Source organism: Equus quagga, chromosome 14 (assembly GCF_021613505.1).
Source record: "Equus quagga isolate Etosha38 chromosome 14, UCLA_HA_Equagga_1.0, whole genome shotgun sequence".
NCBI lineage: Eukaryota > Metazoa > Chordata > Mammalia > Perissodactyla > Equidae > Equus > Equus quagga.
Genome location: NC_060280.1, coordinates 79102117 through 79174205, shown reverse-complemented (window position 1 = coordinate 79174205; position 72089 = coordinate 79102117). Strand labels below are relative to the sequence as shown.

At 43.2% G+C, this 72089-nt stretch overlaps 1 protein-coding gene across 1 annotated transcript; it reads left to right on the top strand.

Annotated features, from left to right (window-relative positions):
• Positions 1-12405: 12405 nt before the first annotated feature.
• On the top strand, positions 12406-60500 carry SNX19 (sorting nexin 19). The gene is made up of 11 exons (XM_046684991.1): positions 12406-14423; positions 16142-16280; positions 17407-17507; positions 17624-17743; positions 20295-20425; positions 21672-21768; positions 22522-22702; positions 25158-25287; positions 48516-48700; positions 49573-49660; positions 50963-60500. Exons 1-11 carry the CDS (start codon positions 12732-12734, stop codon positions 51093-51095), a joined length of 2997 nt encoding a protein of 998 aa, XP_046540947.1. The 5' UTR covers positions 12406-12731; the 3' UTR covers positions 51096-60500.
• The last annotated feature ends 11589 nt before the right edge of the window (positions 60501-72089 follow it).

Sequence of the window (72089 nt, the reverse complement as noted above, 5' to 3'; positions counted from 1 at the left end):
AGTACTTCTCTTGATACATAGATAGATAGATAATTTATACATAGAAATATATATTTACTGTTTGGTTAACATATTCATAAATATATATTATTTATAATGTACTTATTATTTAAATTCTATATATATGTAGAATATATATATAGAGAGAGGAATAGAATCTTAAGGATAAGTTTTCTGAAATCGTTTGGGAGTTTCTGAAGTTGATTCCTTAATCTGACCATATTTCAAGGCATTAATGACTCTATTTCCAGTGGTAGAGAAGGCACTGATAGTCTGTGGCATGATGTGGCAATAGAGATATACAAAATATCCTTATTGGATACTCCTAAATCAAATACTTATAAAAGGCAAGGTTTTGGGTGACCATGTTTTTGATAGCTAGTTTAGCTAAACTAATAAGTGTAATGAGATTGGCTGGTTGTTCCTAAGTGCACTGGAGAAAGTAGGAAAAGAAAAGAATATACTCGGCTTCAAGTTCCCAGCTCAAGCTCAGCATAAATTAACAGAAAGTGTCTGTGTCATCTCTGAAAGAAAACCATAACTCCTATAGCTGCAGAGCTGAGATTTCTGAAAATCAAACTCAGAGTCTCATTCTACAAGTGGCTGAATTACAAAGCAGATTGAATTCTCAGCCTCCTTGGGTATATTCTGTTAAACTAAGGGCTTTGTCTGGAAAGGAACAGGATCCTAAAAATTGGAATAGTGACATATGGGCAGATCCTAATGAAGCTGCAGATACTGAACCCTTAAATTCTTCCGAGTCTTCTTTGCCAGTAGAAGCAGCCCTTCCACCCCTGTCTGAAGAAGTTAACCTTGCATTGCCTGAGGAAATTGTAACGGCCTTTCCTGAGGTAGTTGCTTTGCAGGGCACTGCTGATTCTCCTCAAGGTTTACCCTACGTGACCCCTCTTTGCTTCCAGATCTATAGCAATATTCAAGTCCCAGTAGGCCCTCAAGGGTGAGATACAAAGTGTGGCCCATTAGAAGGAGTGATTACACTCTAAAAGAACTATATGGCTTTCCTAATTTATACAGATGGAAATCTGGGGAATACATGTGGAAATAGATATTAAGAGTGTGGGACAATGGTAGAAGGAACATAAAATTGGATCAGGTCAAATTTATTGATATGGGCCCACTGAGCAGAGATTCTAGATTCAGTGTTATGGCTCCAGGGTTTAGAAAGGGTTCTAACAGTTTGTTTGGTTGGTTGGCTGGAACATGGACCAAACTTTGGCCAACACTAAATGGAATTGAAATGCCAGACGGCTTTGGTATACCATAGAGAAAAGTATCCAAAGGAAATTAGAATGTTACAATGAATTTATCACATAAGGCATGCTTAACCTCGGTGGGAGGGTCCAGGTGACATGTTTCTTACTACAACTATGGGCAATAAATTGTGAGGGGAGACGCAGCATCCTTGTCTGTGGCCACTCTTCTCTGTAGGCCAGAAATTACAGTTGGATCTGCTGCCTCTAAACCAGGACGCTTAAATACAATGGAGATAATTGGATTCCAATATAGCAGGGGGTGAAGTGGTAACACTTAATCATCAAAGACAGGGTAGGTGTGATTATCATAATGGACAGCAGAGTCAAAGCAGTAATCAGAATAATCTGACTCACAGAGACCTATGGCATTGGCTAGTTGATCATTGTCCCTGGAAGAGAAATAGATGGGCAATCTACTAAAGTAAGTGAAAGAGTTTTAGGTCAAGTAAACAGAAGTCTAACTTGAATCGCCAAAACAGAAAGTCATGCCCCTTCAATCAATTCTCAGACTTGAGCAAGTTTTACCAAGATGACTGTACATTAGGGAAAAGGAAAATAATTAGATCTTAGCGGATTATGAAACATTGGCTCTGAACTGTCACTAATTCCACGAGACCCAAAATGTCACTGTGGCCCATCAGTCAGAATAGGGGCTTATGAAGGTCATATGATCAATCGAGTTTTAGTTCAAATTCATCTCACAGTGGACACAGGGGTCATCAAACCCATCCTGTGACTGTTTCCACAGTTCCAGAACACATAATTGGAATAGACATACTGCGCACCTGGAAGAATTCCACACTACTTCCCTAACCTGTAGAGTGAGGGCTTTTATGGTAGGAAAGGCCAAATGGAAGCCACTAAAACTGCCTCTACCTAGGAAAATAGTAAACCAAAAGCAATACCAAATTCCTTGATGGATCTCAGAGATTGGTGCCACCATTAAGGACATGAAGGATGCAGGGGTGGTGATTCCCACCACATCCCCATTCAGTTCCCCTATGTGGCCTGTGCAGAAGACTGATGGATCTTGGAGACTGACAGCGGACTACTGTAGACTTAATCAGGTGGTCACTCCAATTACATCTGCTGTTTCAGATGCGATTTCTTTGTTTGAAAAAATTAACATATGCCTGACACCTAGTATGCAGCTATTGATCTGGAAAATGCTTTTTTCTTGATACCAGTTAATAAAGACCACCAGAAGCATTTTACTTTCAGCTGGCAATACACCTTCACTGTCCTAATTTAGGAGTATACGAATGCTCCGGCCTTATGTCATAATTTAGTGTTCAGGAACTTTATTGCCTTTTCCTTCCATAAGACATTACTGTTCCAATACCTTGATGACATGGGTCATCTACTGAGCTAGAGTTGGCAATTCTTCTAGACTTGTTGGTAAGATAATTGCATGTCAGAGGGTGGCAAATAAATACAACAAAAATTCAGATGCCTTCTACCTCAGTGAAATTTCTGGAAGTCCAGTGGTGTGGCACATGTCTAGATATTCCTATATATCGTAGGCACAATGCCTAGTGGCTTTCTTTGGATTTTTGAGGCAACGTATTCCTTATTTTGGTGTGTTACTCTGGCCCATTTACCAGGTGACCTGAAAAGCTGCTAGTTTTGAGTGGGGCTCAGAACACGAGAAGGTTCTACAACAGGTCCAGGCTGACATGCAAGCTGCTCTGCCACTTAGGCTATTTGATCCATCGGAACAGTGATACTTGGTGCCTGAAGTATCAGTGGCAGATAGAAATGCTGTTTGGAGCCTTTGGCTGGACCCTGTAGGTATTTTCCAAGAGAAATGAAAGGATATCTCCATACAAAGACTTGCGCACCAAAGTTCACACCAGCTTTATTTGTAATAGTCATAGACATAAGACAATCCAATGCCCATCAACAGGTGAATGAATAGATGCATTATCATATATCCACACAATGGAATGCTACTCTGCTATAAAAAGGAATAAACTATTGATCCATGCAACAATATGGAGGAAACTCATGATAATTATGCTGAGTAAGAGAAGCTGGCCACAAAAAAAGGACACTGTGTATGGTTTCATTTATATAAAATTCTGGAAAATGCAAACGAATCTAAAGCGAAAGAAAGCAAATCAGTGGTTGCCGGGAGGAGGGGGGGCACAACACCACCGAGAGGGCAGGAGGAAACTTTTGAAGATGATGGGTATGTTAGTTATCATTATTGTGGTGGTAGTTTCATGGGTTACAGATGTCAAAACTTATCAGCTTGTGCACTTTAAGTATGTGCAATTTATTTTATGTCAGTTATACCTCAACAGAGCTGTTAAAAATATTTAAATATAGGGGCTGGCCCCGTGGCCAAGTGGTTAAGTTTGCGTGCTCCGCTGTGGCGGCCCAGGGTTTCGCCAGTTTGAATCCTGGATGCAGACGTGGCACTGCTCATCAGGCCAGGTTGAGGCGGCGTCCCACATGCCACAACTAGAAGGACCTGCAACTAAGATATACAACCATGTACTGGGGGGATTTGGGGAGATAAAGCAGAAAAAAAAATTTAAATATAAGAAAATAATTGCATGGGGAAAATGCTTCTATGTTTCCATTCAGAATGATACTGTAACTTAAGAAAATGCTCTCCTTTAATAGTTCATTATGAGGTTTGTTTGTCTTGTTTTTATTTTGAGATCATGAATGGTTATTGAATATTATCAAATGCTTTTTCTGCATTTGCTGAGATAATGTGGATTTTCTCCATTAACTGTTAATGTAGTAGCTGAAAACTATGTAATTTTTAATATTAACCACCCTCACATTATCTTTTTTGTATCTATGTACTGCTGGAGTTAGTTAGCTAATACTTTAAGATATTTTTGCATCTAAGTCAATGGGAGACGCTAGCCTATAAATTTTCTTTCTTTCTTCTGTCTTGTCCAATTTTGATTTCAAATCTATACGATACTCATGAGTTGCAAAGTATGCACTTTCTCATCCTCTTAAGGAGTTTACATAAGATTAGATAAATTTGTAATGACCATATTCTATTTGGAATATGTTTGGGAGAATTGGTTGGTAAAACTATCCAGTGTTTTCTTTATGGTAAACTTTAAAAATATTCTTCACTTTCTTAATAGATGTAGCTCTATTCAGACATTCTATTTCTTCTTGAGATTATTTTGTAATGTATTTTTTCTAAAATTTTTCCCATTTTGTCTTAGAGTTTAGAATCTCTGTCATAAAATTTTTCTTTAATCTCTCCTATATCTGTAATCACGTCTCCTTTCTCTGACTTAATTTTATGTTTCTCTCTTTTTTATTCTCAATCAATTTCACTTTATTTTTTTCTTATTAGTCTTTTTAAGCAATCAACTTTTGGCATTTTTGATCTACTTTTATATTATTAATTCTTCCTGAATCTGTGGATTTACATTTTCATTCCAGTTTTAGAAAATTCTATGCCAATAACTCTAAATGTTTCGTCTTCTTCATTCTATTATCTTCCCTGAGACTCTGATTATATAAATACTAAAATTTTTATTCTATCCTCCATCTCTTAAATTGCCTGTCTTATATTTCCCTATTCATAATTTCAACATATGAAATTTCCATTTCATATATTCTATCCCCTTGCTCTCTGTGCTGCAGTCTAAGTAATTTCTTTAAACATATTTTCCAGGTCATTAATTTTCTCCCCAGCTATATATAATCAACTACTAAAGGCATCTATTAAGATTTTTATTTCAGTAGTGTAAGGGAGGAATAACTTTTCTTCTACCTTCATAGGTCCTGTGGCTAGTTTAAGAATTAAATTGACATAAAAGGGATTAACAGGAGAAAAAAACATTTTAATTACATATGTACACACAAGAGTTCCACAAAACCGTGAGACTCAAGGAGGCAGCCAGATGATTGAGACTTATATACAATCCTGAGCTAAGGAAAGGATGGGGCTTTGGGCTTCTGGGTGAGGAGGCAAATTACGGCAAGATGAGAGGCGGAAATATATGGTATATATCTGACATATACTGATGGCTTTGGGTTTAGAGTTCACATTTGCTCTCCATTAAATTTGTGGCAATTTGTGGGGCTTAAAATAACAATAGTTTCTTCTAGAAAGGAGTTGCATCTATGTCTTTCAGGAGCTAGGGAAATTCGCCAACCTGGACCCTCTTCAAACCCCCTGAAGGATTTTGGGCTAAGGGGGGAGTTAGAAGCTCAGTTCCACCTCCTTCTGCTCGAACAAGGCTCAGGACCTGGACTGCAGCCTGCTGAGGACTTAGGGCCACCCTGCCCCTTTCATGCGCCCACTGCCCACTATTCTCACTTTCACCTCAGCTCAATTTGTTTTCTGTTCTGTTTTGTTTTCGGAATGGGACAGGATAGTGTACCTTAAATTCATCACCTACTTCTTGTTTTCTTATGAGCCCATTAATTCATCAAAAAGAGTTTTCTATTCAGCATCTAGTTGTTCTGCGGTGGGAGGGTCTATCAGAGCGCGCAGGATTCTGTCTAGCCAGACGTGGAATTTAAGTCTAGAGCTGTTTATCTTGTAGTTCAGGGTTATTTCCATTTTTATAGCCATGAAAACAAATCTTGGGAAATAAAAAAAACTGACAAGAGATTTTCACATATTGGAGTAAATGGGGTAACTATTCTGATTCAAAGCTGATTCAGCTTGAACCAAAAACAGCCTGTTTTATGGCCTACCAAACATACATTGTACATCTGCTTTAACATTAAAATAAGAAGGCATACTTCCCCTGCCAGAAAGCCAGGAACGCCTCTATAATGTCCTATCAGGAAAGCCCATATTAGTACTCCTAAAATAAGTTCCCTTTACTAAATCAGGGTCATGCTGACCTGCTAAATTGCAACTGAATACCTCTTTGAAACTTTGATGAATATGTATCCTGGGCGTGTTTAATGTATATTCTTCATTCTAAAAAGTTATAAGACTGTACTGAAACCCATGCTTCTCAGGAAATGCTTTCTTCCCTCCTGGAAAAGGCCTTCCCAGGTCAGAATCCTCACTTTGGCTCAAGTAAAACTCACCTATCTCTCTTATCTATGGAAAAAGTATTAATTATTTTGTGTCAACAAAATCATCATCCTCTTTTTAGTATCCTCCTCATCAAAATGTGACCGTTCAGATAACTCATAGAAAGGACCTATTACAAACTGAATTGTGCCCCCTCAAAATTCATATGTTGAAGTCTGAACCTCCAATACACCCCAGAATGTGACTGTCTTTAGAAATAGGGCCTTATGACAGTTAATTTAATGTTGTTACTTTATCGACTTGACTGACCACAAGGTGTCCAGATTAAACATATATATTCTGGGTGTGTCTGTGAGGCTGTTTTTGAAAGAGATTAACATGCGAATCAGTGGACTCAGTAAAGTGGACTGCCCTCTCAAATGTGGGGGGGCATCATGTGATCCATTGAGAGCCTGAATAGAACAAGAGGCAGAGGCGGGAAAGAAGAATTCACCCCTTCTTTTCTGCCTCACTGATTGAGCGGGGACATCTCAGCTCATCTCTTCTGGCTTTTGGACTGCGATTTACACATTGACTCCCTTGGTTCTCACGCCTTCAGACTCAGACTAAATTATACCACCAGCTTTCCTGGGTGTCCAGCTTACCCATGGCAGATCATGGACTGCTCAGCCTTACTGGCACGAGCCAATTCTGCATAATAAAGCCACATCTACGTGTGTGTGTGTGTGTGTCCTACTGGTTCTGTTTCTCTGGAAAACCCTGATTAATATAGGCCTTTAAAAGGGTGGTTGAAGTTAAATGAGGTTATATGGGTGGGCCCTACTCCTACAGGACTAGTGCCCTTAAAAGAAGAGGGAGATGCCCCAGGGATGCACATGCACAAAGGGAAAGCCCTGTAAGGACACAGCAAGAAGATGGCCATCTGCAAGACAATGAGAGAGGCCTTAGGAGAAACTAACCCTGCCAACACCTTAATCTTCCAACCTCCAGAACTGTGAGGAAATTAATTTCTGCTGTTTAAGCCCCCCTGTCTGTGGTATTTTATTATAACCGTCCTAGCACACTAATACAGGAGCTTACTCAGTATTCCTCAAGTTTTCCATTCCTAGAATCACCTGTTCCTATTGTCTTCATGGGAAATTTAACCCATCCTTCAAAGCCAGCTCAAATGTCACCTCTTCTGTGGAACTTTCCCTAATTCTCTGCATTCCCATATTTTGACATATTTCTTTTATAGAACTTTTACATTGTATCAGTGCCTGTTTCTTGTACTAATTTGTGAATCCTTTAAGAAGAGCAACCATAAAAAAATCCATCTTTGAATTCCTAATACCTAGCTTAATGCTTGTTGGATGAATGGATGGATAGATATATGAATGGATAAATGAATAAATAAATGAGATGCAATTTCTCCTTAAGATACCATACTCTCTGCTGCCCTCTGGTGGCTACTTCTTGTCCAACGCCACATATAAGGAAAAGTGTGGCGATGCTCCTGGTAACATACCAGCTCTTCAGGACCTCTTTCAGATAACTAGCTTTCCCATTTAAGCAAAATTTCCTCCTCCTATTTTGGCATTACCATACTCTACTCTTCTCATTACATTATCTATCAACCTCCCTGTCATCATTCTCATTTACTGAGAACTTTTGTACCAAGACCACAGTGCTCTCTACCTTGACATTGGTGACTTCCAATCCCGCGTAGATCCTCCTCCTCAAAAACAGATTTGAAACTCCTTCCTCAGCCCTAACATGTTTTCCATACCCTACTTCAGGAACTCGTTACTTGGCCACACCTAGACTTCATAATCACAAAAATATTTTCATCTCTAAATCCTTTGGCTCTGTAGTAAGCCAAATAAAGGCCCCCAAATATGTTCACATCCTGATCCCCAGAGCCTGTGGCTGTGTTACCTTATATGGCAAAAGAGACTTTGTAGATGCAATTAAGTTAAGAACCTTGAGATGGGAGTATTATTGTGGGTTATCTGGGAGGACTCATTGTAATCACAAGGGTCCTTATAAGAAAAAGACAGGAGAGTCTGAGTAAAAGAAGTGACAACAGAAGCAGAAGTAATACGGAGCCATGAGTAAAGGAAATGCAGGCAGCTGGAAAGGGCAAGAAAACAGACTCCACAAGGAACACAGCCCTGCCGACCCATTTTAGACTTCTGACCTCCAGAACTGTAAGAGAAGAAATTTATGTTGCTGTAAGCCACTCAGTTGGTGGTGATATGGTAGAGCAGCAATGGGAAACCAACACAGGCTCCAACAGACCAATCTATAACCGTAAACTTTTGTTCTTGTGGCTCACTCACTCTCTTCCAGTATACCTAACCGTATTCTCACAATTAATTCTCTTTCTCCTGGCCTCATTTCCTTTCCTAGATACCTACATACCATGATTTTAAAGTTTAACACCTCTGTTCTCAGGATGTCAAGGTACTAAATAAACACTTATCCTTACACTTCACCTACTCTGATAGCTCAAATGTTGCAACAAACCGACTTCCTGCTTTCTTCTCTCCTGTACTGAGGGTACTAAATACCTCAGGAGGAAATAACTCAATCACATGTATTGGTGCCACTACAAACTCGTGATATTTAGCCTCAACAAGGTCCTCAGTCCCTCTTTATTCTTTTACACGACTGTCAAGAGTTCCTTCTATTTCTCATAACAACAATTCCAAACAATCAACTCTTCTCAAGTCACCTGCCTCATCATTACCCCTCTCTTTAGTAAGTTACCTTGACTTCTATTTTTTCGTGTGTGAGGAAGATTGGCCCTGAGCTAACATCTGTTGCCAATCTTCCTCTTTTTGCTTGAGGAAGATTGCCTCTGAGCTAACATCTGTGCCTGTCTTCCTCTGTTTTATGTGGGATGCCACCTCAGCGTGGCTTTATTAGCAGTGCTAGGTCCATGCCTGGGATCCAAACGTGTGAACCCCGGGGTGCTGAAGCAGAGCACACGAACTTAACCACTACACAACCAGGCCAGCCCCTTGACTTCTATTTTTGACAGCAAATTGAGGTGTGGTATGGTCTGCCTCCAGCATGTCTTCTTGCTGCAGACCCCCTGCTCTCATTGTCCCTGCTTGTTTCTCACTGCTGCTTCTGCCTAAAACGCCTTCCCTCCGTCCTCCCCTTGCTTTCTCTCCAATTAGCAGACATTTGATCCTGTTCAAAATGTCTATAAGACATTTGGTCCATGCCAAAAGGTCCTTGATATTTGGTCCTGTTCAAAACCATTTGGCATGAACCAAATATGCTCATGGACATTTTGAACAGGACCAAATGTCAAGGACCTTTTGGCATGGATTAAATGTCTTATGGGCCAAATGTCTAAAGGTCTATGGACCACTCCTCCTTTATGTTCCCATTTTATGAACATACTTCTATTGCAACTATCATACCACAAATAAAAATGTTTAACTACATTTATTTATTTATGTATCTCTCTCCTTTAAGTGTGCTGAAAGTGAAAGTGAGGTGAATTACAGTATCTTACTTGTCTTGTTATCCCCAGCACTCCAGCACTATGCCTATAATATTTTGAGAAATGGTTAAGAAAGACAGACCTAGCAAGATAGTGAGTGATGTGGCAAACAGCCAGCCTTCCCCCACCACATACAGACACCATCACCACCACCACCAAACATCAGTCCTGCCTCTCATCTTCTCCCGGTGATTAATCTGTTTGGAGACTGAGGCTTGCCCCAGACCCCTAGGCAGAAGCTCACACCAGTCAAAAATAACAAGTGCACTGGCATATTCATCTGAAAGTGCTGCTTCATCAAATCCACTTCAGAATCAGGAAGGCACTCTTGGATACCTCGGTGCTCCAGACCATCTGGTCAGGTGGCACAGGTCCCACTTACAAGGTCAGTTTCTTACTGCCCTGAACATTCCAGATTATGCTGCAGAGTAAACTTCCTCTCTGAGCTGTCACAGGAAAGTTTCAGAATCATCATTAGTCTCTCCCTCACCCACTTATCCATTTTAGTTCTCAGTTAGGCAGCAGGAACATTTCTCCTGAGCATCATCGTGATCTTCTAACTGCCCCTGAGGACAATGGGATGGTCTGGGAGGACAAAGACGGGCAGCACCCACTTCTTATGTTCTTTTTCTACAGAGAGAAGTAGTAAAGGAAAGCAGCAGTGAAGTGGCCAGAATTCTGAGAGCTCAGAAATGCTGGAAATACTGACGAGCATTTGGGATCTCAGGGATGACCACACTCTGCTTCGTGGATGCTTTGAGCCTAAACCAAACTTTTAGCTTTAGAAGCAATAGTCATGAACTAGGCCCCGCATCTAAATGATGGTCCCTTTTGCATTCAAAAGAAATCTTTCCCCCAACAGTAGTCATGCAGATGAGAGACGAAAATGTAATATTGCTTCTTTTTGGCACATTTTTGGTGAGAGTTTGCCTGAAAATTCCTCTAAACATCTGGGGACTAACGCTATAGTGATGAAAGGCTGCTAATAGCATAGAGAATGCTGAAGATGAGCACTCATGAGCAGCTCTATACAAAGGATGTACATCTTGTGCCAAAATAAAAAGGAGAGCAACATTGCAGCAGAGTTCCTAGGGACTAAGACGGGGAAAGAAGCTGGCTTTACATGAAACTGGCAAAAAACACTCTCACACATGTGTCAGCGTTACTGTCAGATATTTAATCTTTCTATAGGTTCTGTCTTTGTAGACAACTGAAGGCAAATTTACTAAAACCAAAAACAAACATAGGGCACATTCCAAAGCAAATATATTTGAAGATTGTCTGAAAGTACATCTCAGCTTCTGCCTTCTTTTCCTATATATTTGGGGAGGAAAGGGGAAGAAGAGATGGAAAGGGATAGAAAGAAACTCACACTCTTGAAGATTCAGCACAAAGCCTACCTTGTCCATGAGGTCCCCCTTAACCACTGCAACCCACAGTGATCTTTCCTTCCCCTGAACACCTATAACATTTTTCATCTTGCTCTCTCCCATACTGACTTGCATTATTAGATATCCATTCATGATCCAAGAACTCTCTCCCCAATTCGCTGCAAGGTCCTTGAGGACAAGGACTGCTTCTACTGCTCCACACTACCAACACAGTGACTGAACACAGCAGAGGCTCAAAATATTTGATTGCCTGGATAATGCCATCAGCAAATAATCCTAAATCACAGATATGATTTTGTTATACAGTATATGAAATTTAAGGAATCAATCTATCTCTGTATTAATGTTTTACACCTTGTATTCTGCAATTCCTGAAAATAAGTTCGGCGGGCTGTGTTTGGGGAATTAGAGGAGGGCGCTGGGGGAAGCAGAGTGAATGTTAAACTGTATCAGGCCAATGAAATAATGCCCACATGGGATTAAAATAAACCGGATCATTGACAGTCTGCCTAAGAGGTAAAAGGTGTTTGCAGACTTCACTTAGTAATTAGAGCTGAAACTCTGAGTCTTTCAGGGTCACTTCTGATGTGGGGTCGGTGAGCCGAAGAGTCGAAAGAAAGATTTCTTAGACTCTTAAGATCTGGCAGTAGTGCTCTTTTATTTAGAGAATAGTGTGGAATAGCATGGGGACAGGACCCATGGGCAGTCAGAGCTCCTGCTGCTCTGAGTTGAGGGTTACGGCTAATTTTATAAGGCATGGGTAAGTGACTTATTCTTACTGGAAAAAAGAAAAGATGATGTAAAAAGTCATTAAATGATTTCAGTGCAGATGGGGTCTGGTTATTGTGTGGTCATATAACTTTAGATACGAATCTGGCCATATAGATCGGCATGCAGGTGAGGACGCCCCGGGCTTCTCTCCCTGGGGCAGTCCTAATTCATACCATAAAAAAAGTCCACTGGGTCATATAGTTTGGCACGTAGGCCAGGTCACCTTGGGCTTCTCTAGCTGGGGCAGCCTTAATCCACATCAACTTCCTGCGAGGCCACCCTCGGTCGGAACAAATTTCTGGGGGAATTTCCGCCCACCTTAGGCGCGCACTCTCCCTGCCTGCACTCGGTTCAGGGACCAGGCGGCGCTGGTGCTGTCACGGCAGCTCCTCACCACCAGGGGCCGCCCGGCAGCGCCGCGCCTCGGGGCGCGCGGACGCTCTCCCAGCATGCCTCGCTCCGCGACGTCGACCCGGAAGCTGTCGCCGGCGACCGCCGGCCGGCAGCCCTGAGCGGCGCTGGGCTGCGGGGCGCGGGGCTTGCCCGTCCGGCCGGCGGAGGCCTCACGAAGACCGGCGGGGAGGTCACCGTTGCGACCGGTGCACGTCCGGGCTGGGTTTGGGCGCGCCCCGCGGTGTGCGGCCGCGGCCCGCGGCGTCCGTACGTGTTTGCTGAGGGCCTAGCGGCTCTGCGGCGGGCGGGGCATCCTGAAGTCTGCCGGGTCTTCCCGGGGAGCGGCCCGGTGGACGCCCCGCTCCCGGCTCCGGTCTGAAACCCGGAGGGCGGTCGTCGAGCAGCGCCTGGTCCCCTCAGCCATGCAGGCGGAGGCTGGGGCCCCGCTCCAGGCGACCGCAGCCACGTCCCGCAGTGGCCTCAGTCACCTGCTGAGCAGCCGGAAGCTGCTGGCCGCGGGGGTCGTGCTCTGCTGGCTCCTGGCCGTCCACCTTCTGGTCCGCTTGTGGCTCCTGTGCCTCCTGTCGGCACTGCTGGCGGTGCTGGGGGCCTGGCTGGGCTCGGACGCCGTGGCGGGGGCCTCAGGGCGACTGCGCCTGGAACGCCTCATTCCGGTGGCCAGCTGCGCTCCCAGCCCCGAGGCGGAGAAGCAGTTGGAGCAGGAGATCAACCGCACCATCCGGATGATTCTACGGGACTTTGTGTCCTCCTGGTATCGCTCAGTGAGCCAGGAGCCAGCCTTCGAGGAGGAAATGGAGGCGGCCATGAGAGGGCTGGTCCGGGAGCTGCGGAGGAGGATGGGCACAGTGGACGGCCGAGCGCTCGCCCGGAGCGTGCTCACGCTCTGCGGCTGTCATCTGCAGAGCTACATTCAGGCGAAGGAGGCCACCGCAGGGAAGCAGAGCGGCACAGTGGAGCCCTCCCAGCTCTGGGAGGCCTACTGCCGGGCCACTGCCCCGCACCCTGCTGTGCAGAGCCCTGGTGCCGAGGTCGCCCACGCTCGCGGCCTTGTGAATTCGTTGCTGCAAGGACTAGTGCCAAAGCCCCACTTAGAGACCCGGACTGGGCGCCACGTGGTGGTGGAGCTCATTACCTGCAATGTGTTCTTACCACTGGTCAGCAAGCTGTCAGACCCTGACTGGATCCACCTTCTGCTCGTGGGCATCTTTTCCAAGACCAGAAATAATGCAGCAGGAGTGGTGAAACCACCCTGCACAGCCAGTGCCCTGGAACAGCCCTCAGTGCCCACATCTCTGCCGCTGACTGTAGAGGTACAGAATCTACCAGAAGTGACAGCCCCTTCTCCAGCAGGAGCCCCGGTGCTCCTGAACTGTAGGGAGCCAGAGGCGCCTTCACGCCCCTCCCCCGAGGTTGAAGAAGGCCATGAAGCTGTAGAGGCAGATTTGGGTGGAGTGCCAGAAGAGAGAAAAGTAGGAAACAACTCATCTCATTTCCTACAGCCAGATATTCGAGGCCCCCTCTTCTTATGTGAAGACGCTGAGCTGGAGTCTCCGTTGTCTGAACTGGGCAAAGAAACCATCATGCTCATGACCCCAGGCAACTTCCTCTCTGAGAGGATCCAGGATGCCCTCTGTGCCTTAGGCGGTTCCCAGTCTTTAGAGCCTAAGGACGGTGAAGGAGCTGAAGGAATAGAAGGAGCAGAGACCGAGGAGGGTCCAGACACAGGCCTCCTGGTCTCCATGCTGAATTCCTGCCCAGAGATCCAGATTGACACAGCAGACAAGGAGGTAGATCAAGGAGATGTCACCTCCCTTACAGCTTTGCTGGCAAGTCCACAAAGGACCTGCCCCCCGCGACCCTCTTGCTTAGAGAAGGATCTCACCAATGATGTGAGCTCCTCAGATCCTAGTCTGCCACAAGTTCTGCTTTCCTCCTCTCCAACTGGTCCTCTCAGCTCAGCCACCTTCAGCTTTGAGCCCCTGAGCAGTCCAGATGGCCCAGTTGTCATCCAGAACCTTCGTATCACTGGCACCATTACTGCTCGAGAGCACAGTGGCACCGGATCCCATCCATACACACTCTACACAGTGAAGGTAACAGGATTAGAAGTGTGGTCGTCCACTCTGGGCTGGGATTGGGGTTGGAAAGCAGAGTCAGTGAAGCTAGTTTTCTCAGGGAGAGAGGCCACCCCTAACCTAGTTTGCTGGGTCTGATTCAACAACTGTCTATATGTGAACAGTCTGAAGCTCATTTGCAAAGCAGAGTAGGCTTCTATGCAATACCTACACAAACAATCCTAGAATCTCAGCATTGTTAGGATACTGAGGGTCATGTTTTTCAGGGGTTCCCAATGTATAGAGTCTTGTCCAGAAATTCTCTTCCCAAACTTCTTCCCTGCTAAATTCTTTCCTTTTTTTTTTTTTGTTTTTTTAAGACTAGTGCCTTTTGTACTTTGTTTTGGGAAGGAAGGTTGTTTCCCTCTAGACACCTTAAAAGGCCGCAAGTTCCTTATTCCTAGTGATGTTTAAGCACAGAAGTAGGAACTGCTTGGCAGAGATGATATGAAGGGGGTTCATGTATCAGATGGCTAGTTTGATTAGAACAGCAGTTCCCTAAAACTGTCTTTAAGGTAGGCTGCTTCCAAGTCACCTGGAGAGTTGTATTTTTAAAAAGTATGGAATCCTGGAACCTATTCTTGGGAATTCTCATTCAGAATCCATGAGAGCCCATCAAAATCTGTATATTTAAAAAGCAGCCCAGGTGATTTTGAGGGGCAGGCAGGTTTTGGAATGTATCAGTGTTGAATAGTGCCCCTCAAGGAGCAGAATATTCCACAGAAAACATCACAGCTCCAAGTGCCCCCATTGTAAAAGCCCCACCCTGAACTCCGCCTGTGTCTCTTACCTAGGCCTTTTCTTCTCAGTACTGGTCCAAGGGACTACTTTGCTCATGTCAGCTCTCTCTCTCTGACTCTAAAAAGTTCTAAACACCAGCCTCGAGTCCCACCAAAAAGGAGATCGTTTCTTCCATCACTTGCCCACAGTATAGTATACTTCAACCAAACAATTACGATAACCTACTCCTAATGAGAACAAACTCATATATATGGGGGAACATACATCTCAAGTTGTCTTTTCCCACGTTCCGGCCTTCCAAGCCTATGGAGACCACCTTTGACTCCTTACAACATCTCCAGTCTTCACATGACTTCTATTCATGCAGATGATGTACTTAGGGAAAAAAAATTCAGTTTAGCTGCAAGAATAATAATCTGCCCAAAGCAAAACAAAATGCATGTCCCTTTAATGCATTTCATGCAAACAAATGATTTTTGTTCATCACCTGTTTTGGATTATTTGTTCTTCCCCCAACTAACATAGATAAACACTGGTTGAGTATAATGGCAAAATGATTATCCCCTTATAATCTCCAACGCCACAATTTAGGGGTGAAGGAGGGGGTGTCATTTTTATTGGTGTTGTACCTTCTGTTTTATATGCTGTCTTTGGGATTTGAAAAACAGTTATGTAGCCATTTTTATAAGTAAGGAAAGTGTTGTGGGAAGGAGGTTTGAGATGGAAGGAGTGAAGAGCAGTAAAATTCATTTCTCACTTGGGGCCATGTATATTGGGAAATGCGTCTCATTCATTATTTCATCCTTGGAACTCGAGTTATTCATTACCACCTAGAGCAGCAACAGATCTCGTTGGTTCAGGAGCAGAATAGGAACGTCTGCCTCCCTTGACCCCTACTCTACTCTTACTTTGTGGCCATGGGGCTGATGCAGTAAACAGGTTTGTTCATTCCACAGTATGAGACAGCTCTTGACAATGAGAACAGCAGTGGCCTGCAGCAGTTGGCCTACCACACTGTGAATCGCCGCTACCGTGAATTCCTGAATTTGCAGACCCGTCTGGAGGAGAAATCGGATCTACGAAAGTTCATCAAAAGTCAGGAGTTTCCCCAGCCCTGGCCTGCCTGCTTGCTTTTCGCATCCAGCCACCCTAATCTGAGAGGCTGGAGGCCTGTTGGTTTGTGGGGTGGGGTGGAGGAGAATGCAGCATCAAAGGTCCTGCCGTGCTCCCCAGGTTGCTTTCAGATGTTTCAGGGTTTAGTGCTGGACAGCACTGATCACATTGTTTCTGAGTTACTCCTTTGCCACTGAATGCTTTGTTCTAGGGCCCCATCTAGTTTAAACTTGAGAAAGAAACTTTCACATTGCCACCTGTGGCTATGAGGTAGCATGAGGAGTCAAATTAACTTTTCCAGATTCATAGATTACTCTTAAATATTAAAATATTATCCAGAAATCCTTACCACCTTTTCTTTAACAACCAGGCTTTTTTGTGTGTGCTGTTTGACACCCATAAGGCACAGGGACAATAAGAAAATGTAATAAAATTTAACTCTAAAAAATAAGCTAGTAAGCAGCTACTTTGTTTTTTTTTTAAAAATGCTGATGACCACTCAAACATTTTAATAAGTTTAGGCATAAATTATGGATTTCAATTATGCATTTTCTTTCTTAATAACATTAGCTTAATAACAAAGCTTAGTAACATAGCTTAATAACATTAGCTAATACTGAGCCATACTTGAAAATAGATGCCAGAGTCTCTTCTAAGCACTTTACACATACTAGTTCATGTAATTCTCATAATAACTTATGAGATAGAACGATTATCCCCATTTTACGGAATAGAAACAAAGATTAAGCAACTTGTGTAAGGTCATTATAGTACACATTGGAGCCAAAATTTAAACTTGGGCAGTTGGACTTCAAAGCCCTCTTTGTAACCACTGTAATGTGTGGCTTCTTATATCTTAATATTTACATTAATAATGAGAGAAGGTTGTATATATTATGTCCTTATTTTTCTATTTGGAGTTATTGTTTGTATTTATTTAATTTATTGTTATTATTTTTATATTTCGAACTCCTGAAATAAAATCCCAGGGAAATATATTCAACAGTTCTGTTTTCTTTACATATATGATGTGTTTTATGTGGAAATAGCTCTCAGTGAATGTTAAGTGAATGAACCCTTTTTTTTTCTTTTTTTTTTCTTTTTTAAGATGTGAAGGGTCCTAAAAAACTCTTTCCAGATCTTCCATTTGGAAACATGGATAGTGACAGGGTAGAAGCCCGTAAGAGCCTCCTGGAATCATTCCTAAAGGTCAGCATCCTTCTGTTATGGCTGTGTTCTCATTCTAACCACAAGACACTCAAGCCATGGTGGAGAGATGTGGGAACCAGAATTTCTCTTTGAAGTCCTTCTTGTGTCTTTTGCAGCAACTCTGTGCCATTCCTGAGATCGCTAACAGTGAGGAGATGCAGGAGTTCCTTGCTCTGAACACAGATGCTCGTATTGCCTTTGTCAAGAAACCATTCATGGTCTCCAGAATAGACAAGGTACTAGCAGGGCCACCGTGCTCAGTCTTAGTTTCTCGTCAGAGTGGAGGCAATGCTTGAAAAATAAGGGAGGTGGGAGGTGGGGAAAGGCAGCACAGGGGAGTCAATAGAATATGGACTAGAATTTTCAAGACCTGTTGCCAAATATTGGTTGGATCATCAACTTGCTGAATTACAGTGAGCAACTGTGAGGATACAATACTCCTGACACTGTAAGTGTACACATATCTCCTGGGGATATCAAGACATTGTTATTCTAGTAGAGAGATGTTAGGATAGATCTGTATCTCCATAGATAAGTAGGGGCAGGAAGGTCTCTTCTGGAGGTGAAGGTCATTCCCAGTGTCAGGAAAGAGAGCCCTAAGACAGGACACTAAGCTGGGTTTAAGTTCATTGGGGGATTCTCTACAGCTTGCTCTGGTGGTCTAGGGATTAAGATTTGGAACTCTCACCACCATGGCCTAGGTTACTTTCCTGGTCAGAGAACCACACCGCCTGTCTGTCTGTTGCTTGTCACACTGTGGCAGCTGCATGCAGCTGTGATGCTGAAAACTATGCCACCAGTATTTCAAATACTAGCAGGGTCACCTATGGTGGACAGGTTTCAGCGGAGCTTCCAGACTAACACAGACTAGGAAGAAGGACCTGGGTCTCCACTTTTGGAAGAATTGGCCGTAAAAACCCTATGAATAGCAGCAGAGCATTGTTTGATAGAGTGCCAGAAGGTGAGAGGATGGTGCAAAAAGATTGGGCAGGGTTCCACTCTGCTATCCACAGGGTCTCTAGGAGTTGAAATCGACTCGATGTCACTAACAGCAGAGTGATTCTCTGCTAGAGAACAGAGTGTGGAGAAAATTGTACCTTCTTCAAGATGATATCTCAGAACTCTTGGAGATGATAGGAGAAGGACATTTGTGTAACACATTAGAGCCTGTAAGCAGTTATTACCAACTGATTTTCGAGTCTCCAGGGCAGAAGTATGAGGTTTATGTTTATCAAAAGATGGCATGTGTTTTAAAAGGTTAGAAAACTGACTCATTGGTAGAAGAGGGACCTCCTTCTCATCTAGACTTCAGGGGATAAAATGATGAAGTAGAATTTCATGTGGTAGGAGTTAGGAGACATTCCCTTCCGTGAGGAAAAAACTGCAAACTAGAAAGGGATGAATGAGGTAAAATCCCCAGAATTCCCTGCAGATGTGTTCCTCCATGCAGTTGTGTTCATTCAGTCATTCTCTCAGCATCTACTTACTGCTCACCTGTTTAAAGCCGTGTACAGTACTGGTTGCTCATGATAGAACAGTGAACAAGACCGATAAGGACCCTCCCCTCACACTACAATTTTGTAAGCCTAGAGAGCAAGTTATATTTCCCAAGCTACGTTATCTACATTTATGCTATTCTCTGTGTTCTTTCCATGCTTTGTTATCCCTCAGTCTTTGTTGCAGTCCATCTCAACCATTTCAGCCTTGTCTTCCCTGTGCTAGTTGTTCTGCTCCTTGTGGAGGGTCAACACAAGATTGAGTTAAAGAAGGCGTGGTGCTGCTCTCAGCTAGCAGTGTTAATTAGCAAGAGGCACCAAAGGGAAAGTAAATGTTTTTTTCTTTTTTTTGATATTTTAGGGTTTCATTTGATTGTGCATTGTCCTTTTCAGCAAATACGTCATTTTCCCATTCTGAGAAAGAGATCGTTCTTACTTTTCAGTGAGGGTTGTTTTATTTAGTCTTTGTGAGTAGAGAAGTTTATATCAACTCCAGATTCCTTAGTTTTGACCTGAGTGATTTTTGTTATTCTTTCTGTCTTAAAGAAGAAAAATTGTTTGAATTAACTGGAGAAACAGTTGTTTACTCTGTGTGAATTATGCTGAGCATGTGTATGTTATATATGCCTCTAGACTGTATTTCTGGTTTGTTTGGGGGTTTTTTGGTGAGGAGGATTGGCCCTGTGCTAACATCTCTGCCAGTCTTCCTCTATTTTGCATGTGGGATGCCGCCACAGTGTGGCTTGATGAGCAGTGTGTAGGTCCATGCCCTGGATCTGAACCGGTGAACCATGGGCCGCTGAAGTGGAGCACAAGCTTAACCTCTGCGCCACCACGCCGGCCCTCTGGACTGTTTCTTATTTTGATAATCTTCACTCTTTCTTTTCTCTGTATATTCCTACCCATATAACTTCCACTTATTCACATCTTGGTGAAAGTATTGTCAACTTGGAAACTAAAAATCATTCTTTTATATACAAAGTAAGAAACTTTGAATGAAAAGTATTTCACCAGCCTGCTAAGTTCCCAGGCTTTTATTTATCCCATTGTTTGTTTTGGCTTCTTTGCCCATGGCATTGTTTGTCTTCACTGTGTGACGAAGAAGATTTTTATGGCTGTAGAAAAAAGGAAGGATAGTTGACCCTAAGCCATTAGCTAGTACCTGACTGTGTTGTTGGATAAGGCTCTGCTAGATAGCCTGGCTATCTAGTCACCCTGATTGCAGAAAGCACTGAGAGACAACTGCTCTTTTGGTGGTTTCTATCTGACCCTGCACCTCTGACCCTTGCAGATGGTGGTGAGTGCTATTGTGGACACCTTGAAGACAGCGTTTCCTCGCTCTGAACCCCAGAGCCCCACGGAGGAGCTGAGTGAGGCCGAGACAGAAAGCAAGCCCCAGACAGAAGGCAAGAAGGCCAGCAAGTGAGAAGCCCTTCAGTCATCCAGGAACCCTTTCCCACTTCTCAGGTTGATCCCCAATCCTTAGCCAAAGCCCATCCCCACTCAAGCCCTAGAAGAGAGGAGGTGTGTCATACGTCATACATACCAGTCTTTATGCGAAGCCACGCCCCAGACTCCTCAGTGCTCTACCCAGGGGAACCTAAGATCCTGCATGGGCAGCCCTGCTGAATGTTTGTCTTGTTAAAGGAACCCAGAGCCCAAACTCGCCAGGGATTTTCAACTAGAAGGAAAACTCTAGAATGTGGATAATCTCCTTTTCTGTTTTCCTGGAAAATTGAAATGTTTCTTCCTATTAAGGATTAAGGCTTATAACTAATCTCTGTTTGCCATCATTTCTGGAAATCTTGGCTCAGAAGTTGTATGTGCTAGCAATAAACAGGAAACGGCTATCGTGGACACCTGCAGGGCCTATTTTAGTAACTGGTTACTGCTGCTACTCTCTCCTGCACTGAGGTCCCAGAAGTTCCCTGGCAGCACTCAAAGCCAAGAAACATGTGCAAGGGAAGGGCACCATGTTTACCCTGGCTGAAAACTTCTTAGCTGTATCTGGGCCATTGTTACGAGAGAATGTGTGTGTTGGGGGTGGTGAGGGTGGAGGTGGAGAGTGTATATACGTATGTGTGTCTGTCTGACTGTCTATCTTTGTCTCTGGGTTCATGTTTCATGGGCCAGCAACAGCAGACTCCCAGTTCTTAGCCTTTTTTTACCAGGCCCATATTCTGAAGGATGACCATGATGCCTCTGCTTATGAGAACTCTATTCCTTGAAACATTGAGGTTAGCACTTGCAAACCTTCTCTGGTTTTATTTGGAACACAAGGGGAATAAATGGATGTGCAGAAAGGGTACCAACAACAATAGCAAAAACCTTGGTCTTTGCCACGTAGAGTATGTGCTAGCCCCTCTTCTAGCCTATGGGGATTACAGCTGTGGCACAGTGGTCCCTATTTTACATTAGCAACAGCCCTTTCACAAATGCATTGTAGACGTAGCTTAGTGTAAGAATTGCACTATATATTAAGGATTGCCAGGACATAGATTGTTTGGGGGATTTCAGGGCCAGGTCTCTCCTGGTAACTCGAACCACAGAAAGCTCCCAAGGATAAGTATGGGTGTTCTTGTTTTGAGGTGTTTATACTTGTCAGCCCTTTGTATGGTTATCAAGACCATGAATCACATTCTGTTTGTGCTCTTTGTTTCTGTACCAGGTCCAGACTGAGGTTCTCATCCAGTAAAATTGCTCCAGCGCTGAATATGACTGAAGCTCATGAGAAGATTCTCTATTGTCTCCAGGAAGGCAATGTGGTAAGAAGTTCCTAGAGAACTGCTAAAATTAATAGCTGGGGTATTGATCCTGCAATTATAGGCAGTTGAAACTTTCTCCAAATTCAGAAAGGAGTTAGGACTTAGTAAAGGACTTAGCCAACGTCTGGAGTGGTACCTGTTTTGTTTTGGTTTTTTTTGAGGAAGATTAGCCCTGAGCTAACATCCACCGCCAATCTTCCTCTTTTTGCTAAGGAAGATTGGCCCTGAGCTAAAGTCCATGCCATCTTCCTCTATTTTATATGTGTGATGCTTGCCACAGCATGGCTTGATAAGCAGTGCTAGGTCTGTGCCCGGGATCTGAACTGGCGAACCCTGGGCTGCTGAAGTGGAGTGCACGAACTTAACCACTGTGCCACCAGGCCAGCCCCTGGATCTCCAATTTTTATTCTGAAAGTATTTTCTTTGAGTGGTTTGGAATTTCTACTAGTTCTGGGTTGGCAAATTGGCTTCTAAGGGGTCGTGGGTTTGGGATAATGGATGACAGAATGAGAAAGAAAGCCGCTTCCTGGAAGAGAACACATGACCCAAAACTGTTTGTGGCAGGTGAGACTACAAAGGCACTGTTTTATTTGCAACCTGGGTAAAAGGTAAAAACTTTCCAAAGGTGGTCACAGGGTCAGTTGAGTTCCTCACGATACTTTCACAGGGAAGGAACGGGGAAGACGTAAAGTGCTGCGATTGCTCTCCTGCTTTCTGCATCTTTATGTTATGTGCCACTGGCTCTTTCTTCAGGAGTCAGAGACCCTATCCATGGCTGGGATGGAATCTTTTATTGAAAAACAGACAAAGCTACTAGAAATGCAGCCAGCGGAAACCCCAGAGAAGGATCCTGAACAAATACCCCAAGGATGTGTGGATGGTTACTTGTCAGATGCAGCTGTGCCAGCCCAAGACCTCAGCCACGGAGATCCAGGTAAGTGACAACATCCTTGCTCCCACAGAGAAGGGAGCCAGGGTAGCATCCATTTGAGACTTATCATAGTTGGGATTCATAGCTTTAATTTCTCTTCTGTTCAGCTAATCAAGCCATGTGTTAAACACCAGTGTCTGAAGTCCTGTGCTGAGTGCTGGGATACCAAAGATACACATAGTCCCCAGAACTGAGTCATGCAGAGGAGCAGGGCGTGAAAACAGGGAGTTCCAATCCAGCAAGATAAGATCCATGCTTATAATACCATTTGTTTATTTAAGATATTTTTTGGCATGATTTGGCATATCTTTGGATTACTCCCTTTATCTAGAAACTTTCTTCCCTTAGTGTCTGTGGTACCACTTTCTTGGTTTTCTTTCTGCCTCTCTTGTGGTCTCTTCTCACTTCGCTTTGTTGGCTCCCTTATTGGCCTTCCGGAGCTCTATTTTTGGCTGTCTGTTCTTTGCACACTCGCCCTGTGTGATCTCATCTGTACTATTGGCTTCAACTCTAACACATGTGCTGATGATGCCTAAATTGGATGTTGTATTTCCAATTGCCTTTCGGAAATCTCTACTTAGATATACCACAGGGCAGCTGAAGTACAACATGTGCAAAATGGAATTCATCTTTTTCCATGGATATGTTCCCTCTGTTTTATTTACTGCCATGGCAAATGACACCACCTAGTTACCCAAGGTAGAGCAAGGAGGGAGAAGAAGAGAGGACACTGCTTTCTCCTTGTAAGCATTTGAGGCAGGGTGGGTTTGCTTCCCAGAAGTGCAGGTGTTTTAAACAGAGGAAAAATTAGGAACCCTGGATATTGGTATGTTTGCTGAGCTAGGACTTATCAGAAAAAAGCTTTTCAATTCCATCAAGACAAAGGTTCCCACTGAAAATAAAAGATCACAAAATCTTGGGTTCAGAAAGAAAAAAAGGGCTGATTTCACCATTCTCTCTCAGGTGCCCATGAACAGTCACCTGACCTCTGCTCTATAGACCTCACCTTAACTGTGTGAAAAAGGGAGTTTACAACCCCATCTCTTCACACTTCTCTCGCTGGCTAAGTGAAGTATTATGACAGCAAAATGTCAGAGAACTATAAGAAATTATAAATAAGATGGGATGGGTAAAGCAGTATACTTCTAGCCAAAAATCAAGCCTGTAAATTTTGAACATCATATCTCTAAAGCCCTTCTTCTAACCCTGAGAGACTCAAAATGTTCATCATATGATAGGAAATTTACCATTTTCTTCAAAAGGACTTGGTGCCTTGTTTGCCTTCTTATTTTTTACTGCTATGACTAATTGTCACCACATGGTGGCAGCTCTAGGTAAATGCTGAACCTGAGTTATTGAATTGAGGAGGGTGACTAAGGCTCAGGATGATGCTGTTTCCCAAGGAACTGAATATCCCATCTTTGAGCAAATGACTAGAAAGCAAACATATCAGCTCCCATGTCACCTTGAAATACAGTGCAGGAAAAAGAAAATCTATATTAGATGAGATTAAGATGAAAGTAGGATTCATTTCTAGCAGATTCATCCAAATCTGAAGTCATTCATTTTCCAGAGGAACCCTTAAGGGAAGACTGCTTGGGCAAGCTGGCCCAGAGAATACCCAGTGGTCCTAGACTAATAAAATTATTGTTGATGATTACTTATAATTTTAATCACAGTAGTAGCACCAGATAGCTGAGATTCCATCTGGAACATTGTGTATTCCTTGGGAAGTCTCCTAAGAAGCAAATCAGAGGTGACCTGGGACCCCCTGAGCAGGGTTAGAGAACAGATGCTTCCATCCATAAAATACATCTGTTCAGAAGACTTCAGTTTAGCATGGGTATAAGCTCATTTGTGGCCTTTCCAGTCTTCAAAATAGGAAAGAAATCAGTAATTGTCATGACATTTTACCAGAGGCGTAGTGCTCTTCTAGAACCACGTTATCTCAAAATCAAACTGAAGCCTCCTGGATCACAAACCAACATCTCTGTGTAATGGAGATGCTTTCAAAGCAACTCTTTTGGGAAAATGAATCCCAAATCTTCCTCCAGATCTGCTGCCCACAACATTTCCATGATGCCTTGTGGAGGCAAGTGGAATGTAAGGATGGAAGAGACTGGGCCTTGCCAGTTCCAGTTAGTCACCAGTTGTGAGCACTTACTTGGAACAAAATATGTTCAACTCCTTGGGGAAATTACAAAAGAAACAAAAGCTAGGTATGCAAAATCTTTTAGAAGATAAAAAATATTTACTAAGTGACTAAGGAACATAAAAAAATTATAAAGAAATACAGAGCCTATCACTGAACTTTTTAGATATTATGTAAACATCTGTTGATTTGAGTACAAAAATACAAGATGATTGATGAAAAGGTAGAAAAGACCCAGTGCACTGTAATATATTCCTCAAGTATGTATCTTTTCTGAGTTACTTTTGATGCCTTTTCATTCCACAGGAACAGAGACAGAATTAGCTGACACAGCCCTGGATCTGCTCCTCTTGCTACTAATGGAACAGTGGAAATGGCTCTGTACGGAAAACATACAGAAAGTTCTCCGTCTTATCTTTGGGACCCTGATTCAGAGGTAAAGACCACTAAGTTCTCCTTCACGTTAGACTCTCAAATTGGACAGGACTTGGATGTGATGCTGCATTCTCCGCTAGAAAGGGACAGTGTAGAATCCAGGCAACCTGTGGCCTTAAGGAAAGATGGAGTGTCGTTATAGGGGTACAGGGATGAAGACTGCCTGGAAAGTATCGGAAAGCTTTTATTAATTGCCTTGTTGTGTAAAGTTTGAATGGGTCTGCTTCTGTCAGACTTCTGGCAGAATCCACTGAGTTACAGACACTGCTGTGATCCTAAAATGCTTCACCTAAACTCTTCCTACTCTGGAATCAGTTCTCTACCAGTTATACCTCTAAGCCGTATACCTTTCACCTTATTACAGCAGACATGTTTTCGTAACTAACACTATATGGTCACTCTGATGATAAACATTGAGAAAGACAAGGAGAAAAACAGATCAATGCTCCCAAAATATAGATTGTTTTCTCTGAAAGGGGTGTAGATATTCACAACTGAAGAAGTACTGACTGACACAGGCTGGTAAGAAATGGAAGGATACTTGGATTTGAAACTTGGATTTTATAATTCGGCTTTGTGATCCCAACGCTACTTGCATCTCCTGAAAGAGTTGTACATAGATGGAGTTTTTAGCTGCTGACTTCCTAACCGTGAAACTGATACAAGCTTTGCTAAACTGAGGAAGGCCAGAGATACTCTCTCTGAACCAGACAGACACACATAGTACTTGAGCTTTGGCCACTCTTGTTTTGATCTCTCATAAGACATCCTGGCAGATCCCAAAGTAAGAAGCAGCCAAACGCTGACCTCTTCTGTTAGCATGTGGTTCGTGCTAACAGGTCACTTCAAAAATAAAAACTTCTTTTAAAAAAGAATTATGTATCTATTCTACAAGTAGAAAGTCCATTAACAGCAAGCAATTAAATCTCCCTTCCCACACTCAGAGTTACATAGCGTCAGGGAAGCTTAATAAGCTTTAATCATAAACAGACTAAGTGCAAGAAGAGGATGTATCTTTATATTTGTTGAGTGCTTATCATATGCCAGCACCTAGCCTGTTTATGTATATTTTCTTACAGCCACCAGGTGAGGTTGGTGACCCATTTTATGCAGTAAGAAAATAGAGCTTGGCAAGGTCAACTAACATGCCCAAGGTCACATTAATGATACACCTGGAATTTAAGCTGAATGTATACGGTTCCAAAGCCAATGTGCTTTTTCCTACATTTTATAGCCTGAAGACTGGTCTCCAAGAGAAACCCACACAGAAAATGCTGACCATTCTGTATGCCTTAGGCTTTCCCCCTTGTCCCTCCTCCATACTCACCTCTGCTACTAGAGTGCTTTTTTCTGAAAAGCAAATATGAACAAGTATTCTGTACTTAATATCTTTCAATGATATCCTCTTGCCTACAGAAGTGATTTTTCCAGTATGTTACCCAGAGTTCTAGGATTCCACAGAGGTGCTTCAGAAGCCAGCTTAGAAGCTAAGGGGAAAACTAAGTGGTCCATGATCCAATCAAACCAGTTCCACTTTGATCAGTTTAATAGACTGGGGATCTAGGTAAGGTTTTGTTTGAAAAAGGGCTCCACTGTGTTTAAAATATATGCTTATTTACTATATTAAAATTCCAACTCCTTTCTTATGTGGCATGATCTGGTCCCAGCCTTACTTCCAGTTCTTCTCCATGCAAACCAACCGTTGTGGCCTAAACATTCTGCAGACTCTCTTCCTTCAGGCCTTTGCTCTTTCCCTTGTCTCTGCCTGAAGTGTCTTGCTCTACTCATTGATCTCCTGCTCTGTGTGTCTCGGACTTCCCTCTTCTTGTCTGCTTGGCCTATTGCTAAATGTTTTCAAAAAGTTAGCATTACATGTCATTTATTTTGTGAAACTTTCTATGGCATCCTTTCCCACTTTCCCCCAGAACTGAGGAGCCCTCTACTCTCAAAGTTTTGATAATTCTTATCACAGTAAATTAGAGAAATGATCTACTTTCCCTAAACTAGTGGTTCTCAACTGAGGGGCAGTTTTCTCCTAGGTATATTTGGCAATATCTGGAGACATTCTTGGTTGTCACAACTGGGAAGGTAGGCAGGAAGCTATTTCATCTAGTGGGTAGAGGCCAGGGATGCTGCTAAACATCCTATACTACATAGGACAGCACCCTCCTCATCCCAAACAACAATGAATTATCCTGCCCAAAATGTCAGTAGTGCAGAGGGTGAGAAACCTTGCCCTGCAGTATCAGTTCTTTAAGGGCCAGAGCCAGCTTTATAAACCCAGCAACTTAGACAGGGCCATAGAAGATGCTCATTAAATATTGGATGAAAGAATAAACATTTCCCTTCTCAATGCCTTCATACTTGAAAGTATACTCTTATGTTTTATTCAGTCACTTGTGAATGTTGCTAATTGAACCTTCATTTCTCTTCACCCTCTGTTAGGCTTCTTTTTGCTGATCTTCTAAGTGTTTTCAAAAAAAATGGGAAGATTCTAAAACTAACTAGTGTGTAATAATTGATTACTTCTTTCTCCTCTAAGTTATTTACTTGATGAATTTGTTTCAGAAAATAGGAAATTATTCAGTAGGAATGGAGAAGTATAGATGAGTCAGGAGAAATTCAAAAAAGATTGAGATTCATATATAAAAGAGGTCAGAAGTTGTTTTCCTAAAGTTTGACTAACTCAGAATATTAAAGGGCTTGGGCTAGTACCAGATAAAGGAGAGAGAAGTATATTTTTGGAATTACAGGAAGATCATTGAAGTAGTATTTTACATAGCTAGGGTTCTTGGAGATCTAAAACAGGAAAATTAAATACAAAGGAATTGCAGGCTGTGAGAATTCCAACCTGTTTGATGAGATAAATTCTCTAGTAATAGAGAAGAGATAAGAATAAAATGGAGTGAATGGGGTGTAAAGAAGTAAATATATTATGCACTCTAGTTTAAGCTGTTTCTTAGCTTGACTGGTAGAAATGTGTCCAGGCTATTTTGTAGCAGTCATGCCACATCAACTTAAAAAAGTCTTCTCTCTATCCAACTGGGGAATTGTTTTGGTGTTATTCCTGTACTCATTGAAAAAATATTAAGGGCTGATACGTAGTGAACAAAACAGACAACAGTCTCTACGCTGACATCTTTTATAATTTAGTGGGGTTGAGAACTGAGGGCCTTATCTGTGATCACAAAGCTAATGTTTGGTGGAGCCAGAAGTCAAACCCAGGTGTTCCACAGCCCAAGTTCTCATCTGCTACAATATACTACCACTATGCTGTATTTAATCTCTCTGGGCTTTGGTTTCCTGATCTGCAAAATAGGAATAACAATGACATCTATCTCTAGGTATCTAGGTGTGTAGAACGTGTCCAGTAAATGTTAAGTCTTAATATTTGCTCTTCAGAAAAAGAGTAGGATAAAAAGTATGTTCTGTTTCTAGTTCCTCCAGCTGGTGGCCCCAAATTCTCTCCATTTTTTATGCCTTGAGGATGCCCTACCCTATACCAGTCTCCTGCAGCTAGCACAATCCTATTGTGCCTGTCTCTCTGAGTTACACAGAATAGAGTTTCTAAACGGTAAAGGCTTTGTGAGTCCTTTCAAGGTGACTGTGTACCGTAGGGCTCATTTGTTAAAGCCACAACCAGAGCATCCACATGTCTTACATCAGGAAGCAGACCACCTGGGTCTCTTTCCAGCACAGACAAGCATAGGTTAAGTACAGAGTTCAGTCGTATTTTCCAGGTTTAATGGTGCTCCTGGTTACATGGGTGGGGAGAGCTACTGGAATGAAGTAGTGCCTTTCCTCATGAGAAGAGCTTTGGGTCAGGCTAAGTTCCTCACATTTCCATCCCCCTTCCCTGACATTTCCACTAGAACCACACCTCTGGTTGGCTGGGTAGATAGCTGTCTGGTGAATGGAAACGAGCAAAACCCACATGTAGATCATGCCATAAACAAAATCAGGGAGAAAGCTTACAGCTGAATTTCCCTTGACTTTCTTTCCTTTTCACTTTTTTTTAATGGGGTGGCATCTCTATTTGTTAAAGCGGGGAAATTTTTAATATATTTAATGCATTTGAATGAAACCAATATGAATGTCGTGTAAGAACATAATTTTGTGGCTAGTTACTTTTGGAACACTGTGTAATTGTGGTCTTTTACCTTTGTTCATCCTAGATATTTCCAGGTGATGATATTTTGTACTTGTTCAGTTGTCTCATATCCCTTCCTGTCAAAAAGTTCTTACTTATATCTAATGAAACTTTATCCTTAAGTCCATTTTGTTTTGTATTAGCTGCTATGGAAATAGGAACACAGGTGGTTGACACCTCCTCACCCTAACCCTCCACAGAGTAGAATTAAATGGAGTCTTATCTTTCCCTGTTCAAGGCCTTTCATCTTTCCCTGTAAGTCATTATTTCCATCTTTTTAATGATAATCTTGGCCCTCTTCTCAAATATCTTGTGCTGGGTTCACAGTGTTCTTAAAGTTTTTTTAAGATAGGAATCAATAAGTCATGGGTATCTGGAGAAAAATCCCAATTCGCCCTCCAGAGCCTCAAAGGATCTGATGCCTGTGGCCCAAGGTCTCTTACCAGCAAGTTCCCGTGTGAACGGTACACATGGAAAAGATGGGGCTTATTTTAGGTTTTAGAGTGTAGGCATTGATTATCTTATCAGCTTCAGGATATTTACCGTGCAGCAAACATTGATAGTTGACTTTGTGCAGACACTGTGCTGAACACTAACTCCAAGCATATTGTATCATTAGTCCCCTCAAAAGCCCTGTAAAAGAGGTGTTATGAACGCAGTTTCAAAGAGGAGGGAAGCTAAGGCTTACAGAGAACTGATTATTTAATCAAGATCACGGTGCTAATAAGTACCACAGGCAGAATCTGAACCCAGGTTTGTCTGATTTTCAGCTGTAATAACTCTAACCCTCAGGATAAGACTTTTGCCCTGTGATTTGGAGGGATAAAAGCCATCCCCAAAATCTTTGACTCCGAAAAGTATACATTCCCCAAGAGGAGATGATCGTTTAGTTTGTAAAATCCAAGCCTCACTTCCATGTACGCAAACTCACATGTAACACAAAGGGCACTGCAACATCCTGAAGTCAGCCATGTTACTTGTCCCCTGGGCAGCTTGAATTTTTTATTTTTAAAAAGAAGTTCATGCCGTGCTACATTCTTTGGCTTTATTTGCTTTGGTAAACAAATACGCTGGAATTTGATATCTCCCCAAAGCTGCAGCACCTCCTCACTCCACCTTCCTCTGCTACCCCCTAAAGAGGTGTGGCATTGTCCCAGCCCAGTTCAGTGTTGACCTCTCTGAGACTGTCTCCACTGCTGCCCAGGAGGCAGCATGCTTGTTCTCTCTCTGAAACCACAAGTATCTAAGCTGTATCCTTTTGCCGAGTACTTGGGCTCTGTTTCTTTAAGTTCTGCACTTTAAAGAGAAGAATAGTTGATACTGATGCCACAGGTAGCTACTGCTGCTGCTGTAGTTATCTTGAACACACTGCAATTTGGGCATCAGGAATGATACAGCCACCTAGATTTAGATGCATCTCCTTCTTAAATGTCATTTTCCAAACTCCAGCATTATCATCTCCAAGAAGATCATTTAATTTCGTCTGCTTTCAGCTTTGTTTACTCTACTTGCTACCTTAAAAGACTTATATACAAACTATCTTGGACGCCTGGGACTTCTGCCAAATCACAAGCGTGCACTCTCTTGCTCTTGCGTGCTCTTTCTCTCTCTCTAGCCTGCAACAAAAAAAAGAGAGAGTAAATTCAACCTCATGACCCCTCCTTCTAAGCCAAGGTTGGAAGAGCCAGGCTTCATAAATCTCCCTTGATTGTTGATGGGGTGGAGGGAGTGGGGGAGGGGAGATGAAGAGAAGTTAGATGCCCAAAAAAGGCATTGTTAAGTCAAAGGGAAGTCTTGCACGCATGCGCGCCTGACCTCGTATGTCAGCTTCTGTGCTGGGAACATCCAATTATGTAAAAAGGAGTACTCCTTATTTGGAATTAGAGACAGAGGGAGGGGAAGAGGCGTGGGGTTATAGCAGTCTAAGCCAAGGAGTGAATCCAGCCTGTCTAAACTGTTCATGTCCGAAAACAGAAGAAACTTGACAGTATCCCTGCATGCATCAGAATCAGGTTTAGGAAACTGGACAAGTACGCAGGTGTAGATGGGGTTGGAGGGAAAGAAGAGAGATGTACTGTGCTCCATTGATGGTAGAAGCTTTTGGGCAGGAAGACCCAGCCAAGGTAAGGGGTGAGATGATTATGGAGTCCTGATGTAGAGTGAAGGAATGAGAAGAAGCTGGATCAGTTCCATGCCTGGATGCCCAGAGCAATGCCACAATAAAAATATGAGCCAGGCTAGCAGTAGAGTACACGAATGCCACGTCCCGTGGCTCTGCCCTCCCCGTGGCCCCGAAGATGGCATCAGACTCTGTGTCAAAAGGGCAGCAGACACATTCCTGGCATCTGCGTCAGGATTTCTTAAAGAGTGAGTGTGTATGTGTGTGTGTTTAGGACATGTGGGAATGGAATAGCATGGCAAGAAGAGTAGGGAAAAAAGAAGAAGGTTCTGTGATCTGTGGGCAAAGGAGAGTAGAAAAGTATGTGAAGTCAGGATATAGTATATAGAGAGGAAGAGGAAAAGAAAGAATGTGTCAAGTTTAAGGAGTCCAACAAGGAGTGGACCCAGGAGAAAATTAAATGGCAAGCTCTGGACCTTATGCCAGGCCAGGGAATTATTTTCTTAGAAAAGAGGTTTCTCTACAAACTGTCTCCCAGGAAAGGTTGGAGGAAGGTTTGTGGACAGAGTGTGGTGCCGTTGGAGAGTGCTGCACTATGAGGTGGAACCATTCATCTTCCTTAAAGACAATTGTGAATGGATGACTACAAACTTTTTTGCCGCCTCTATTCTCTTAGGTCACTCCAGAATGTTAGGTGTTCTCTGGGTAGAGTCCATTCAAGGACCTCTTTCTCGGTGGGCATATCTAAGTAGCAGATGACTAAAGGGTCTTTCTGACATTGGTTACATCTTAAGGGAAACTCCAGGCCTGCCACCAAAAGGGCACACGCAATTGCAGCAGGAAAGGAACTGACATTAAATACTAACTATTCCAGCTAAGCAGCTATGTACTCTGTACACTAATGTGCAGTGCAGTTCTGAGATAGACAGATATTCAGATTGAATAACCTTCTCAGAATCATAGAGCTAGTAAGTACCACACTCAAGATTTCACTTAAGTCATCCTGGCCTCAAAGCCCAGGCACTTTCTGCTACTCCATGCTGCCTCCCCACTGTGCAAGCTTTCTCGCAAAGCACTGGTCACTAGAATTGGCCTCACTTGAAAGTCCCTGTGCCTTAGTCCCATCTAATCTCTCTTGCTTTCCGTCCAATTGGCCTCAGGGACACATGTATATAATGGTAGCATATAAATTCATTTCAATCTGCATATTCTGATTTTATTCTTAAAGCACTCTTAGATCAAAGACTGTATAATCTCCTTTAGGTATCTCTATTCTACATCCTATTACCAGTCAGAAAAAGATTATCAGAGTTAAGATTTAGAGTTTCTCAGGAAACACAATTTACAGTTTCTTTCTTTGCCCCTAAACTTCTCAGAAAATCATCTCAAACTAAGTTTTCGTATTTTCCTGTCAGATTATTTACTGGCCCTCTGATTATCGACTCAGGCTGTTTTTAGAGATGCTGAAATTAATTTTTTGTAGTGATGTGCTTTGTTCAGGTTGTGTTGTGCTTCCTTGGGGAAAAGGAAAGCTGCTTGTCCCACGCTTCTTCCACAAGACCTTGACAAAAGGAAGCTCTTGACTTCTATAGACTGGGCCCGAATGGGCCCCAACAGTCTCTCCTAATATATGAGTGGCCTCCCTGTCATATTTCTTAGGTGTCACTTATTCTACACCCATCTTAGGATAAAGACATCATGCCTTCCCTGTCATGTACTGTTAGTTTCTGCTTGAATACATCTTATGGTTATAACAGGTAGGTGGTAGCTTACTGGTTATGCGCCTGCACACAGGTGTTCTTGCACTTCTGTGTGTGATGCACGTTCTTAAATTCTCATACACTCTAACAGAGATACAGAATTGATCGTTGTAACAGTTAAGAAACAAACAGAATATTGTGAGGTATTTAAACCTTAGAACCTTTTTTTCAGATCAAATTATTGGCATCTCTTGCCCATCTGTAACTGCAAATAGGAATCCAAGACAGTTTTTGAGCGCTGTTTCAGACTGTAAGCATCTTATCTTATTCACCATTCTATTGTAAGCACCTAGCTCTATGCATGGAAGGCACTTAAATTTGTGTCAAATGAATGGACCTCACATGCCATTCCAATTTAATCTGTCCCTCTGCTTATCACTAGTGAGAACCTGAGGAGTTCCTCAGCAGTGCTGGGGGACAAGAAAGACAGATGTAAGCTGTCTCTCTCACATCCCTCCCCAAGCTCTTTAAAGGACAACTCTAATTTCCAGAGCTGTGGTTGGGCCTGAGCAAAGAGATTTTTCCCTTGAGCCCTTTAGGCCATCTCCCATTCTGGTGGCACTCTCGTTTCCAAAAGAACACAGTGCCACCTGCCGTCGTGGGCCACACACTGTGAGTCCTGGTCTAAGCTTGCCCTCTCTGGAAGCGTCTCATCACAGATGTGCCTTCTCAACCTCTGTCCTTCCACATGGTGAAGTAAGAATTTGGGCTTTGAATTCAAACAGATCCGAATTCAGATTCTGCTTTGAAGCTTACTATTTGTGTGACTTAAAATAAGTCACTTAACTTCCCTTTGCCTCAGTTAGGTGATAACGTTGCCTAGCTCATAAAGTTGGTTGGAGGATAAGAGATAATAAACGAAAGTCTCTTGTTGCATGCCTGGCTCGTGGTAGCACTCAATAAATGTGAATTCTCATCCGTCTTTACAAGCTCCATATTCCTTTTCCTTGGGAACTCTTATTTGCTAGGGTGGTAACACATCTGATGTAGAGTAGATAATATATTTACATTTTAATGGTTTTTTGTAGAGGTCTTTATAGTGAGCTTGCTTTGTGATCTGTTAAAAGAAAAGACTCTAAGAAACAGAAAGTCGTTTCTGCATCCTTCAAATCAAGGTCTCTTCCTTCATATTATGTTATCTATCTCTGCACTCCATCGTATCTTACTCACGTACTTACTTAAAATCTCCCCCAGTCATATCCAGAGCAGAAACTTGCGGTTTCTTTAGAACCAGGGAACTACCCCTTAACCCAGTATTCCCAACCCTCTTCCTTTGCTTTCTAGGAAACTAATTTTATTTAGTTCTTGTTATGGTGACCTCTTTACACATAATTTTTGAAAAGTCTGTGTAAGATTTGATGCCTGTGTGTACTTATTAATTCTCCCGACCTAGTGTGGCATTGTTTCTAATTTAACGCCCTTTCAGCCTAAGACAAAACTCATATGAATCAGTTAGAAATATTGAACAATATGAGGTATAGATCATAAATACAGTAAAAAAAATCAGAAGGATTCTTGGGAGTAAGTGTTAGGTAGGCTTTATAGAAGAAAATAAGTGTTTAAAGCTAGACCTTGTAAGATAGGTATCCTTTACACTGGTTTAGGGGAAAGAATATTTCAGGCACTGAAACATTCTTAAAGAGGGAAAGGTGCATTATTTCTACTTTTAAATAAAACGTAAACTTTAAACATACTTTGAATATTTTCAACCAGCCCCTTAATGAGTGTGTGTGCGCGCCCACAAGACAGAGAGAGAGATCCTTTTGTTTTATTTGAATACATTATGGAAAGCCACCAGGCTTTTGCTGCTTGGGGGAGTTAGGACAGGGATTCTCCCTCTGGGCACCAGGTGGCGCTGCAGGTTAAACAATACCCCTTCACCTTTGAAGGGGCCGTGTTTATTTTGCAGTTATGTATAGGTCTTTGCCGTGATGGTGATAGTAATCGAAACCATTCACTGTCTTGCTCCATGATTCAGAGGCTGCTTATCTACCCTTTCCTTCGTGCCACTGACTTTTAGACGAGCCCAGTTTCTTTCATCTTTCACCCTTCTTTCCTCTGTTCTGATTGGTCTTCAGCATACACTTGCTTCTCTGACCAGTATATGCCGCCAGAAGTTGCCCCTTTGAGTGCATTCCACTCCTCAAGGACTCAGGGCTGGAGCTGATTCATTGCGAACACTTTTGACCCAGGAACCCAAAGGGAACCAGAAAGTCTACGTTGGTGAAACCAGCTAGACATCTGAAGTTGAAAAATTTTGTCAGTTCTTTCTATAAGCTAATTGGTCCTATATTCAAAGCCTTTTTGGATACCAGAGTATTAGATACACACCTCACTGCAGTAGAGATTGTCACCGCCAGATTGCACTGATATTGGGAATCTTATCAACCTGTTAAGTAATCAAGGGCATTTTCTCTTGCTTTCAGCCATGGATGGAGATCATTTGGCTCTTTCCTTATGAACTTGGTTTTGGAGACATAGCCACATGTTAATGCTTCAGTTTTGATTTCTGTCTTTAGACGTGGACATTAGACATAGACTTCACCGAGTGCCCTCTGGAGGAACAGGCCTGTTTGGTACTGGAGCAGGGAGGGAGTAGGGGTGAATTGGCAGGAAATATACCTTAATCTAGTGCCGATGTAATTATGGCACCAAAGGTGGTCTTGAGGGGACCTTAGCCCCCCCTCCATAAACATATAATCTATGTAAACATGGTATGCTAGCTGTGTAAATACAGCTTCAAAATTAGTTCCTCAGCCACCCACTCTTCTCTCCCTCTTGTTTTCTAACCACGAGTGGTACCCCTAAAGTCACTGCTAATGTCAAGATTCTGGAGTTGCCACTGCTTTGTCCTATATCCTTAGTATCATAATAGACAGCCTTCTATTTGGAAAGGATTTAAAATTCCACCTGAAGACAGGAAACTGCAAACAAATACCTTTGGACAGCTCTTCTACCCCAAGGTGATTCTGTTTGTTATAGTCACTTCTCCTTCTTCCCATACTCCTCCCAGTGTTTTTCTTGCTTTCTTAACTTCGACGTCTGCTTCTAATGTTTATCCTTTGTTCTCTTCAAGGCTAGTTTTATCCAACTTACTCTAGCCATTTTCACAGCATAATTTTGAACCCTGCCATGTCTGCTTACTTAGCTACAATCCCTAATTCTTCCAAATCACAGCTGAGCCTACTCTGATTCTGTGGTCTCTAGTATTTGTAGAAGTTGGGAGTCAGCCCCATCACATAGAGCACGTACTTATCACTTCTCCCTTCTCTAGTCCTCCCTCCTTCCTCCTCTCCTCTAGTGGTGATTTTTGCCCAGAGCAGAGCCTGGAGATCTCCCTGTGGGATAAAGGCACTGGGAGAAACAGGGGGTCTGGTTATCAAGACAACCACTAAATTCCTGCCTTCTGCCCTCCTTTGTGTCTTGCTTTTCTTCCCAGTGCTCCAGCTCTAAGTGTTTCTCTCCGTGCTCTGCCCCCTACCAACATTCTTCTGAGTGGGTAGCCATTTTAATCAGCCTTCCTCTTCTTCACTAGCCTCCCTGCCCTAGGCACTGAGAAAGGAGAGGGTGAGGGTAACTACCTGGTGACTGAGAATGAGCCAGGCTTGCTGTTCACTCTGGACCAAGGAAAGAAGGAAAGAGAGGCATTCTGGCTTCTGCAGTCTCTGCAATGAAAGTTTCATTATTTAATATATGGAGGTCTAGTTTTAAGAAGGATTTTGAACTATAGTCATCAAATTACCCATAACCTCATGGGGTCTCTCCCCAGTCTTTTTAAACACAGTACAAAAATGGTTCACTGCTCTAATATTTATATCCCTGAGCCTTCTAGGAGGAAAGAAAGTTTTAGAAAAGGGAAAACCAATGCATGAAATACAAAGGATTTTGCCATCATTTAATTCCTTGGACCTGGTAGACTTTTTTAAGAGGATCCAGAGGAGTGTCTCTCTGACACATGGACAAACGCACAAGCACTTTCAAAAATGCTTTCATTTTTCTCATTTGATCTTGATAACTTTGTGAAGAAAGAAAGGCAAGAATTAGTCCATTTTATTAAGAAGGAAGCCAGAACTCAGTGTTTATTCAACTTTTAAGTGGTCAGGCCAGGCTGAAACCTGTTTGTGGCTTTTCAGTGTTATTTTCACTCATTACATCATACTGTGTGAGGCCTTTGTGACTCTTCTGACTACTGGGTTTATCTTTTCCCCAGGATGTGAACTAGTTTTATGCCCAACATTGGGGTGAAATTGTGATGGCTTCTTCCTGACAGTGGAATCTCTCTGGCTTGGAGCAGAGACATTTCCTGTTCCAGAGACTCTGAAGGAGTTGCTGGTTGTGAGAAAGATGTCCTGCTGCTGCTTTTACATGGGTCAGACGAACAGCAGGCAGTCACCCAAAAAGCATGACTTTGATTTTGCCTAGCTTGAAAGCCTGTCAGCCTTGACTTTTCAGAGCTATATTGCAGTGCCTTGATAGCAACATACTATGGGGCTGAGAAAAGTCGATCTGAAGGTCTTCAGAGGTACACTAGATTTATGTAATAAGCTTTCAAATTGGAATCCTACGGGTGTCACAATACTCAAATCTAGGACAAATTTCTGGAGATCTCCCTTTGCAATCAGTCTCATTGATCCCATGAACATAGAACCCTCAGGTGTCTCCTCCTCATTCTGTATTTGTTAGAATGGTAACCTGGCCTTTGCTTTTGGTCATTTTTTTGCCCAAACATTCTGCTACCTTCTTTTCTTCTTACTAGTTTCTTGTAATGGGTTGGAACAGAAGCTGCTCCATCCATCAGGGGCACTTCCAAGAATACAAGCGTGGCTCTCAGTCCTCATAACTCCTTTGCTTTTGTTTGACTTTCAGTCCCTTCTATCCTCTGGGCCTATTTGCCAGGAAAACTGACGAAGACGTAGGCTGCTGGCAGCTGTCTCTCTCCTCTAGGGTTTATAGAGTGTGCCAGATATGAGGCATAGCTGACCCCCTCTCTTGCCTTCCACTCCTCTTCCCTTCCAGGGGAACGCATAACCAGGAGTGAATTGCCTGGATTATTCATGATGAATTCTTAATTCCAGCTCAGCTGACTTATTACCCAGTATACGTCTTACAACATCCACCCTGCGGCTGGTGTATTGGCACAGTTTAATTTTAATATTAGCTTAAATAAAAGATTATTAGGAAAATAAATCTGCCAAATGTTTATATAAATACATAAAAAATGCAAATACAAAGGATTTCTAGATTGTCCACTCTTTTTTTAATCTCTTATTGTCCTCCTCTATACGTGTGAATGTTTAAGCTCTCTCTACTCTTCTGCTGCTTTAAGTATTGGGGTGTTTGCTTTCCGCAGAGCTTATTTTGAGCTGTGTGCCATGCTTTTAAGACGAGTGTTTGTCCCACATAACGGCATTAATTCGTTCAGTAACTAATGTTTATTGGTTACCCACTCTGTGTCAGACACTATGTTAAGTAATCAAAATACAGAAAACTCCCCAAATTCGTACCCTAGGAAGTTTAATCTGCAGTTGGAGGTGCAGTCTTATAAATAAGGAGTTAGAACATACAGTTAGGACTTTTAAAAGAACTCTATGTGTGATTCAGAGAAGGGGCTAAGTAATCAGAGGTCAGGGAAGGCTTACAGAGGAGTTGACATCTGAGAGGATTTAAAGGATGAAGGGAAGTTGAGAACAGACGCTGGAAAACAGAGCGTTGAAGGCAGAGCAGTAAAACAATATGGCATGTTTGTGGTACTCAAAGAAGTCAGGTATGATTAGGAATACATGATGAGCAACAAGAGTGGCCAAAGGTTACAGTGACAAGTTTAACAGGTGCCAACTTATATAGACCCTTTGTGAGTCATTCAGAGAACATAGTTTGTCCCCCATTTCAGGGGAAACCATTTACAAAATTTAAACAGATGGTGACATGATCAACTTTGTAATTTATAAAAATCACTTAAGTAGTGCTGTGGAGGATTAATTGAAAGCGCTAAAGTTAGAACCAGGGAGACAAATTAGGAAAGAGTTGAACTGATAGAAATGAAAGGTAATGAGGAGCTACACTAAGATCATTGCTGTAGAGATGGCAAAAGAGTGATGAACTCATGAGATATTGAGGTGGTGGGATCAACTAGCGTTGTTTTTGTTGTTAGTACCATCAAGTAGATTCTGACTCCTAGTGACCCTGTGTGTCCAGCAGAGCGGAACCCTGTCTGGTCTTTTCTCGCCATCCTCTCTCCTTCCAGTGCTGTATCAGACAATGCTCCAGTGCTATTCATAGGGCTTTCATGGCCAATTATTTCGGAAGTGGGTGGCCAGGTCCTTTTTCCTAGTCTGTCTAGTCTGGAAGCTCTGCTAAAACCTGTCCACCATGGGTACCCTGTTGGTATTTGAATACTGGTGGCATAGCTTTCAGCATCTGGGCAACATGCAGCCACCACAGTATGACAGCCAACAGATAGTGACGTGATTCCCTGATCAGGAAACTAACCTGTACTGCAGCAGTGAGAGTGCCGAATCTGAACCATGATGCTATAGTATAACTGGTTATGTTGAGAAAGTATTTATTCAACAAGAATTGGTCTGGTGTTTGCTAGGCCATTTAATTTCTATTTTCTCCATCAAGGAAAATGGTCTAACAAGAAGAATTGAGCAAGCATGATTAAATTAGAATTGAAGACTAGGATGGGAATGAAAATAGTAACAAGAGAACATATAACCTCTTTTAAAGCCCATGTACCCCACCCCGATGAATTATATTCCATGGAACTGAAATAATTTATATTTTTTGCTGACAATCTAAGATCATTAAGAAAATTGCCATATGGAGATGTGTTGGCTTGGAAATGGACAAATTCTTGCCTTTTAAAAAATGGATACAGGGCCAGGCCTGTGGTGTGGTGAAGTGTGTGCACTCCACTTCAGTAGCCCAGGGTTCACAGGTTCACGTCCTGGGCACAGACCTAGCGTTGCTCGTCCAACCACGCTGTGGCAGCATCCCAAAAAAATAGAGGAAGATTGGCATAGATGTTAGCTCAGTAACAATCTTCCTCAAGCAAAAAGAGGAAGATTGGCAACAGATTTTAGTTCAGGGCCAGTTTTTCTCACCAAAAATAAAAGGATACAGATTATTGATCATTACATTCATCTCTGGAAATTTCTGAAGCACATTATTAAATAGATGTTTTGCGAACACTTGGGCAGGGAAATAATGAGCCCTAGAAACCAGTATCTGTTCAGTGGGAACGTGCACTGTCTGATTAGTATGGTTTCTTTCTTTAGCAGGATTATTAGACCATTAAATAAAAGGAATGCAGCAGTCATTACATTGTATGTGGATTTCAACAAGCTTTTGCCATATTTTCATAGTATCCATATGGACAAAAATGGATGTACATGGCCTAGACTGTAGTACTTTTAAGTGATTCATGGCTAGTTGAGTATTGTTAACCCAATGTTACCGAGCAGTGGGCTTGCTATGCTTGCCACAATCTGAGGCAGTTAACCACAAAGAGTTAGAGATCGAGAAAGGAAGCTTTTATTCAATTAGCCAGTGTAATCTGAAGATGGCAGACTAATGTCTCAAAAAACCATCCTAAAGAATCACAGAATCTCGAGAGAGTTATATAGGGAAAATGGGCAGTAAGGAGGGGGTGTAGAAATGTCAGCCTTCAAGCATGATGGACTCCGGGGTCCTTCATTGTTCTTTTCTTCTGTCAGTGATGAGGAACATCCTACAGGTGTTCCTTATTCCTGGAGGCCTTCTTGTTCCTTGGAAAAATTTGTTGACATTGTTAAGGGCAAAGCTATCAGAGTACCTCAGCAGGGGTATGTGCACAGGATCAGGGCTGTAAAATCATGAAAGCATATAATAATTTTTAATAATTTCTTGCTAGAAGGGTTTTAACTAGGAAAGGGTCATTTGGTGTGACCAGATGGCCTCACTTATGTTCACTTATACCAAGAGTGTCTAATACATGGATGTCAACCTGGAGGAAAGTTTCTATGATAGAATGTTGCTCTTGTTCTTATTCTGTTCAATGTTTCATCAGTAAATTTGTAACTAACTCTAATCTCAGAGGTATAATTAATACTTTGGAAGACAAAAATCAAGATTCAAAAAGATTTAGAAAGATTAAACTGATAGTCTAAAACCAACAAGATGAAAATTAATAGAAACAAATATTATAACTCATAATTTAGATTTTTTTTTTTGAGGAAAATTAACCCTGAGCTAACATCCACCACCAGTCCTCCTCTTTTTGCTGAGGAAGACTGGCCCTGAGCTAACATCCGTGCCCGTCTTCCTCTACCTTATATGTGGGACGCCTGCCACAGCATGGCTTGGCAAGTGGTATATAGGTCCGCACCTGGGATCCAAACTGGCAATCCCCAGGCCACCAAAGTGGAATGTGTGAACTTAACTGCTGCACCACCAGGCTAGCCTCAGAATTCAGATTTTTAAAATATTGCACAGGTATAGAAGGGTAATACTGGACTTAACAGAGGGGCGTGTGATTTTTTGTTGAAGTCCATATGTGGACTTAGGGTTCTAGTTGACTGCAAATTCAATATGAGTCAGTGCTTTGATGTGCGTACCCAAAAAGCCAACACAGTCTTCGACTACATTAATAGAAGTATAGTGTCTGGATCAAGGAAGGTACTAATCCTCTGCATTCTTTGCTGATCAGGGCACATCTGGAGGTTGTGTTTGGTTCTGAGCACTCCATTTTGAGAGAGAATAACAAAGCAGCACACAAGTAGAAGATGGAACCAGGATGAGGAATGGTTCATTTCTCTCCATTCATCAGGCATTTATTGAGTGTATTCTGTGGGCTCCACTTTGAGGTTGGTAGAATCAAGGATGTAGAGCTTGTAGAAGAGACTTAGGGGAGACGTAGTAGTTGAATTTAAAAATGCAAAGTGTTGTCTTTGGGGAGAGAGATTTGACTTAGTAACTTTAATACCTTCTGTTAACTCCAGAGGAAGAAGTAGGAGCAATGATTAGAAGTACAAGGAGACAGATTTTCAGTGCCAATATTTAAGAAGCATGTCTAATGAATTGAAATTAGCCTTTTCAGGAATTAAGCAACTTTCCCAATGTCACATTCCTAATTGGTGGCAGACCTAAGATAAAAGCCCCACTTTCTGGATTCACAGGCCAGAACCCTTGGCTATGCCATGACATTACCCAAGGATTGGGAGGAGGTTAGACAGGCGTACCAGCTTTCCTTCCAACTCTGAAGTTGTGTGTTCCTATAAGCCTCTCACTATGAAGTGCCCCTTTCTGGTTCCCAGTGTTCCCATGTGTGAATTGCTGAGATTGGAATAGATAACCTCTAAGGTTCAACAGATGATTTCTTTAACTCCTTTCCTTGAGTAAGAATGCTTCAACTCTTAATGCATATTAATTTTATCTCTGTAACTTGTCCACCCCTAATGAAAAACAAGAACTGTTTGTGGCTGATATAAAAATATGGAACTCAGATTCTTAAGTTGTGGTGTATAGTGTTTAGTTTTCCCTTGAAGCACATGTTTTAAAGATGTGGATCCATGATTTAAAACATGAAAGCAAAAATCAAAGAAGAAATTGTGTAGACTCTGTAAGCCGTTTTAGATTTCACAATAGTCATTGGGAGAAAGAGACAGGAGTTTCTTGCCCTTGAGGTTCATTTCCTCCACATTCTTTTCCCAACACGGGACAGGAAAGGATGGTGACCCAGATACACAGTCAGAGGGCAACAATGCTGAACTTTCTCAGACACCGCTGACTATCCTGGGTCTAGCTAGTTTTAGGACTGAGAAGCCTAGAGCTGAGAGCTGACAGGGAGGAACTGTCTGTAAACACATGAAGGGGCCATGGCAGGAAGGCGGAGGCCTGGGAAAGGAATCAGAGGGAAGAGAAGTATTACATTTATCAGGTGTGAAATTGGCAAAAGCTCTTGTTTAATGGGAAATGCCCTGGATCCACCATCACTGTTGAGATCTCCTTTCTCTTCAGCCTGTAGATTGGGACGACTGATTGAACGAACAAATGCTCATAGTAATGTGCTAGGACTGTAGGTACAGAACACAGTGTTCATGGTTTATGCCATTATAAACATTTTACTGGGTGCTTGGGGGTGGGTGGAGGTAGGGATGTTTCCAGGCAGCTAAAAATGTGGCTTTGGCTTTTCCCCGCTTCTCTTAGAACTCCTAATTCTTTATACTATATTACCATTTTTCAAACTTCTGAAAAACTTTAATCCACAGTAAGAAATACATTTTATATCATGACCCACTATGAACACACACAGGCACACATACACACGTGCCCAAATACACTTCTGATATATCCATATATACATACACATATGAGACAGAAGGGTCCCAAACCATAAGGTGCATTTTTATATTTTCTATTCTAATCTGTTTTCTGTTTAGATGTTTTTAAATATTGTCGCAAGCCACAAAGCTGATTACATGGCCTCTGATGCTGTTCAGCCCACAATTTGAAAAATACTGTGCTGCGTCTACCAGTTTTAAAATGATAGTGAAAGTGGCCTGACACATTGTATCCAAAAGACCCTAAGTCTAAGGTAGTGATTCTCAACTGGGAGCAATTTTATCCCTCAGAGGACGTGTGGCAATGTCTGGAGACATTTTTGATAGTCACAGCTGGTATCTAGGGGGATAAGGAATGCTGCTAAACATTTTACAATGCACAGGACAGCCCTCCATAACAAAAAATTAGTGCAAAACGTCAGTAGTGCCAAGATTGGAAAACCCTGCTCTAAGGTTAATAAAATGTGTTGACACTTCCGGTCTACTGTAAATCTATTTAGAATGATAGAAGCTTGAACCTGGTCTTCCTTTTCTCTCTCTTTTCCTTTGAACTGTATTTGTGTGGTAAGATGAGGTTGGAGCATAATCACCCTTGAGTGGTCTGCAGAGGTACAGCCCAGTGGTTAAGAAGGGTATAAGGAATGAGTCTGTTCTTTTCTTCCATTTAGACTGCACCAGACATTTTTTTTATAATATTCTTTATTGCTCTTATGAATATTTTCTGTATTATGATTTCACTATCCTCCTCCCTGATCCTCCCCATTAAGCCATTCAGGACTCTTCCTCCTCAGCCGTAGCAGCTTTCTTAGAAGACAACGAAGGGAATTGGGCTAACTAGATTTGACATGGTCCCTAAACCTTTCTCCCCTTACTCGTGAGATTTCATTCTGCTGTTTGGATGGGAAATGACCTTCTACTAACCTTGAAGTGCCGTCTTAAGCCCTAGTATTAAACTGTCTCCTTTTTAGCCACTGCTTCATTCCTCTATCTGTAGCTATTTCAGACCAGGTTCCTTTGAACATGGACTAGACATGTACTCCCTCTGTAGTGGAAAGCTCTAATCTCCGTATCCTCCCTCCTTCCATGTCTGGCATCAGAGAAGCTCTTGAATGTCTCAGTGTCAATCTGCTGTTGCTCTTTTCTCATTTTATTGGCTGTTTCTGGGCCCCCTGGAAAAGCTCCCATGTCCTCTGAGTCATTCAGGGACAGCCTGACAGAACAGACCTGGTTTGGCTTTTTTTCTTCTTCTTCTTTTCTTTGGGAAAAAGGTAGGATGGTAGACGGCGATATCTCTAAATCAAATATCAGAACTAGAATAGTAGTAGAAAATAAAGCCAATGCTATTTGAGGCTGTTCTCTACCACATTTATTTTAGCATATTTACCTCATGTGTCTTGTATTACATAAACATTAGCGTTTGTATTTAGTAAATAATTTCTTATAAATAATTTATAATAAATAGAGGGATATGTGTGTGTATCCACCTTGAAACTTTAGAGTTCTATTAGCTTAAAAGTAGTGGTACCAACAGATTCCAGAAACTGATGCTGGAAAACTTCCTGTGATACATTGGACTTGAGATACATAAATTCCATTCCTTTTGCTTCAAGAGAGCTATAGGGATGCAGATTTCTTTTTAACCTTCCCACTCCTGGGTTAAGAATAGAAAGACAACATGTGGGATAGAGAGATGAAGGGAACTAATAAGGAGAAGTCAAAGCATCAGTCTCTCTTTTAACAGTCCAGTGCCTAATCTCTTTGCTTTCTCTGCTCTAGCTCAGTTTCAGAATAAATCGAGCAGTACTAAGAGAGTTAATAATGTTAGATAAAGTGCTGGTAGTGTGTATGAAGCTTCACTCTAGAGGATGATAGAATAAAAGGAAGAGAAAATGGAGATGGAAAGGAGAGAAGAGATCATTGGATGAAGACATCCCCACTCTCTTCATTGTTACCAGTCATTGGTTCTATGCTAGGTGATAGGCAAGGCAAATTATACAAAATCCCCAAATCTGGCCATTTGCTGCTTAAAAAAGGCATTGTGTGTAATAGTAAAGCATGCTTTAGAGTTTTGTTATGTTATATGAAGGGCAGGGCAGTTTGGGCCATAGAGGTAGTGGTGGTGGTTTTCTTGGTTTGGGCTCTATCATCTTTTCCTTCCAGATTAGGATGTTCATCACTCATGACGAGATACCATACTCCAAAAGTTCTGTGAACCACAAAGATTTGCTGCCCTTAGTCTTCTCCACAGGCTGCCAGGGGCTGGGAAATGAAAGCAGGCTAATCCCAAATGTCCAGGAGAAAGCCTGTGTTTTCTTAGGCACAGGCTTTTTGGGCAGGAGGAGAATCCCGAAGAGAGTGACTGTTTAAATCGGCGTGGAACAAGTGTGTGTGGCATCTTTTACCTTGGGGTATGAAACAGACCAAAGAGAGTGAAACTGCAGTACCTAGCAAGCAGAAGCCCCTTTCTGAACTATTTCTTCTCTTTAGACGTGAAATTTGTTTTATTTCTGCCAGTTTCCACAAGTCCTGTTTCTTATTTCTAGGTTCTTCTGGTGATCACTTCTGTGCCTCAAGGTTTACAGTGCTTGACAGTGTCTTTGTTTTATCAGCAGCTGATATTTTACTCGGAGATTTCAGTCCTCTTTGTCAATTAGTTCTGCTTAGCTCCCACAACTTGATTGGACTCACTCTCACATCATCATCGTCAAGGGCTTATTTTTATATTTTTAAACTTTGATTTTTCTTCCCAACTTTCCCATTTAGTGCTTGATAAGTTGTAATCCTGTGGATTTGTATAAATTTATAAATTCATATTTTGCCACATGCTAAAATTTGTTTTGGACCCAGCTTGTGTGCTTGTGTCACTAAGTCACCATGGAGAGAACAAAGAAGACGTCCTTACCATAATGCAGTGTTAGATCTTGTTCTCTTGGAGTGAATTAACATTAATTCAAAACACTTAGACTCTTTTATCATAAGACATGCCCAGAAGATGACCAGGGTACCCAGATTTGCTGTTCTATCTTATGCTTAGACTAGGAATGGTTGAGAGGACACTGAAATACCTTTGAAAAGTTGAGTCGCAGGCATTAATTGGCTCCAGAGGACAAAAGTAAGGGCATACTGGCTTATTATATGCGTATGTAAATGAGAAAGTGAGCTAGAACTAATTCTAGCTGGCATTCTTGTTTAGGAGTCTCCTGGCTCCTTGGGGGACTTAAAGATTTTGGTTTTCAAGACCTTGCCCCTCTCCCTCAGATCACTTAGATGAGACCCAGGCATGCATCATTCACCTTAGCAGAAGTCACACAAGCATATGTGACTTGAGGTGTAGAAGAGAAAACTTGGGTTAAGAGAGTGAGGTCACTTGATTCCCTGCAGAGAACTTGATCAGGTCATTGCATCCACCTCCTTTGGTGACCCTCTTCTATAAACAGGAACAGGAATTCTTGCTACTGGATCCCTTTCATCAAGCGTCTTAGGCTCGCTGAATGAAAAGCCCTATAAAAAGGAGATGCAGCACTAATAATAACAAATACGATCGTGATGGCTATTTTGGGCAAGAGCAGCTTTGTGCCGCTCTTGATCTCCATCGATGTCTGCCATTCTTGCCCTGCCATTACCTTTCAGACTTCCTATTCTTAGAATCATTTGTGAGCCCTGGGCTTGGGGGATTGCAGCCCCCAAGGCTGGAATGCTTAGCTTGAGTGGAATGCAGACTGTCTGGCAGAGTGGAGGTTAAATAAAGTTTGCCTTGGCAGCTCCCTCTGCTCTTGGATGGGCGACAAGTAACTCCGTTATAGGAGCAATGGCATGAGCTTCCATGTGGTGTAGGACCAAACAGAGTCTTCCATGCATGTGTAGAAGTGGTTGACGTCTGTCCTTTATAGTCACAGCCATGCCAGTGTCAACTGGGGTACATACTAAGGAGGCCTCAGCAGTCCTGAACCTCAGCCAGTAACCATATCACTGAAAACATGCAGGGACAAATAAAGAATAAGGTTGAAATGCCTTGCAAGAACTGCAGATTTACTGTATCTGCCCCCTCAGAGTTATTGACTCATTTTTGAAAGTAAGACAAATGGGAAATTTTTTGTTGTAATAAGAACAATTGTCAGTCAATCAACAAACATTTCTTGAGCACCAAGCACTGTGGGAATTTTTTTTAAAGTATAAGACATAGAACTCTTGTGTCGCTTATAATTTAGTTGGAAAAGTAAAGCTATAAACACATGAGAAAATAATTCATATTTCAAAGTAAATACCAGTTCCAAAGCTGTGCTGTAAAAACTAAGTGCCAAAGGAAGTCCAAGGGAAGAGAGAGCACTTCTAGGTGGAATGGTCAAGAAGGCTTCGTGAGGAAAGGGGCTTTAAACAGGTCTTGCCAGAAGGGCAGATTTCTGCTGCTGGAGAGGAGAGGGCCTTGTCGCTGAGAGGACTGTTATGAGCAAAGGGCACATGTAGGAAATCCTCAAGACAGGTCATGGGGACTTGAAGACCAACTGGATTTGTGTAAAATCACCAAACCCTTAACCATAAAGGCTATGTGCACATGTTACTGGGAAGTTACAATGCTTCCCACTGGAAAAGAGTTGAAAGGTGCATCCTCGCCCAAGAGACAGAGGCCCTGTGGTGTTCTGTTCTATAAAACTCCTGCTGCAATATGTGGCTCAGAGTGGACACTCAGTAAGTAACATTATTATTGTTGTTATTACTCATCTTCAAATTCTTGACCCCAAGTTGTTGAACTGGCTTGGTTTCATCTGTGAGAGCTGGTGCTAACTTTGCTTTGCCCTGGTCTGACTGCTCACATGATTCACACCTTACTACGCACTTTCCTTTGGGTCTGTCTGACCTTTCTTCTCTCTCCCACCACAGGTGGCTAGAGGTGCAAGTAGCTAATCTCACATGTCCACAGCGCTGGGTGCAGTGCCTCCGGCTTCTTCAGGAAGCCATCTGGCCCGGTGGAGTTTTGCCTAAGTATCCACGGCCTGTAAGAACCCAGGAGCAGAAGGTGGCTACTGAGAAACAGGCTTTGCAGAGCCTGATGGGAATCCTGCCAGGTAATTGGACAATGAGATTGATTATACTGAGAACCATTCCCTCTCCGTCCTGTTTTGCCACCATTACCCCACACTCTTCCCCATTTGTAAAAGGACCTTGAATGTGGCTAGACTCAGAAACCTGTTGACCCACCATTTCTCAGGCTAATTCTTTTACGCCTCACCCAAGTGATGTTGAGAGAATGGAAGGGATTACTATGACCACGCTGTAAGTAGTGGGTGAGAATCCTGCAGATATTTGGGGTACTAACTTGGGGGCCAGCCCGGGGAAGCTCTTCGTACACCACAGGAGCAGGTCTCAGAGCCATTCCCACCAGGCGAGGACTTCAGGTTCTCTGAGAGCTCATGGCATTTTGGACCAGGGAAGAAAATAGATCCCACAGGAGCTCAGCCTTGATAAATTAGAGCTATTGAGTAAGGTACATGGTCTTTAGCAATAGCTAAAAATAGTCTGAAGAGGGTTTTTTCCCTTTGCTCCGTCTAGTTTTTAGAGGGCAGGAAAGGCAGTTTGTTTTCTGTGGCCGTGCTGTGGGAAGCAGGGAACAGCGGTGAAGTCTTAGCTCTGGACAATGTTATTTACTCTTACTAACCTCTGTTCGCCAACCTAAACTGTTACATCAGAAGTACCTAAACTTTAGTAGCACATTACAAAAATTATTTCTTGAGGCCCATTCTTATTTAGATACCTAACTTAAGAAACATTTCATAGCTTTTTCCTGTTTTCTGAGGAGTTTAGTTTGGCTACGTAGTTCAGAGGTACGCCTGAAATACCCAATTTGAAAAGAGGTAGCAGATACCATGAGGAGATCATCTGCTTAGAATCTAACGTTTCAGTGGTAACGCTAAAACGGCATCTGTTTTTCTCTCTTCAGATATTGTAGTAGAAATCCTTGGGGTGAACAAATGCCGGCTGAGCTGGAGTCTAGTCTTGGAGTCAGTACAGCAACCTGTCATCAACAGGTAGGCTGAAAATGTGTACCCAGCATCAGCACAGCTGAAGCTGTCTCTGATCTCAGGCGTCCGAGGTTTCTTTCTTTTTTTTTTGAGGAAGATTAGCCCTGAGCTAACTGCAACCAATCCTCCTCTTTTTGCTGAGGAAGACTGGCCCTGAGCTAACATCCATGCCCATCTTCCTCTACTTTATATGTGGGACGCCTACCGCAGCATGGCGTGCCAAGTAGTGCCATGTCTGCACCCTAGATCCGAACCGGCGAACCCTGGGCCGCCGAAGCGGAACGTGTGTACTTAACCGCTGCGCCACCGGGCCGGCCCCATGTCCAAGGTTTCTAAGTGAACCACCCACAGTGAGAAGAGTGGGACTGCAGTCTTTCCTTGCCCTGGGCTCTGACTGCAGACTGCGATGTCCAGGTCCGTGCACACTAAGTAAAACCCTCCCTGCCAGCTTCTGAGCAGGTTGTCATCTGGTTGTAAGCTAGTGTTGGGGCCCCCCACTGTTTGCGTTTAGAAAAACTCGATGCAGGCCCCGGCATGAACCACAGAAAATGCCCTGTCAGCCTCCAGGCTTCTCAGTGTGCTTAATGGTTCTTGCTAATATCTACCAGGCCCTGTAAACACTGTGAGAACATCCCCTGGCCTGTGCATTACAGGATGTCTAGTGATTTCCAGCCATAGGTTCATGACCTCATAGCAAAGCTATGATTAGTATTGGGATCAGGAATTGTTTTTGCTTAATGTAAGGTAGACAAGATAAACAAGATAATGAGGTTGGATTCCCTTAAAGGGACCAGAAATGAAATGCTGAGTGAACACTCCTAGAACAATCTGGAAGATGTAGGTATTTCCCTGGCTGGTACCTTGGGACCTTGGGATAGAATGCTTCTGAAAAGTATGGAGCACTTCTCCACCTCTCTCAGAGTCTGTCCCAAAGCAGACTGCATCTATTAACTCCCAGTCCTCAAGGAACCTGGCTTTTGCCTCATTACCTATAAGGTAAGCTGTAAATCTATAATGATTAATTATGAGAAACAACAGTAATCAGAAGCTCTGAAAATTCTTAATAAGTTGATATCACAGGGATTTTTCCTCTCTGATAGTTCTTCAGAATATTGGGATCACAGCCTTTATTAGTTCAATGGAATTTTATTTCATGGCAGAATCTTCATCAAGCTATTGAAGTTCAGAGTCCACTAAGGGTATCAGTAATGGATGAGGAGGGAAGGGAAAATAAATGTCATACAGAGGATCTGATGTGTTTTGACTGAGCCAGACCCTCCTCTAAGTTGTTTTGTTCATTTATTTCAGGCATTTGATTTACTGCCTTTGGGACATCATCCTGGAATTCTTGGATCTCAGTGCCTCCCTTGAGGAGTCTACTGTAACCGTCTCTGCCTCCAATACCCCAGGCAACCTCAAGAGAATGGGTGTCTCCCCTTAGCCATAGGTTATTCACCCAGTCTTCGAAGGTTGGGAAAGGGGCGTTACTCTGCCGCCGAGAGACCAGTCAGGAAGCCTGTGTCCTCTGGAACTGGCTGTTGCTCGGAAGGCGTGGGGGTCTCAGTGGCACAGTTCTTCCCCCAGTTCTTCTCCATTTGTAGCAGGTGGCAGGGGGATATCTGTACCAACTGCATGCATATCAATTTCCATACCTTTTTTGTGGTGTTTGGATTGTTGCTAGTGGGTAGATCCTGTTTCCTTTGGAAAAGGAATCTGTGAGGTAGAGAAATGAGCCCCTTTTGCCCCTGCTTTTCCCCTCCTCCTTAAGATTGTTTGCTGATAGCCTGGTCCTGTGCATCCGTGTGCCTAATCCACCAACACACAGGCTCTAGATAGACCAAGAAAAAACAACGGCCACTCTTCCTTGAAGGAGAAGACAATCTTCTGAGCTCTCTGTTCCCACCAGGAAACTCCACATTCCTTCAGGACCATTCTTGAAAGCCAGACCCCTGGGTCTTACCTAGTTTCCCAACAATTCCAAAAGAGGGAGGGAAAACGTTTCTCAAGGGACTCCTTGCTCGTTGGCTGTTTTCCTACACATCAGCCCTATGGAGGATGCCGTTGAAGGCTGCTGCCCTGGGTGGCTACACTTTTCCTGTCCAGAAGACTTCAAAGCAGACTGCCAGAGCTTTTGGTAGATCCACCCCATCCTCCACACCCTTTCCTGAAAGAGAGTTGCACTACAGATTTTATTTATTAGCTTTACTCCTAACACCCTCAAGAACAATTGAGTTTTTTCCTTTGTGACCTTCTCTCTGTCTTCCTTCAACAAAATTGCATGGTAAGTTGCATATTCAGCCTAGTGCTTCTGAAGGGAAGAGAGACACTTGCTACGTGGGTGAGAAAGCCCAAAGAGAAGGAAACCCCAGGGACTGAGGGGTTCTCTCTTCACAAGTCTGGCAGGGAACTTAATCTGCACCAATAAGATGAGCAAACTTACAGGGAGTTGATTACCCACAAAAAGCTCTTTGCTTCCTGTTCCTTAAGGATCTAGTTAGTCTTTAAGAACACCAGTGATGAAGGCAAAGGAGCTCTGTCAGGCTGCAGAGTCTGTTAGAAAAATGGAGCCATCAGCGGAAATTGTTGGTAGGAAAGGAGACAGGAAGTTGTGAGGAAAGTGCTACATGTTAAATACTTGTGACTAGCTGACAACAGAGGTTTAAGGACTATCACTGGGAGACCTTTGCTCACCCCTCATACCTTGAGCTCCACACTTGCCTGTGAGCGCCCTGCTTTCACTGAGTTATGGATCCTCCTGTTCGGAGGAGGCCCTTGGAGTTAGATTGACAAGAACAGAGTGGGTCTGGAACAAGCGTCAAAGTTCTCTTCAACCCTGAAGTAGGTGGTGTGGATACAATTAAAGTGGTTGATGGAAGAAAGTTGTGAAATCTTTTTACTTCTTTTTTCCCCCTCTACAGGCTTTTAACCCTAAAATGTGCTCTGCTGTAATTGGGAGGCTTTAGGTATGCTATTAGTGCCTAAAGGCAAGGAGGTGAAATGAGATAATGTCTCATGTCACCCTCTAGCCTTAAATGTTGATTGTTTCAGTGACTTCATGGCTCCAAGGTTCTCAAAGCATCTCCCACCCTAGACGCTCACAGGCAGAAGCAGCTCAGCGTGTCTGCCTTTGGTGAGTGTTTGCAGGGGTGTGGAATCGCGGGCAATCAGTCCAGCCTGACTTACTGGAGCTGATCTTTCACCTCCTTCAGCTGGGGCCAAGATACTCTTCAGGATAGGTGGAGGTGGCCAGCTTGTTTGCTGTGCCCTTCTCCCCCCGTACTTTACTCTCATATGTACTTAGCCACCTATATCACTGTGCATCTCTGCTGCTAGTTCTGGCTCAGATGTGACATAAAACCAGTACGTAAGCTGACACACCATAAAATCCCTGTGCTTATAAATTCTAAAGAATCTTTTGATGCTTCCAACCCAAAGAAAACTTCTTTGTATGCTTTGTAAGACACCCCACCTCTACTCCCTCTGCCCCCAAAGATAAGCTGTCCTCAGACTTTCCTTCTGCCCAGAAGGGAAATAATGGATATCGCTAAAGAAATAATCAAAACCCATTTGGCTTTGAAATGACCTGGCAAGTTTGGGTAGCAGGTTCGGGCAACAAGGAAGATAAGCATTTGGGAGAAAGCCACAGGTATCAGGAAGAGATACTCCCAGCTGAGAGAGTGATTACAGACGGTGAAGAATTAGACTCGCACTAACCCAGAACATTCTTGATTCTTTTGCTCTACCCAGCCCATTCATTTCCAACTACCACTCTTTCTTTGCTCATAACACCTAACAGCAGTCGTTAGGTCCTGGGTGAAGTAAAGGTATGTGTAAACATGGTCCCTGACTATATGAGTAGGATGCTTTTGACTGAAGTTAAACACTAGGAAAATTGATTTTCTTCCATTAAATCAGTACCTGAGTAGGTAAGCCCCAGGCATTGATGGATTCAGCACTTCTGACCTCATAAAGGGCCCAGATTCTTCCCATCTTTCTGCTCTGCCATTCTAAACATGTTAGCTCTGTTCTCAGACTACCTCCCTTCATGGTTGCTGCAGTTTGGGGCATCATATTCATACATAACAATATCTGGGAAAGAACAGGCATCTCTTCCATGTTTTCTTTTAAAGAAACTGTTTCCCAGAAGCCCTTCAAGAATCCTCTTCTTGTGACTCATTGGTCAGAACTGTCTCCCCCAAGCCAATCCACTGACCTTGAGAACAGCGTTAGTAGGATTGGCCTGCAGTGGTATTTACCCCCCCAGCGAGGAGTCACCCTTCAGGAAGGTTAAGTACCTAAGAAAAAATCATTAGATGTTAGCAAGGAAGAAGCAGAGAATGGGTGTTGATAGGCAATGTCTGTTATATGGGTTGTGGTACTAGCTAAGAGGCAACATTTGCTGAAGGCGCCACTTAAAGCACTTCACATGCATTCTTCTTTAACCCGCACATCAACCCTGTAAGGTAGGTTCTATTATATATCCCCATTTTATAGATAAGGAACATGAGGCACAGAGAGGTCATGACTTGCCACAGTCACTTGTGAGGAAATGGCACAGCCTAGATACAAATCTTCTCAGTCTGCTCTCAAGCCTACATGCATATTATCTCTGCCTTCCTTCTTACAAAACCAAATGAGACCAAGTTCTCACTTTTAAGGAGCCTATAGTCCAGTAGAAGAGTCAGCAGACTTTTTTGGTAAAGGGTCATAGAATAAATGTTTTAGGCCTTGTGGCCATATGGTGGTCTCTGTTGCACCTACTCAGCTCTTCCATTGTAGCATGAAAGCAGCCATAGACAATACATATACAAATGACTGTGGCTGCGTTCCAATCAACTTTATTTACAAAACAAGGCAGCTGGCCAGATTTGGCCCAAGAGTACTTTGCAGACCCCTTTTCTACCTAGTGAGTTAGAACAGTGCTTATCAAACTTTAGTGTGATTGTGATTAACCTGGGCTTTTGTTAAAGGCCTAGTATGCTGCATTTTAACAAGCTGCCAGATGTGTATGCCAATGAGAATGCACATCTTCAAGCACACTTTGAGTATCAAGGGGTTAGAACACGGACAACTCCAATTGGGTGTGATCAATACACTACTAAATATATAGGAAGGCCACTTAATTGAGAATGAGGGACCATGGAAAGCCTGGGGTGTATCTGAACTGACTCTGGAAGGATTAATAAGAATTAGCCAGTGAAAGCATGGGGAGGGTGCCCAGATGGAGGGAACAATGAACAATGTGTGTAAAGACAGAGTAGTCACAAAAAGATAACTGTGTGGTTCCACTTCTCTGAGGTACCTACAGGAGTCAAGCTCAGAGTAGTTTGGTGGTCATAGGCGCTTGAGGGGATGAGGAGTTGTGTAATGGGTACAGAGTTTCAATTTTGCAAAATGAAAAAGTTTTGAAGATCTGAACTATACATTTAAAAGTGGTTAAGATGGTAAATTTTAAGTGTACTTTACTACAATCAAACAAAAAATTAAACGAAAACATAAAACATGGAGAGCTGCAAGTGGCGCAGCTTAGTAGGAGCACAGCATGCAGGAAGGGAGTGGTGAGATGAGGCTTGAAAGCTGCGCGGAGTCGGAAGGGCGAGGGCCTGCCTGGCTCGGTGTGCTAAGGAGATTGTTTGCCTTCTCCACCATGGGGACTCACTGAAGAATCTTTCTGAGGAGTATTTTTCATCAAGGTTGACAGTTCCTGCTCATGGCATACAAAGGGGTTTGATAAGGCAGGTAAACAGCGCTTCTTAGTCCTACTCCTGTGGATTGGACTCCTGTCTCAGTCACTTTCTGACCTCTTTAATTTCTTCAAATCTGTACCCGCCATTTTGTGTATACGAGATAGCTTCAGGGGTCTATAGAGTATAATGACCTAAAGGCGATAAAGAAATCCTAGCTCTGCCACTTAATCAGCTGTGAGGATGTGGTCAGGTGACTTAGCTTCCTTGAGACTTAAATTTCTCTTAGAAAAAGGGACAAATACATTACAACCATTTTGAGAACTGAACAAGATCATAAAGAAGAAGCTTTATGAAGTACGAGTGCTGTGCTATGAGAATGTTGGTGACATTATTCCCCCATTCCTCTGCTGTGTGAGGGACCATTGGAGATGCATTACTTCAGGAACCCATCCAGCCAAGCTGTCCTCTGGCAAGCCTCAGGTTCCACAGCCCCTTCCGAACCTGCTGTTTATCCTAGTCTTCCTTTGTGCTGGAGAAAGATGTGTTTTTCTGGGTTGAGGACATGAAGGTTAGCTAACCCTGCTGGATACAAATGGGAATGGGAACCAGGGAGGGAGTGGTAACTGGGGAGGAAGGGAAACCATGATGCTCTTGTAGTTGAAGGCCCAACTGGGCAAGGTCTGCCATAACTTGGCTCTTCTGTTTCCTTTCCACTGGGAGTGCCAGAAATCCTAGGGCAGTAGTTGCTCGCACTGCCTTTATGGACAAGAGAATGAAAGCATAGAAGGGTGAATTCCAGCTAGCAAACCTCCACCATTCTTTTGTGGTATAAAGGATGGGAGATGCTGCTACACAAAAGAGTATTTCTCAGGAGAGAGCCAGTGACGGGAGACTAACCCAGTCATTGCTTCCACATCCTAAGACTTGTCTGATATTTCTTATTACATGAAAACAGCACTGGCTGGCTTTTTTTTTTTTAAAAAAAAAAGGCAAACCCAGAAGAATGTGTCAAGCAAGAAACAAGTGAACTCATCAGAACCTTTTTCCTGCTGTGACCTGATAACAACAGAGTTTGAAACTGAGGCAGCTCTGAAGTGGTGGAGGAAATTTGGGCACCAGGTCACCTTGGCAGATACACTGTGCTATTCTCAGACTTGCTGAGCCTCCTTGCCATCCTCCCTGTCCCTTCTCACTTGTCTCTGGTCTGAAAGGACATTTGAACTCTGCTTTCTTGGAACTGAAAATAAGCATGTGAGGGAATGCAGAGAACTACTCCTGGCTTTGATGTCTCTTTACCAACATGACAGAATCTGGTTTCTCCACATATCTTGATTCTTCAAACCTTACCTACAGTGCATCTGTCTAAGTCCCTAGTGCACTGTTTCTGGGATCTGGAAAGTTGGGAGGGAAAGATGAAAGAAAAAAGTAAACAGTATCAAGAACCAAACTTAAAAAAACATATCTTGAAGTGACATTATCTATTTGTTTTAACCCAAAATAGACTTTTTTGTCACCAGTGTGTTTAGGAAATGCAAGCTAATTTTAATATTACAGTATTATAATGATTAAGCAGGTAAGTCTGTGGCTTATGTGTAAATAATCCACGCTGGCGTTTTTTCCTTCCCTTTATGTTCCATGCAGTTGTTGCACGCTGTTATTACAAGCAACGGAGAGTTGGCTGTAATTACTTCCAGACGCTTGGATTAATCAATGAGGGTAAAGGCCAGGCTAGATAAACATGAAAGTCTGCAGTTGCAGATAAAGGCGCTAACGTGTCTTCAGAAGCTTTGACTTATCTGTGCTGGTTGAATTGGATTCAGTGATCTGTAAGCCCCGGTAAGCAGCACTTTTGCTCGTGCCCCTTGAAGAATCGTCCTGTCCCCGTAGTTAGCTAAAAGGTTAACCATGATTTAGCAAGATGTCTGCCTTTCATATCTTGCCATTAGGGAGGATGGGCCTTATTAAGAAAAAAAACAAAAACCCTTTTGGAGTTTACAAATACTCAGATGGAGTCCAAATTCAACAGTGATGGCAGGCCAGTTCCTTTCCAGCTTCATGTGGTTGTATCAGAAGTTTACCTTCTATTATCTATGACTACAAATAACTCTTTCAAGAATAGTGAGGGCACCCTTCATTAAGGCTTCGTATGTCTGTAGGAGAATCACGTGGGCTTGGTTGGCAGTAGGACTCTTACATAGGGAAGAATGTATTATGGAGATGGTTTAGGCAGGAGGTTGGATGAGAAGTTTTCACAGAAATCTTGGGGCTTGCATCCTGCTCTCCTGCTTCTGTCCTTTGGCCCATGCTCTTCTTCCACCACGTAGATTGCCTTCTTTTCTCCAGCTGGACACAGGTGGGCACCCTCTATCTGTCAGGGCCAATTCAAGTTCCACTTTCCCCATGAAGCTTTATCTGATTGTGCCAGCCAAAACTCTCTCTCCTTCCTCTGAATTATTTACACTGCCTGTCAGATCAATGTGCATATATACGGGGACTTCACTAATAGAATTCTTCAAGGGCAAGGAGCATATCTTCTATCTGTTTTAGTCTCCTTCTATACCTACGCCTCCTCAACCTTCCCATGTATATACCTAGTGCATAGTAGGTACAAAATAAATACTGAAGCTCATTTAATTAAAGAAGATTATTCTTATTGACTTTTAGGAGGTAAAATATGTGAATAAATTCAATGAAAGAAGAATTTGCTGGAGACAAAAGATGGCGAGAGGGATGAGGGGGAGGCAAATTTTCATTTTTAGGACTCTATATCTTTATTCAGCAGCAAATAACGAGTGAAGAAGTTTGTTTTTGTATTTCCTATGCCAAAATCCACATGGTTTTATAACAGTACTGTTTGCAGTCTAAGTATGTGGGCCTAAGGTTTTAAAACTGTATGCTTTTTAAAGAAAATTGGTCCTGATTTGAAAATGGTTTTTAAAATCATCCAGGCACAAAATTACCCAGCATACCCTGTCTGCTCCCTGGTCCCCACCTTCACCTACTCTTTCTCTCACTGCAGTCAGAAAACAAAAATAATCTGCCTGCAGGAAATATTCTCAACTACTTCCTGCCCCAGACAGAAATTTGTAAGGAATGCAATTACCGTGAAGGGAAAGACAACTTTCTCTTCCGTTTTGCTGCCTGACTCCTTTAAAGTTATCTTGGAAATCCTTTGGTGTCAGATTTAAAATTCTTCATTTCACACTTTCTCTAACAGCTTATCTAAGCAATGTCTAAGATACTACAAGGAAAACACTTCAAAGACAAAGTAATAACCTTGAAGGAGAGAAAGGATAGCATAAATGTCTCCTCGCTCTTACAGGTGTTTGCAATCTTCTCCACCACATTTGCTGCTGCAACTATTTGCCCAAACAACAGATCAAAACTAGGCAGCTGCTATAAGAATGAAAACTAATGAATCTAAGATATCTGGGTTAGCTGCAGGTCAGCGTGTTGGCCCTGTGGGGATAAAATCACCTGCTGTTTCTGGGTCCCAGAACGAGCCTTCAGGCCGTGATTTGAAAGAGGGCAAGAGCAGATAAAGGAGCAAAGGAGGAAGAAGTTTAGTCTGAGAATTGAAACAATTGCTGCATTTCATGAAAAGAAGGAAACTCTAGACAGTTTAGTGCTTGAGTCATATATTGTCTTAGAGCAGGCCTGCATAAGAAGGACCCCGGCTGCTGTGGGCTGGAGCCCATTTCTTGTGCCAGTGCACATTTGCACAACACGTGATGGGGAATAGTCTCCAGAGCCAAGAGTGGCTGTGTATCCACCCTAGGGCAGGTTGGTCAGTCTCCAGTGTAAACCTCCTTGGGATTAACCACTTATTCCAGTGTAGAGCACTGAATAATTAAGACCAGATCTGTTCCAGACAGCTTTGTACATCCTGCCTATGGTGAGGACCCAAAAAGTTTCCTTTTCGGTGATCCGTTTCGAGGAGATAGAGAAAGCTGTTGCTCTAATGTTTGAAACAGAAGTCCTCCCCATGTACAGGTGTGTACCGTGTACAGATGTGGGTTTGTGAGTGGCATATGGCCTTTACAAGACAAGAGCTTGTCTGCACAGATAAGAGGGGAGAGATGTGTGCATGTGTGGACAGCGGTAATATCTGTGACCTTAATGCTCAAAGAGCAGGGCTGTGCACCTCCTTTTAGCCATCTGGAGAAGACTGAGGCAAAAATGTATGTTTCAGCAAGCTCTGCACACTGAGGTTTGGGTGTGGAAGAATGCCCACTCTTCGGGTGGAGTGACCTGAGTTCTTTATAAGATTAGAGTTTCTGTGGATTTTTCCCAAGTGATAGAAATTTTCCTCATCTAGCCTCTTTCTCATCTAGTCTCTTTCATAGCAGGCAGCCTTGGACCAATAGTTTGCCTCACCCAATTCCCTCTCTGTGTTTATTTCTGAAACCCTTTTCTTAAAAACAAAACTAAATAAACAAGAACAGAAAAAACAATTTTTTTTAAACTTCATGTCTGTCATTTCTCCTTTTTCTTTTTCAGCTCCAAAATTGCTTTCTCTTTATCCCTAAATTTTTCTCCTATATCAGCTTACCAATATTTGAGGGTTGACCTGACTGCTGCAATCGTCTGTCTTTTTGATAAATTAATATGGACATCAACTTAAGATTACATGGAAAGGTTAAATATTTCTTGTGCTTGACTCCACATTCAGTATTCTATGAGGAAGATTGCTCTAGTATTGCTTTGTGTGAAATCGGAATAAGCACCAACCCTAAGATTAAACATTTTGATAAATTCTTTACATGTCCCAAACTATTCACACAATGTTATGGACTAAATGTTTGTAGCCACCGCCCCCCCCCCCCCCCCCCCCCCCCGCCACGAAAATTCGTATGTTGAAGCCCTAGCCGCAAATGTGATGGCATGAGGAGGTGAGCCTTTGGGAGGTAATTCGGTTTAGAGGAGGTCCCAGGGGTGGAGCCTCCTGAGGGGATTAGTGCCCTTGTGTGCAAAGGGAGGCGCACCAGAGCAGCTGCTTTCCTCGCGTGCATGAAGAAGAGCTCACGTGAGCACATGGTGAGAAGGCGGCCTCCTACAAACCCAGATAAGAGGCCTTAGGATGAAGCCTGCCTTGCCAGCACCTTGATATTGGACTTCTCAGCCTCCAGAACTGTGAGAAATAAATTTCTGTCATCTAAGCCTCCTGATCTATGGTATTTTGTTATGGCGGCCCAAGCTGACTAAAGCATCCAACTAGAGAGTTTACCCATGTAAATCTCTTCCCCTGATTTTAAGTCCAGGTTCTGAGACTCAGAGAGTTTAGTAACTTGGTAAGCTTTCCATGGAAAAACTGTTGTAAAAGCAGTTCAGACTAAAAAATGTAAGATAGCTTCTGGAGATATTGCTAAAGCTTTCCTCTCCCTCAAATCACCTCTCCAAGTTCCGCCTCCTAGAGAAACTTACTGAAAACTGGCTAGAAAATGCTGAATAATGAATGCTCAAATGAGAAAGATGATGTGTAAAAGCAAAAAACTGTTGCTAACTGCATCCATTCACAGATCTATGCCTTTTGCCTGTTTGCACTGGTAAACAATATGTAATAAGTTCCTTTTTAAAAAATAATTAAACAAGTTTATCTTAAATTGGCTGGACTTAGCACAAGTTGCTTGAAACATACCCAGCTGTCTTCCCTGAGAAGCGCCTCCAGTGGTCAAGAGTCTGTCCTAACTTGCCCCTCACAGAATGCCTGTCTGTCTGCCCTGCTGGGCTGTAAGCCTCTTGAAGGCAGATTGTCTTGTTTATGATAGTTTCTCCAGCATTAAGTACCACACCGTGGCACCTCACTATTTTCGCCTTATATATTCTATCATCTCACAAATTCTTGGAAGCCTTGGCTGGTTCCTCTGTCCTCTCCACATAGGCTCATGACGGACTTTGCCTGTACACAGTTGCTTGATCCATAAATGAAGTTGGCAGCTGCCTTGTGTCAGTGAGTAACGTTTTTCTTTCCTCCTGGTGAGCTTGGAATCCTCATTGCCATCTGACAATTTTCTTTCCATCTTCACACACGCACAACAGAGCCCACACCCCTCATAATCCCCTAGCCTAAACCAGATGACAGCAACACCACCAAGTTCCATGTGAGCAAAGGTGAATCTTTAGGCTTTTTTCTTCCCCAGACCATACCTGTGCTGTGAAAATAGACCAACTTCTCAATTTGTATCTTGAGCGAGTTTCCTCGCTACAGCAGCCTTCATCTGAAATGGTGAAGCTCTGATGGACCTGTTGCCACAGTAACCAGCCAGCTCCTGACTCTAATGCCTTTTGAGACTGACTGTCTAATCTGAGGTGGAAATGTCCCCAGAAGCACACCCCAGGCTGGCAGCTCTTAACTATGACCCATGTCATAAGCACATATCCAGCTGGAACCTCTTGGTTGCTGGGGTGAAAGGGCCTCTTTAACACCACAGGGGAAATCTGATGAATTCTGGGTTCAAAAAATGGTGCTGATTTTTCTCCTCAGCCGACATACTCTCCAATCCCCAACCCAAACCCTGGTGAGAGGTGTTTTTTCCCCTTTTTATTACATTTTGTGTTGTTTATAATGATAAGCTAAAGTGAAAGGGAGCAAGGACACTGAAGAATTTGGATTATCTTCCTGTCAGGAGGGGAGGATCTCTGCCACCAGTATGTGAACCGGGAAGGCAGGGAGGGAGGGGAGCAGGAAGTCAGCTTCGTGGGGGCTTGTTAGGAGTTGGTGGCTGTAATTGATTGTTTCAGCTCACAGGGACACACAGCACCATACATGGGTGCTAATTTCAGTCTTAAAGGAAGGTAGGCCTTGCCACAGGAAAGCAGATGATTAATAGTATCCATGAGACCCATATAGAGTGTACCTATTTAACTCTTTAGGCACATAAAGGCAGAGAAAGACCATTTCAAAGATGAGCTTTAAAAAAATCACCTGACATTCTTTGTAATTGTCACAGGGGCGTGATATGGATCTTTAACAACTTTCCACTCACCCCGAACTCAGCCAGAAGGGGAGCACTGAAATGGGGAGGAGCACACATTCGCCTGGGCATCAGAAGAGCCAGTTTCCAGTCATGGGTCACAGTGATCTTGGACAAATCTCCTCACCTCCCTGAACTTGGTTTCTTTCCTTCCGTACAGAGAGGCTGCACTGGATAACAGATGAGACCTGGTCAGCTCCATAACATCAGAGAGCAAAAGCTGTGCCTTCCAGTTCTTGGCCAGTTTCCAGACCTGTGATGATGCTCTCTGAATGTTTGCCATGAAAATGATTATATTTCATCTTGACTTTTATCTCAGTAGAAATTTTCTTCTACCTCATTTGGATCTGAATTTGAGGAAGGAAGGAAGCCTATGAAAATGAGGAAGGAAATAAGCTTTGAGATACTCTTGCTGAGAGAGTGTCTTGACTTTCTCTGAGTGCCTAGGACAAAAAGTTCCTATCCTACATTTTCCTTCTTTAAGCCTGCCAAAATCAAATTGATTAAGCGTGCCATACAGATTTGAAGAATAAGCCACATCTCCAAATTTTCATGGAGTTCAAAGACCTTTTCACCTCCAATTAGCCTTTCTCAGGATGATAGTAGTATTGATAATCAAAGTATATACTTTTATTTTTTATTTTCCAGAGTATTTTCCATCAACCATCTCATTTTATCTTTCCATCATTCCCTTGAGGAATGTAATACTTTACAAAAGCATAGGACTTTCTAAGTTACAAAGTATTTCATATCCAATATCTTATTTAGATCTTGACAATCACTTTTTAAGGTAATTTGGGACGTTATTAGTATCCTCATTTTACTGAAGAGGAAACTGAAATGCAGAGAGTGTGCGTCTTGCCCAAGATCACTTGCCCACTTTTTCAAGGGGCAACAGCACAGGATTAAGAAATTGGCTCTGGGGGCTGGCCCAGTGGTGCAGCGGTCAAGTTCACACGTTCTGCGTTGGTGGCCCTGGGTTTGCTGGTTAGGATCCCGGGTGCAGACATGGCACCACTTGTCAAGTCATGCTGTGGTAGGCGTCCCACATATAAAGTAGAGGAACATGGGCATGGATGTTAGCTCAGGGCCAGTCTTCCTCAGCAAAAAGAGCAGAATTGGCAGCAGATGTTAGCTCAGGGCTAATCTTCCTCAAAAAAAAGAAAAAAGAAATTGGCTCTGCGCCAACCAGGTTAGAATCCCAGCTCTGCCATTGGTCAGTTCCTTGTCCTTGGGTAAGTGATTTCAAATCTCTGTGCCTTAGTTTCCTCATCCATTAAATGGGAATGATAATGGTACTCTCCTCATAGAGATTGTGTGGGAGAAGGGGCTAAATGAGTTAATATCTTTAGGATCCTTAGAACAAGCTGTAGCACCAAATGCACAATAAATGTTGGTCATTATCATTCACAAAGTCAAGACTAGAACCTGAGTCTTCAGTGTTAACCTTCAACGTTTAAGTGAAAAACTCATCCAAAGTCTTTCTGTTCATTAGGCCTAGAACTAAGGTGTCCCGGAACTCTGCGCAGTCCTTTCACCATTAAACCATGCTGCCATTGCTCTGAGCAGGGTATCAACCTTAAGTTGATCCATCTTAAGTTTTAAAATTTATAAACCAAGCACCCTCATCCAATATGACAGACAGCCTAAAGGCAGATTCTCCCACTCTTCTGGGGAAAGGGTCTTCTACCTTCAGTTTTCAGAGGGAAAAATGCTGAGGATGATGCATGCTTCTTACTACTTTGAGGCCTTTTCTCATGCTATTTGTCTGCTGGAATAGTCTCTCTTCTTTTCCTTCCTATTGCAATTATCATCAGTGCCAAACCACTCAATATCTGGCCATTTGTTTATGGGTCCCTGAGTATAAGCCTTGTTTTTTGCACCTTCATTACGCACTCCTTCAGAGGACAGACTTTGTTGTGTGTAGGTTTGTATTCTCCATTGCACATAGCAAAATGCTCAGTAAATGGTAGGTTCATAAATGGTTCTTGATTCATGAATTGATTGATTGTTTAATGGGCTGATATAGTGGGCTCTCCAAGTGGTTGACATTGTCCCTACTTCTTAGGTGCAAGTTCAGGATGATCAAAGAACTTGCCTGGATGGCGTTCAACACCATAGTGCCTGAAGAAGGGTAGAAGTTTCAGGAGCTATCTGTGCGGGGAGGAACAGGGACTGGGGAGGGAGAAAGTTCATCCTGCACCCCCACCAGGCCGTCTGCCACAAAGCCTCCGAACCTGGTCTGTGCCACTGTCTGACCTCACATCGTGTGCATGGAAAACACAGTCCTGAGCTGGGGCTTGCCCGCTTGCCCACCGTCTGTACCCTTTGTAGTGCCCTCAAACCAGACATGACCTTGTTCTACAGTAAAAAACAAGTGAAAGGCATCTGCCAGGGTCACTTGGCACCAAAGTCCTGCAACAGAAGGGGCTCCACTTAAAGGGCAGCTCAAATCCAGGACATTAAAATAACCCAAATGGTGTCGTTTTCTGATCAAATGCCTTTCCCTGTCGGGTTTGTGATTTTTGAGCCTGAGAATGTCCCCTCCGAGCTCAGGTTTCTCTGCTGTCACACTGGTCTCAGGCCTGGAATGTGAGCACTGGCCGTTGAGGTCTGTTGTAACTATGTCACAATCCCAAAATGGAGAGACATTATCTCATAGACAGTGGCAGCAGGCGGGCACCAGTGTGTTGCTGGCAGGCACAGCTCAAAATCCAGCCCTGAGAGTATTCCACATCCACACTTCTCAGTGGACAGACGGTCTGAGGCCCCAGACTCCAATCACTGCCCTAGTAAATTAAGGTCTTGCAAATCTTCCTGCCCAGGAGTAGACACAGGAAAACACAGGCTGAGATGGAGACAGGCTCATTTTTGGACAAGTCATGTTGGTTTGCAGACAGGTGATCCCTGGTGGACAGGCCTTTGAGCATCTAGAGGGCTTGGTCAGAATGCAGAGCAGCCATTCACACCACAAAAGACATGCTCAATGTAGTGCTAGGCTGCCATCCTTCCTTTGCTGGGCCCCTGTGGGCAGGATGGCTTTACCAACAGCACAGGTGAGGGCCTGGTGGCCTGTGAGGTAACCATCCCTTTCGGCACTTGGAGAGGATGAGGTCCCAAGGAGAAACCATTAGCCATTTCATAGAGAAATAGAGAGCATCAGAGTCCTAAACATTCTGCTCACGCAATATCTTGGGGACGAAGAGAAGCACTTTCTCATCCGGCCTTAGAAAGAGAGGTCATGCCTCATCCTTGCCTCCTTGGTTAGCCTGTTTCTACCACGTGTTTCCTAGGGCTCTGCTATGAGACACTTGTTACAACCAAGCCATTTTCCAAATAGGTCCTGACCACTGCTATCTTCCCCTCTGCTCACTCCTTCCTTGACTGCGGAGCCTTCCTCTGCTCAGTTTGCCCTTTCTTCAAGGTCCAGATTTGAATCCTCCTGCTGGGCGAGGTGTCTGAGGCCCCAGCCTCCAGTCTCTGGAGCTCCTCCAGGACAAGTCTGCACCGGGCGCTTGATCCTTGGCACACGACTCCTTCCACCATCACCATCACACATGTGGATTAGCACACGTTCGGTTAAAGGGTCCTTCAGTGCAGAGGCTGTACTTTATCTCTGGGTACGCCCAGTGCCTAGCAGCGTGCTCACAACACTGACTGTTAACAACATACTGACTCTGCAATGGCTTCCCATCACACTTAGCATCAAAACTTAGGATGGAATCCAGTGGTACAGCCTCATTCCCTAAGTCCCCGGTCTCCTAGTCTCCTTCCAACACACTGAGCATGGTGCATCAGGCCTTTGCTCTTGCTCTTTCCTCTGCCTGGCATGGTCCTTTCCTGAATATCCAGTGGCTCACTCTCTCACTCCATTGTCTCTGCCCAAATGCCACCTTCTCAGGTGACTGTCCTATCTAAAAAATAGCATTCCTTATCCTATAATCCATATCCTGCTTTATTTTTCATCCTAGCAGTTATTACTAACTGATATTATACTAGATCACATTACACTATGTATTTATACTTTTTATTCTGTGTGAACCCTATAAGAATGCAAGCTCCATGAGGACAAAGACCTTGCTTTATTCCCAGCTTGTCCTGGTGTCTCCAGCAGTGTCAGGAGTATTGGGGGTGCTCACCACTGGTTGAATGAAGGCATGGGAAAATGAATGAGCAAATGAACATTCCTCTGTAAAGTAAGGACCATGATGGGCGGTAATGTGACATGCAGTCAACTATGGGATGATACTAGGCTTCCTTCCAAAGAACTGAAGAGCAGTAGAACCATGAAGGTCCTCGAAAGTAGGTTGACCCCCAATTGTACAGAGAAGGAAACGGAGTCCCAGAGAGAGAAAATGAATGGAATGAACACTTGGAAAATCAGTATCTCCGACTTCTAATAGTTTCTTCCTAGAAGATCTAATCTTCCTAGAAGGTCTGATGTGACAATTAATCTGAACAGACTCTGAGCTATCAACTTTCTACTGGTTTTGCATTAGAATAATTTTTATTAAAATCAAAAGCAAAACAAACAAGAGAAAAGGCCAGTAGCATAAAATTTCAATTCTTTGTGCCTCATGTGTTTTGAGCATCATTACTGAAGAGGAAGCCTTTTCTGCTTTTGTCCAGTATCCCTTCAGTAGCCTAGACGTGTACAAATATTGGGACATTGTTTCTTCATTCTTCCCAACCTTTGTGTGTTAGGCAGGACCCAGCAGGACTGTCTGCATTTGGAATAAAGAGGAAATCCAAACATATGCCCAAAACTAAGCTGTAGCCAGGGCTCCAGGTCTTCATTTGGCCTTCTCCCTGGGTACCTGTGAAATACTGACTGTGGGTCATTGAAAATGGGGTGGACCCCACTCCGTGCTGCTGCGAATGGGTCAGCTGCACTGTGGATGTCAGTGTTCATCAAACAGCCATTCTAGATGATCCTCTTTTTAAAAAAATTCTCCAGAGAGTTCTAAGAAAGTCCCACCCCACCCAGTCACAGTCTTCTCTATGAGTTGGCCCTTGAGAGTGACTGCCCCTTTGCTCTCTTTGTAAGATTGTGTTTGACAGCCATGAAAACCAATAGTTCAACAGCAATAATTTCTTGGCAGGACAGATTGGCATGAGACTTTTCCCAAACAAAATAAGCCTTTCAGGGAAGTGTATTTCAAGTTGGGCTCTCGCATTCCCAAGACACTGAGATTCTTGTACGACTGACACAGGAGCCGAGGGCGAGCGCCCTGGAGGGCTGTCAATGACTGTCGATAACACGACAGAGCCGAGGGAAGAGTCAGGAGCCTGGTATGTCGCTGAACAGTTCAAACAGGGGTAACTGGAAATGCCATAGGACTCCTTTGGGGGAAGGGCTTTTTACACTCCTGCCTGCTGTTCCTAAATGGCCTTGTTGTTGACTTCAGTTCTGGAGGAGGGGCGTGTGGGTCAGAAGAGCATCCCCCTCCTTTCCTTCCACTTCTTTTCGCTACCCAATTCCTTTCCATCGTTCTCCACAATTCTTTCTTCACCACCTACCACCGTTTTCACTGCTGTATGTGCCACTTAGAGGGGCTCTCTGGACATTTTTGTCACCAGGGAGCATGCCATGTCACCTATGCCTGGCAACTTATTACATCATATGCCTCTGATCATCTGCATCCTAAGTTGTTATAAAGCCTAGATTTGGTTCCAGTGCACAGGTCCACAATATGACTCAAACATCAAAGGTGGAAATGTCCCTGGGGGCATCATTGTTGGCTGTGACATTGCTATAACCAAGTCGCTTTTGCGCTGGGTCTTTTGAAAGTCCACAAGAGGGCGCCGAAGACCTCCCAAGTCAAGCTACAACAGGTGGCATCGAGGCCAGGAGGTGGCGCTGTTGCCTTAACCATCAAGAAGGGAGTGGCTCCGGCTTAGGGTGGGCTGTGACCATCCCGCGGGGCGGCAGATAGCGCCGCTGCGTGCAGAGGGTGATCGCTGGAGAGGATGCTTCGCTGTCCCAGCCAAACATCGCTTCCCCACCCCGAGAAGCAAAATCAAGCTCCAGCTAGCCTTCTTCTATGGAAAAACTCTAGGCGAGGAACCAGAATTCCTGAGTTCTCTTTCTGGGACTGCTACTTTGCAAGGAAATCACCTATTCTTTCTACCCCACAGCTCCTTTGACCTTCCATGTGCTCAACCGACATAAATTAAGAACATATTTTGTAGTGCTAGGTGGGCTTAGGACTTAAGAATAAAAAAGACAAAACTTCAGTCCTGGACAAACTCATTGTCTGCAGGATAGGGAGGGACAGACGCATGATCAGAAAGTCACAGTGAAGAGGGATATGTAGAGACAGGCACATTCAGATGCACAGGCGAGGAGATTTCCCCCAGTCTGATGGGGGTTTTTGGTGAGTCTAGGCAGAGTCTCAGAACTGAGGAGGAGTCACGTTGGTAAAGAAGGTTGGGAAAGGGCAGTCTAGGCAGAAGCGCAGCGAGGTAAGACACAGCGTGGTGGGTGAGTGAGGCTCTCCTGTGCGGGTGCAGTGGTAAGAACAGACCTTGATGAAGACACAGGGGCCCAGTGGGTGGGGTTTGCAGACCTTGTCCAGATGTCCCTCTCCAGGCTTTGTAGTCAACATGCTCTAAAAAAGGGAGCATTACAAAAACACTGGTGTCCTTAACGTGTGTATTTATTTATAGGTACATAAATCTGCACTCACTTGGAGCTAAATAAAGTAGTCCGCGAGGGCGAAGAAGAACTGGGGAGATGCTGGAACGATATCCACCCTAGGCTGGGCTTCGCCTTGACAAGGAGCGGTCCCCAGGCACTGTTGTTCTCTCTTTTCCTCCCTGAGCAAGAAATACAATAAACTCATTAGGATATGGACTTGTTAAGATCTAAAATTGAAGAACAACCATATATTTAGCGAGATATTTATGCACATTATTTATGTAAAATAACTAATAATGGATTTATAAAAGTATGTATTGTCATTTATTCATCAAAACATCACATTTTATAGGTGAGAAACATGAGACAGGTCACACGGTTCATAAGCAGTGACACTGGCACTCCCGTCTGGGCTTTCTGATCTCTCCTCCTCACCAGGTGGCTTCACTCTGGGTCCTTACGGGCCTGGCCGCCGGGCTTGGAAGGCAAGTCCAGCATCGTTGGTACTCAGTGCGTTCACCCACTCGGTGACCCAGAAGGCCTAAAGATAGGGGTGAATGTCTCACACAGAAGGCGGTCATTGACAGAAAGAGAGACACCCAATTGCTGGTTTCAATTTCTGTTCTAAAACCCCCTGACCTTCCAATATGAGTACCAGTTGGTCACCAGCATTGACATTGATGGAGCATACAGTGCGCCATGAGTTCTAGAGAAATCAGAGAGGTTTTCACATGTCCTACTGTACGGGGCAGCATGGCCAGGGCAGTAATTCGGTGGGCCATACGATGCTTTGTTGGCATCCGGGGTGATGTTGCAGGGAGGGCCATCTGTGAGTGTCTGTGACTTGGTGTACCCTTAGTTAAAATGGCATCCTTCCCAGAGACTTGGTCTCCAAACAGAAAAAAGCCTGAAGTTTCATTTTTTAAAGTTCCTGCTGCAGAGATCCCTCGCCAGAGTACTGAAGCTTATGGAGAGAATGTTTTTAATCAACTAAGTGTCCTGAAGTGCTGCACAAAGTTCCCGGAAAGAATAAAGCCACTAGTGGAGCAGGGAGAAGTGGAAGTCTAGCAAAGACAAATGAAGGACCTCATACTTGACATCTCTGGAAAGAAGCTAAATGCAGCAAGAGGACTGTGATGGAGGCAGGCTATTAAAAAAAAATTAGCAGTTCCTGAGAATGGAACCAAGGACATGCAAATGGTCTGCAGAATAACATGTAAATTAGCATCAGATTTCCAAAGAATCTTTGAGTTGAGAGCCTAGAGACCATCTCTCCGAAGTTCACAATCTGTGGATGATGGTACTGAACCCCACAGAGGGAAACAACTTGCTTTAATAGAAATAGCTAATATCAAATTGGGCTCACAGCGTGTCAGGGCCTGACTTTGGTGCTCCAAACTTATTTAATCTCCCAAAGAGGGATTTTCAGAGAGGGGCATGGAAGCTTCGAGAGGTCAAGTAGTTTTCCCAGCTCATCTAGTTAGTAAGGGGTAGAGCTAGGGCTCAAACCCAGGCAGTCTAGCTCCAACCCATCCTCACAACCATGTTGCTGTCTTGCCAGCTCCAAGAGTCAGCACAAATCAGTGCCAGAACCAGAACTGAAGCCCCAATACCCAGTTCCTAGCGCCCATTCCCCCCACCATCTTGCTCTTTCCTCACGGAGGCCCGGAAGGTTCTCCCCTCAGAGCCTGGGCCCTTGCTGGCCCCTCTGTCTGGAATGTTTTCTCCTAGATGTCCACAGAGCCTGTTCCCTCAGTTCCTTTTCTGACACCCAAATAAAGTAGCAACACCCTCCCCGCTCGGCAGCCCCTCCCTCTGCTTCATGCACAGATGACAGTTGCCACCGTCTCCTTGCTATACATGTGCTCATTCTGGTTGTGGTGGTTTAGTGTCTGCTCTACTAAAATGCCAAGTCCACGAAGGCAGCGTCTTTGCTTTCTTCAATGACACCTCGCCATTACCTGGCACATATAAGCATTCAGTAAACGTTTGATGAATAAGTAAATGAATAAATCAATAAATGAGCAAATGGTAAATAAATTCCCAGGCCCGAAGGAAAGAGCGCAGTGCTCTCTGCCATGTGCCGAAAGCCATCACCGTGCCTGCATGTTACTGAGATCCTCCCCAATGTCCAGAGCCAGGCCAGAGCCTGCCTCCTCCGGGAAACCTTCGGAATCTTTCTACCATGAGTTACTGGCAAGATTCCTTCCTTGAGATTTAACATCATGTCTCCGAGAATCTTCTATTAAACTGTAGTTACTTCCAAAAAGGAAAACATAATACGTTAATTAACTATCAGCCATTAACACTTCTGAATATACTAAAACAATACATGTACAATATTTTATATATAACAGATCCAAAATCCAAGTAACATGGATGCAGCACTTAGGACATGCTAGGTACCTAGTGCTTGGTGCTTTATCCATTGCACTAATTGCCAGATATTTCCAGCTCCCTGCCTTCCTGTCATCCATGGGAATTATACTTCCCAGACCCTTTGTTGTGGGTGGCACTATGTGACCAGTTCTAGCCAGTCAGATGTAAGTGGGCCTGTTGCCCATTTAAAGTGCTAATGAGAGACCCTTCAGAGCTCTCTTTTCCTTTTGTCTCAGCCAACTGGCAACCTTGGAGGTGGTAGCTGCTCCCTCCACCTGGTTCCTGAGTGGCTGTGATGAACAGAGGACCCCCCAAGCCCCCAGTTTCTGTGTAGTACTCTTTTGAGGTAGTCTGTGTTGTCATTATTTTACAGATAAAGAAGAGGCTCTGAGTTAGTTATTAAACAATTTTCCCAAGATTACACAGCTAGTAAGTGACAGAGCCAGGAGTGGAACCGAAGTGTATTTGATGCTAGAACTCATAACTTTTATCTACTCTCTCCCCAAATCTTTACTGAATAAATAAGGAATAGGAAAATGGGAATACCTGCTGTTTCCTGGAAAACGGAAGCTTCGTGAGGGCACCACAGTGTTGCGGAGTCAAGAAGGCACCGGGATCCTGGGAAAATTGTTATAAAAACTGTTGGTCTAAAAAGGGAAGCTCTGTTGACAACATTCTCCCTGCTCATGGTTTGCTTGTTGAAGAGTTAGAAACCTTGGTCTTTAGTTTGACTCTTTCTCCTTGCAGACTCATCA

What these genes read in the sequence shown, in the direction of transcription:
- SNX19 (XM_046684991.1), top strand. Translation starts at nt 12,732, where the DNA reads ATGCAGGCGGAGGCTGGGGCCCCGCTCCAGGCGACCGCAGCCACGTCC. An exon ending in ACACACTCTACACAGTGAAG is followed by an intron (nt 14,424 to 16,141) that starts GTAACAGGATTA and finishes TTCATTCCACAG; the next exon opens with TATGAGACAGCTCTTGACAA. An exon ending in TCCTGGAATCATTCCTAAAG is followed by an intron (nt 17,508 to 17,623) that starts GTCAGCATCCTT and finishes TGTCTTTTGCAG; the next exon opens with CAACTCTGTGCCATTCCTGA.